This window comes from Saccopteryx bilineata, chromosome 11 (genome assembly GCF_036850765.1).
Source record: "Saccopteryx bilineata isolate mSacBil1 chromosome 11, mSacBil1_pri_phased_curated, whole genome shotgun sequence".
Lineage (NCBI taxonomy): Eukaryota > Metazoa > Chordata > Mammalia > Chiroptera > Emballonuridae > Saccopteryx > Saccopteryx bilineata.
Window position 1 is genome coordinate 60,487,709 of NC_089500.1, and position 71,370 is coordinate 60,559,078.

A 71,370-nucleotide genomic window follows, 5' to 3' on the forward strand; every position below is an offset into this window, starting at 1 on the left:
GGGAGAGGGTCCGAGGCGCCCCCAGCTGGAGCCGACGAGTCGGCGCCCACAGCCCATAGGCGCTATGACCACCTAGACCGGAGCCTGCCCGCGGCCCCGGATCCCGCTAGGTTCGAAGGCTTCTGCACCAAGCCCACTGTCCTAAGCGCCCTGCACCACCCCACTGCCAACCACAGCCAGAGCGCGGGGCGTGGCTTGGGGGGCCGTGGCACCGTCTATGGTGCGGGGTGGGGAGGAGCTTGCCGGAGAGAGGCGGGGTCGGGGGAAGCGGAATACAGGATGCGCACAAGCAGGGGCGGGGCTCGGAGGGACTCGGCAGAGAGAGGCGGGGTCTCGGGGAGGGGCTCGGGGGGAGGAGTGTGAAGTGGGGCACAGGGCTGGGGCGAGGGGAGGTCACGCGACGGAGTGGGGCGAGGCTTGCCGCGGGCAGGGGGCGGTGCTCGCAGGGGAGGCGGGGCTTGGCTCCGGGCGGGGGGGAGGCGAGGGATAGGATGTGGCGTGGGCGGGGCTAATAGGGGGCGGGGCAGTGCTGGGCGGGGCTTGGCGCGCGCACCGCTGATCCCGCCCCGGCCCACTCCGTGCCCTTCCCGCCCAACAGCTGTGGGGCTGCTGGTGGCCGAAGCGCGTGTGGCGGGAGTTGAAGAGGGAGTGCGGAGGTTGGTTTCGGAGCGGCGGGAGCCGGCTGGGGACCGGCGTGGAGGGTCGGAGGTGGCGGGGCCCGGCGAGGCCGAGATGAAGCCAAGCCGCGAGGACGAGGCGGCGCCCGCCGGGGGCCCCTGGGAAGAGTGCTTCGAATTGGCCGTGCAGCTGGCGCTGCGGGCGGGACAGGTGAGAGCCGCGGCCCTCCTCCGCCCTGACAAGGTCGGGCTGAGCGCAGCCCCGTGGGCCGAGAGGGCACTCTCTCCCCACGCACTCACCGGGCACTTAGAAAAGTCTGAGCAGAAGACAAGTCGGACCAGAGGGGCTCCTCCGGGGCTCGGGGGAGCCAGGCTCAAGACCACGTGCGGCCGCGGGGCAGGAGGGCCGGGCTGGGGTCCGGGGTGCGAGGGTGGGAAGCCGGCCCCGCGCGGCTGGGCGATGTGCGGTGGGCTTCTGGTGCCGGCGGACCGAGGCGTGGTACCGTGAAAGAAGTCTTTGTGTTCGTTTCCTGCACAGACCTTCCCTTTACCTTCTCCACCCCCAGGAGCCGGGGAGGTGAGCACCTCTCCCGTGGCGGTGGCAGCCACCCAATAAAGCCTACCGGACGCGGCCCCTCTCCTTTGGCAGTTGAATGGCTAACTGTAGGTGACTTCTGCGTTAGACAGAGCAGGGTAAGAATATATTGACTATGCAAATCAGTCTGGGGCTTGAACGTTTTCTCCCAGGCTTGAATGCTACAGCTGTTGGTTCTTTTTTTTTTTTTTTTTTTACAGAGGCAGAGATAGACAGGGACAGAGAGAGATGAGAAGCATCAATCATCAGTTTCTCGTTGCGCGTTGCGACTTCTTAGTTGTTCATTGATTGCTTTCTCACATGTGCCTTGACCGTGGGCCTTCAGCAGACCGAGTAACCCCTTGCTGGAGCCAGCGACCTTGGGTCCAAGCTGGCGAGCTCTTTGCTCAAGCCAGATGAGCCCGCGCGCGACCTCGGAGTCTCGAACCTGGGTACTTCCGCATCCCAGTCCGACGCTCTATCCACTGCGCCACCGCCTGGTCAGGCCAGCTGTTGGTTCTTAAAGCTTTGCTTTGATCCAGTGGCCAGGACGTGGGGTGGTTGCCTCCAGGTTTGAACCTGAGCTGAGTAGATACCTGGGTGGCTTGCTGTTTGTCTTTTCCTCAAGCATCCTAAATGCAAACTTACTCTGACCCACAGCCTCAAAGTGGTTCCACTGGGTGATTGGAGAAACTTGTTAATGACTGACCTGCAGGGACTAGAGTTTGAAAATGCAGCCCTTCTCTTTCCTCACTTTCGTTTTTTTGTGTGTGTTTTGTTCCCCACATTTCTTCAGTAGTAGTAGCTTCAGCAGTGTCTGACACATTAGGGACACAGTCCGTAATGTGGATGAATCAGTGGGTGGTGGTTCGCCCAGTACTGTCAGGAAGGGGTTAGATTGAATGGAAAGATGGCTAACTCCGGCTTGCTCGTTTAGTTAGGTTCATGATCGTGTGTTCTGGCAATCTGGAAGATGAAGGAGCTGTGAGAAGAGATTGACTTTATATCCAAACAGCGTTTTCTTTTTCAGGTCTAGCAATCTGAAAATGCTCTATAAGTTTCCCCCGCAGTGTTACAATCAGGCTGTTTTCAATCCTAAATTTGGAGTTGTCTTGTGCTCAGTGGACAGTGCTTTACCTTAATATGAATCCTCTGATTCCCTTTAAAAGTTCATCTTCAACATTGAGTGAACACATTTAGTGTTGGAGGGCCCTCCCTCTGTTGTTTTAAAGACCCCAGACTCAGATTGTAAGGAATATATATGACTTAAAGCGGGTGTTGTGAAGCTGTCCTTCGGTCTGTCACTTTTTCTTCCTGTACAGAAAGGAGACCCCAAAGCTTATGAGCTAGAATGATGAGCTCCTGGGAACGTTCTTCCTGGAAAGCAGGTTTACTGTGGGTGTGGGTGTGGGGGGGCATTTGCTCTTCTGCCCCTCCCTCCAAGCCCCCTCACTTCCTTTCCCGAGTGACTGTCACCAGGATATTTAGTAACTTTGGGGTTTCACCATAGAACATTTCTTCCTCAAGGCTTTGAGGAGAAGCCAGCTTAGGAGTCAGGCACTACTATGTAAATCCTGGTGAGTTGTTATGGGTTTCTGTGGTTTTTCAAATTTAAATCCTTGAAAATACAGCGGGTTTTTTAAACATTTTAACAAAATGGTTATAGAGCTTGCACTATGGCAGGCACCGTTCTGTCTTACAAATTTTAACTTACGTTATCTTACGTGTTTGCAACTTGCCAACAACAAAAAAACCACTTTTTTTTTCTAACACTGGGGGAAATGTGAAATAAAGATTCTGCCATTAGGAGTCTGGTCAGGGAGTCCAGGACTCCGGGCTCCCTCTTGGGCATTATGCTGATGTTTCCTGCCTGCCAGGCAGCCGCGAGTAGGATGGCCGGAATGGCCTGTGGCTGGGACAAACAAGCAGCACAAGGTCATTGCAACCTGTGTAAAGAGGGACAAATTGTCTTAATAATATTGTCACAGTAATGAGGTACTGATTGGAGAAAATCTGGCCTTTAGCCAGATAGGCCAGAGAGGGATAAACAGGTAGTTAATAGGGATCTTTTATGAGTTTTTTTTTTTAATGTTTCCATTGATTTGAGAAAAGGGGTAACTGATGAGAGATAGAGGACCATCATCAACTCACTGTTCCATTTAGTTGTGTATTATTCCCCCCCATTTTCAATTTAGAAATTAAATTTAATTGGGTTACATTGACCAATAAGAGTACATAGGTCTCAGGTGAACATATATTTTTTTTCTTAAGAGAGAAGTGGGGTATGGGGAGGGAGGCAAAGAGGCAGACTTGCATGCGCCCTGACTGGGATCCACCCAGCAAGCCTTTTCTTCTACCAGGCAATGCTCGGCCTATCTGGGGCCATTGCTCTGTTGCTTGGCAACAGAGCTATTTTAGCAGCTAAGGTGAGGCCATGGAGCCAGCCTCTACGCACAGGTCCAACTTGCTCCAACCAAGCCATGGCTGCAGGAGAAGAGAGAGAGAAGGGAGAGGGGAAGGGGTGGAGAAGCAGATGGTCCCATCACCTATGTGCCCTGATCAGGAATCAATCCCAGGACTTCCACACACTGGGCCTACACTCTACCACTGAGACAACAGCTAGGAACAACATCTCCATAGCATTCGAACTATTGATTGCATTGTGTGTCCATCATCCAAAGTCAACTCATTTTTTGTCACCATGTATTTGTCCTTCCTTACTCCCCTTCCCCCCTCCCCTCTGGTAACTACTTCAGTTTTATCTATGTCCACGAGTCTCAGTTTTATATCCCACTTATATGTGAAATCATATAGTTCTTAGATTTTCGATTTACTTATTTCATTTAGTATAATGTTCTCAAGGTTCATCCGTGTTGTTGTAAATGGCAATACATCATCATTTCTTAATGTCTGAGTAGTATTCCATTGTATATGTGTACCACATCTTCTTTATTCAGTCCTCTGTCGAGGGACATTGGCTGTTTCCCTGTCTTGGCCATGGTGAGTAATGCTTGTGAACGTGGGAGAGCATGTGTCTTTGTGTACCAATGTTTTTGACTTTCTGAGGGGAAGATACACGGTAGAGGGGTTGCTGGGTCATATGCTAATTATATTCTTAGGTTTTTTTGAGGAACCACCATACTGTCTTCCATAATGGCTGTATCAATTTACATTCCCACCAGCAGGGAATGAGGGTTCCTTTTTCTCCATAGCCTCTCTTAGGCCAGTTGGTATGGTAGACAGTAGGAGTATTTCTTGAAGCCGTTCCTACACAGGAGGGCTAGCAATAATTGCGGACAGATGTGACTAAAAATCCCACAGATATAGCCCATCAAGCCCAAAATAAATACATTTCCATTCAACTTCCTTTTAGCCAAAAAGGCCAAGTCCCCACTCCAGTGCCACCTGACACAAAATATGGTGGAGGGAAGGTCACAGTGGAAAGAGCAATTAGATCTGCAATTAGAGGAGCTGAGTTTTACAAACTTAATAAAAGATACTTATGTGTGACCATGCCAGCACACTTTGCTGTGGTCTCTAGCAGAGCCTTACACAAGTATAGGACCTTGAGGCCTCAGTGTCATTAGCTTCACAGTAAATTCATGTCCGATTACTGGTAACAAAATCCCAGAACAAAGCAGAAAACAAAACTCTTGTCCTCTACCCTCAGTACTTCAGACATCACCTCTCTAGTTGGCCTTCTATTCCCTCGCAGGTTGCTTCCCAAGGCCCAGTCTTGAGAAGTGGGGCCTGTTGCCCCAACAGCCTCTGAGTGGAATAGTCCTTTGTTCAGCCTAATATAACTAGTCCGCATTTTCAAAACCTGCATTGCATTTTCCAGCCCTTCTTCTTGCCTATGTTTATTGAAAGCTATGCTCTCCTTCCAGTCGGTGTCCTGTGCCCCTTCCTTCATGGACTTCCCTGGGGACCTTCCGTATCTGTCCTGTGCCTCTCCCCCATCCCGCTGACACTTTGTCCCTGGTCTGATTGGTGTGCGTTTGCCACCGTAGGTTCTGAACGTGGACCTCTTCTGTTCACATTGGTGGGTTCTGACCCAATGTCATTCATTTGTCTGGTGTGCTTTGATGACAAAGTATTGTTTTTGACTTATGCTTTTAATTATTAGTTATTCACACAGGTACTAATAAGTTAAATACTACTAAAAGGGCTATCATGAAAACCAGCAACACCCTGGCCCATGTCATCTTCATGCTTTTCCCCAGAGATCCCTTTTTTTAATTTTCTGAGTTACACACATTTTAGACACTATATTACATAGTGTGACTGCATTATCTCTTTGGTCACAGTGGTATCATATCACATTCTGATGACCATACAATTGTATGCAGGGTTTAATCGGGTAATATAGCTTTATTACATATTATTTTCTTTTTTATACAACTTGCATTTGCTTTTTTTTTTTCATTTTTGAGGCGCTGAAAAAGAGAGAGAAACAGGAACATCAAACTGTTCCTCTATGTATCCTGACCTAGAAATCCAATTGGCAACCTCCACGCTCCAGGATGTCACTCTAACCAACCAAGCTATCTGGCTAGGGCTTACTTTTTACTGATTTTTAGAATGACAGAGAAAGGGGAGGGGGAAGGTGCAAGGCCAGTTGGCCACCACTGTCGTGGCCATGCAGGTTACCATTGGGTTCAGGCAGATGGTAAAGGAACTGTGGAGCCAGAAAACGGTGGGCCATTCCATTTATTAGAGTCACACAACGGGGGGACAAGCAAACAAGCAGGGAAGACCGCTTCCCTTTCTCTATCCAAACTCTCTCGGACTCATAGTCCCCTGCTGTCCTCAACACTCCCCAGCCAAACAGGCCAGGCCAAAATCTCAGGGCTCCCAACTGGCTCTCCTGCACTTTATTTCTCTCTCTTTCTCTTTCTCTCTCTCCCTCTCTCCACTCTCCACTCTCCACTCTCCAGCAAAATTGGCTGGGGGGGGGGAACCCCTTCTCCAGTAAACAATAGCAAATCCATAGACTATACACACATGATGCTCCCCCCGCCAGTGCAAAATACAAGCGAGCAAACCTAAACACACTTGTTTCATACTTGAAACACATTGGTTTACCCAACAGAGGGGAAGTATTTGTTGTTCCATTAGTTGTGCATTTCTTGGTTGCTTCCTGTGTGTGCTCCGACCCAAGATCAAACCTGAAACCTTGTTGTTTCAGGATGATGCTCTTAACCAACTGAGCTAACCAGCCAGGGCTATTATTTTTCTTAAAGTTAAAAAAAAAAAGTGGTTATCAATTTGTGTGTGTGTGTGCACATGTGTGTGTGTCTTAACTTACTTAGTTTTCTATGTACCTATTGACAGTCATTTTCCAACTTCCCAGTGTGGTCAAACTCATCAGGTTAGTTGCTGTACAGAAGTGGTCCTCACACTTCCCTTGTATCAGAAGCACCTGGAAGGCTTTTCAGGGCAAGGTGAATCCCACCCCAGGTTTCTGATTCCCAGAGTCTGGAGTAGATTAGCATTTGCACCAAAGTCCCAGCTGGCACTGATACCACTGGTCTAGAGATCAGCCCTTTGTCCAGCAATCAGACTACGATTTTAGAATACTGTAAGACCAGTGTCCATCGCGGTCATGGCCATGCAGGTTCCCATTGGATTCGGGCAGACAGTAAAGGAACTTTGAAGTCAGGAAGTGGTTGGCCATTCCATTTATTAAAGTCTCATAAAGGCAGACGAGCAAACAGACAGGGAAGACCTCTTCCTTTTCTCTCATCTCAGGACTCCACCAGTCTCGGGCTCCCCAAACAGGCCGGGAGGATATCAGAGCTCCCAAGCCACAACTCTGGGTCTGGGTTCTACAACCCTGACTCATTCTCCGAACTCACCCTCCGGACTCTTTCTCTTCTCTCCTAGCAAAACGGGCTGGGGGGAAAAACCTCTTCTCCAGCAAACAATGAAAGGCAATCTGCAATTTGCAATCTGCTGCTCTAAGGACAAGCACCTGCAGCCTTCCACAGACTATACACACAAGGCACTTCCCCAATACAAGCTAGCAAACTTAAAAAACATTTGTTTACCCAGCAAACGCTTTGATGACCACTGCTGTATAATATTTTGTCATGTGAATATATGACAATTTACTTCTCCACTCTGTGGAAACTTTGGATAATGTCCAGTTTGGAGTTATTATAAATAATGTTGCTATGAACACTCTTGCATGTGTTTTTTGGTTATGTATATATGCATTTCTGCTGGGGATATGCTAATAATAGGAGTGAAATTTCTGTGTCGTCAGATGTGAAATTCTGCCAGGTTTTTTTTAATGGATGTACCTAGTGTCTACACTTTTCGTGGTAGTGAATCCTGGCCCATTACAATCATGGTGCATAGCACTTGCGGGTTGTTCAGAAAGGTCTGGAATGTTGCTCCTCCTCTTGATGCCTGAGGGCCAAGTGCCTCTGGCCCCACCTGAGAGTTCCTTCCCTTCCAGCCCACTTTGTATTTTGGGGGGCCTCTTTCCTGCATTTTTTCCTACCATAGTCTTTTCTCTGTCCCTCCAGGAGTTGGGGTTGGCCTCTGAGAGTTGAGAAGGGCGTATCTACCTGATATGATTAGGACAGTTGTTTGAGGACATGGTTTGAGATTCTTCTGGGGAACTGTGTGTGGGTGGGATACCTGCCTGCTGTTTAGACATGCAATATAGTATATGTGGAGTTCTGGAAACTTCACTGATCACCTAGGACTCTTCACCAGGGCAGAAAGTGGTGGTGGGTTGCTCTCGTTTAGGTGGAGAAGGTGGCAAAGATGGTAATGTCTATGTTGTAGCCTATAGCAAAATTCCTTTAAAATAACTTACAAATATTCTCAAAAACGGTTGGCTGGAGGAGCAGCAAATAGGGAAAGACTGACATTTCTGTAGCTGTGGGTATTACAGTAACTGATGAATAGGTTAAAGTCATAGGAAAGCACAGTGACAAGAAAGAATTTTGGTAGCTGAAAGAGGTTTGGATAGTAAATTGCTTAAAAATGTCTTACCATTAAAAGGCTAGAAATGAGTAATTCACTTTGATACAGGCCTAATGGGATTCCCAAGTACTGGACAATCCTCTTGCTAAGTCAGATTTCGCATGCAAAACCTGTGATCACAGACTATGTATTTAAAACATTAAAGCCTGAACTTGAAGATTATGTATGAAGATTTCAAACAGGTAACATCTCTGGATTTCAGCTTCCTTCCCAAACTCAATATAAACCTGCCTTTGAAACCATAATGCGGCCCTGGCCGGTTGGCTCAGCGGTAGAGCGTCGGCCTAGCGTGCGGAGGACCCGGGTTCGATTCCCGGCCAGGGCACACAGGAGAAGCGCCCATTTGCTTCTCCACCCCTCCGCCGCCGCGCTTTCCTCTCTGTCTCTCTCTTCCCCTCCCGCAGCCAGGGCTCCATTGGAGCAAAGATGGCCCGGGCGCTGGGGATGGCTCTGTGGCCTCTGCCCCAGGCGCTAGAGTGGCTCTGGTCGCAACATGGCGACGCCCAGGATGGGCAGATTATCGCCCCCTGGTGGGCAGAGCGTCGCCCCTGGTGGGCGTGCCGGGTGGATCCCGGTCGGGCGCATGCGGGAGTCTGTCTGACTGTCTCTCCCCATTTCCAGCTTCAGAAAAAATGAAAAAAAAAAAAAAAAAAAAGAAACCATAATGCTTCTAACAAAAGAGTTGGAGTTGTAGAAGGGGCTTTCGGGCAACGCCCGCTCTCCTGGCAGTGGACACAGCAGACTTGCCAGCTGTCCAGCATGAAGTCCATGCACTGATGAACCAACTCCAGAATCCTAAAGGTTTCCTGCATTTATTTGAAAAAACAAGCAACAAAAAAAAAAGATTCCAGAGAGGACTGTGGAGTTCCAACAAATCATTTCCATCTCTACAGTTATCAGAGAAGGAATTGATGAATTAAAGAACTATGTAAGGGAATCTGCGTGAACCCACCAACGGGGAAAGTGATGTACATCATAGGAAACACTTGCTTACTTTACAGATTTGTAATACAATATCTTTAAGGGAGCGACCATCAAAAATTGCTGTTACTAGTTCCAGAATGGAAATACTTTGAATCTATTAAAAATAATATTGAAATTGTGTTCATTTTAAAGCTTTTCCACAGTCAGGTGTTTTTTAGAATGTTAGTTACTACTAACCTTCTGATATATATGTCATCATTTGACAACTATATCTTTTAAAGTTTTGTGTGTCGACAGTAAAAAAGTAACAGAGCTATAAATGACAGTTTAGAATTTTATGGCCAATCTACCCATAATAAACTCCTCCAATATTCCTGTAAAAATAAAACAAAATGGGTGTACCCAGTTACAAGCAGTTAGGGTTCCTATTGCTTCACATCATGGACGACACTTAGTGTGGTCTGCTTTTGCCATTTTAGCCCTTCTGATGGGTTTGAGGTAGTATTTTATTGTTGTTTTAATTTGCATGTCCCACATGACTAATGAACGTAGAGGCCTTTTGTGTGTTTATTGGTCTTCTGGGTATCATCTGTTTTAAAGTGGCGGTACTAAAATGCTGATTATAAATTTATCTATTTGCTCAACAAATATTTATAGAGTAACTCTGGAAGGAACTTTAACCTTTACTCTGAGAGTGATGTAAGGTTTTGGGCAGAGTCCTGTGTGGGCCCCACCCTGGGCTGCGTAGGACCCAATGACATAGTGGGACCACAGTTGGATATCTGAAAGGAAGCTGTCAAAATAGTCCAGGTGAGAAATGAGGGTGACTTTGACTGGGATATACTGTAGTGAAGAAAGTGATAAAAATAGATGTATTTCAAAGCCTGAGGTTCAAGCTTTGCTGTTGGGATTGAACTAGGGTGTGAGAAAAAGAGGAGGCAAGGATGCCTTTTAAGGGTTTAGGCCTGAAAAACTGGTTGAATAGATTTGCTCTTTCCTGAGATGGCAAAACTGTGGGAAGAACAGGCTTGGAGGTGGAAGTCTAGTGTTGTATTTCCAGCATGCTAAGCTTTAATTGCCCGTGGATTATTCTAGGTGGTGTTGAGTTTGCAGAGTTCAGGGGAGAGGTTAAGGGTGGAGACTCCAATTTGAGAGCCATTGGCCTGGGGTGGTATTAAGGCCAAATCCAGGGCAGGGAAAGAGCAGGCTTATCCATCCCTGGGTAATTTGGAGATTCCCAAATGTCAGTATGTGGAGGTCTTGGGTTGCCCATTTCATGACAAAAAACTCTCCTCTCCTGCCTGCCATTGGAGGAATGGGAATGATGTCACCATTTCCCCCGCCTTCAGGCCCTGCTTTCCTGAGGCCCCACACTGTGCTCTGTGCCCCACGTCCAGGCCTCCAGTCCTGCTTATCTCCAAAGGGTGGGGCTCAGCCTGCACTGACAATTGTAAAACTTTTGCCACCATTTAAAACTTCAGCCAGGACAGACTTTTCGTGAGACAACAACTGGAAGGCGCAGAGTAGCCTCTGAACCTTTTTGGTCTAAGTGTCCAAGGTCCTGTGCCCCCTGACCCTGTGTGCAAAGGCATCTCTCATTTCCCTTATACATCATTGTAAGGAAGGTGGCATGTTTTTATGCCCATTTTGCTAACCAAAGCTATTCAAGAAAAATGGGGAGTGGTTTTTCTTTTCAGAGGCATTGGCACCTGCAGCCCTTCCATCAGCCCAGCCCTTGGTGCAGGCATGAGTCAGTGAAATCCCACCTGCATTTCATTAAAGGGATGGAAGGAAAGGCTGCTGTCACCCTCGCATGGAAGTGAATTGGCTTCTGTGGGTATTTACTGAGACATTTCTTGCCCAAATGAAGCGTTTAAAAGATAATTTTTTTTTTTTTTTGTATTTTTCTGAAGTTAGAAACCGGGAGGCAGTCAGACAGACTCCCGCATGTGCCCGACCGGGATCCACCCGGCATGCCCACCAGGGGGCGATGCTCTGCCCATCTGGGGCGTCGCTCTGTTGCGACCAGAGCCACTCTAGCGCCTGAGGCAGAGGCCATGGAGCCATCCTCAGCGGCTGGGCCAACTTTGCTCCAATGGAGCCTTGGCTGCGGGAGGGGAAGAGAGAGACAGAGAGGAAGGAGAGGGGAAGGGGTGGAGAAGCAGATGGGCACTTCTCCTGTGTGCCCTGGCCGGGAATCGAACCCAGGACTCCTGCATGCCAGGCTGATGCTCTACCACTGAGCCAACTGGCCAGGGCCTAAAAGATACATTTTTTAAAGATTTTTTAAAATTGATTTTTAGAGAGAGGAGGGAGAGAGAGAAAGGAGAAGTGGAGGTGCAGGAAGCATCAACTCATTGCAGTTTGCTTCTTGTATGTGCCTTAACTGAACAAGCCCAAGGTTTTGAACTGGTGACCTCAGCATTCCAGGTCGACGCTTTATCCACTGTGTCACCACAGATCATGCCAGAGCATTTAGTAGTGGGGAATTCTATCTTTGGGACTGATAGGGAGAGTAGCCAGAGGATAGAAATATGGTTAGTGGGTTCCAGGCCCTACCTGCCTACCCTCAGCCCTAAGAGTAGGGGACTGGAGGGCAGCTCAGGTCCTGAGAGCCTGAGATTTGGAGAGAAAAAGGAAGGTTTGAGTCCAGGTTCCTCCCTATCTCTTGCCCTCATGGGGCTAGAACCTAAGGCTGACCTGGCTCACATCTTTCTCCCATGGGAGATGAGGGAGGAATTCAACTGAGGGACAGTGTGGTATCCATGTAACTAAGCCAGTCTCAGAATCATGTCCGCTGTCCCAGCTCCCAATCCTAGGGCAGTGTATTCAGCACGGAGTGAAGGGGACATTGCAACTCCACACACACAAACAACACTGCCCTAGGACAGAGGCCTAGGCCTGGGTGACTGTGATGGCGTTATCTCAGGCCCTGGGAGACTGGGCCCAGCTTCTTGGAAGAAATTACATGAATTGTATCTTCAAGAGAAAAAGAAGGAGTCACCTATAAGAAGGAGGGTAGAGGAGAAGAGAAGGGATCAAGGCAAAGTAAGAAAATAGGTACTGCAGGGGGTGAAAATGAATGCGGAACCCGGGAATTGAACCAGCGGCTGAAGCTTAAGATGGAAGATGAAAGTCATCCACTGGTGGGAGAAGTTTGGGGGACATGGGGAAGCCCTCAGAAGAGCAGAGTTTTGGGTGTGTTGGGAAAACAGCTGTGTTAGGCTTGCTCGCTTGCACTTGGTATGATTAGTGCATGAGCACGTGGCAGAGCCACATGTTTAGTCTATGTAAGGCTATAGGTTCTTTGACTTAGGCTGGACTGCGGATTGCTTGCCCGCCACTGTGATGGGCTGTGTTGCTGTTTGTTCGCCTGCTGCCATGAGAAGAGGTTTTCCCTGCCTGTGTGTTCGTCCACCGTTGTGAGAATCTATTAAACAGGAATAGCCCAAAGTTTTCCAGCTCCACAGTTCCTCTACCGTCAGCCTAAATCCAATGCGAACCTACCTGACGTTGGCCATTGGCATTACAGGGTGGATGTCATACTCAAGACTGACCAAGGTGCCTGACCAGGCGGTGGCGCAGTGGATAGAGCATCGGACTGGGATGGGGAAGACCCAGGTTCGAGACCCCGAGGTCGCCAGCTTGAGCGCGGGTTCATCTGGTTTGAGCAAAAGCCCACCAGCTTGAGCCCAAGGTCGCTGACTCGAGCAAGGGGTCACTTGGTCTACTGAAGGCCCGCGGTCAAGGGACAAATGAGAAAGCAATCAATGAACAACTAAGGTGTCGCAACGAAAAACTGATGATTGATGCTTCTCATCTCTCTCCGCGCTTGTCTGTCTGTCCTTATCTATCCCTCTCTCTGTCTCTCGCTCTGTCTCTGTAAAAAAAAAAGACCAAGGTGAATCTTGATGATTAATTAAGTGCATGTTGGGTGGACTTGGTGATGAATTGTAAGTTGAAGGAGAGGTAGCAGTAAGAACTTTGGGTTTCTTGCTTGGAAAACTGGGTAGATTTCATTGCTTTAGAGGAAACTACACCAGAGAGGGATTCGGAGACTGTCAGTCTCGTTGACCACAGCTTGGAAGAGCTGGCTCCATTTAGTGATGGGAGATTTGGAGTACCTGCATTGGAATCCCTTTTCCTGCGCTTACTGTTGTGTGACCTTGGACAACTTTTATAGTTTCTTTGTGCCTCAGTTTCCTTATCTTTAACACAAGAATAGTAATAATTATTACCTTAGAGGCTTAGAGTTATTGTGAGGATCAAATAAAGTTGTATGCATGAACTTCCTAGAACGATGCCTGGGATAGAGTAAGCCTTCAGCAAGTGTGAGCACAAACGTTGTGAGGATGGAACAGGTGCGATCTCTAGAGAGCCCAGCTCCTGAGTTCTTGTGAAACATGATCGGAGGGAGAAGCACGAAAGGGGGACAGTGGTCTCAGAGGCCTGGTCTGGAGGCTTAGATGACAGCGAGAATGCAGCTGAGATGTGGGTGAAGAGGGTCCCTGGATTTGGCATGGGAGCTGGTTGGGCACTGGACAGGGCTGGTTCAGAGTGCTGAGGTGCAAGGGAACACGGGATGGAGGGGTGGAGGGAGTTTAGGAAGCAGAGATGGCACATTTGAGGAAACAGCCATGAAGCGGAAGAGGGAGGCAGTTAGAGTGGAGAGCCTGAGACCCCTTGGCAGGGGAGCCCGGGAGAACCCGTGTCCGTGGCCCACCTCCACTGTACCCAGCTCCTCCTCTTCCCCGAGGTTAGGTTCTTCAGTCATCTGCGATGTATTAACTGTGAATGCTGGCCACTGTGCCACGTCATGGCCACCCTGTTACCTGGGGGTCTGTTTACTTCGTAGGTTTTATTGATTGTCATGTGTGTTAGTCAGGGTTCTCCAGGGAAACAGCCATTTGGAGACCGGCTAGTCCAGTCTGCAAGTGTGGGCAGCAGGCTGGAGACCCAGGGAGAGCCGGTGCCCCCGTTCGAAGGCAGCAACGTTTGAAATTGCATCTGAAGTCCAAGGGCAGTCTGCTGGGTAATTCTCATACTCAGAGCAGGGCCTGTCTTTTTCTTTTTTTCAGACCTTGAACTGATCGGGTGAGGCCCTCCCGCATTATGAAGAGCAATGTTTTACTACTGATTAAAATGTTATTCTCATCCAGAACCACCATTACAGGAATACCAAGACTAATGCTTGATGAAATATCTGGGTACCTCATGGCACAATTTAGTTAACACACAATATTAGCCGTTACATTACATTCATTTGTGTTCAAATTAGTGTAGAACCTGACATGTGTCGGTGTCATCAGGACCATACCTCCGGTAGTGACGTTTTCCTGATCGGAAAAGGGAAGAGTTTGCCTATCAGAAACCCCACTTCTGGCAGAGTCTGGGCCTGCTGTTCTGGGGTCCTGGGGCACACACAAGTTGCTCTGTAGTGATGGGTGACAATTTTATGGCAGGCTTGAGGACAGTAAACAGAGCGAAGCTGGTGTACAAACACGAAAGAAGCATTTGGATGTGACATTGAATGATGTCTCTGATGCTGGAGCTGATTTTGTCCTTTTAGATACGAAATTTAGTGACTGAAAGCTGTAGTTTATATATTAAACATTAACAGAATGTTATTTGGAGGGGGAGACCCAGGTCAGGTCTGTGAAGTGCATGCATAGTTAGTGAGTACCTGAAAAACATTAATTAAAAACCAGCTTACACTAACTTATTGCTGCAGAATGAGAATGTTTAAAATCTCTAAGACTGAGAGGAATCTGTCATGGGAACGCTTTCCAGCAGGTAACTCACCTGGCGGCCCCCCAGTCCTGTGCCCTGTGGATATAGCTATGGCTAACGGGCAGGCCTGTTTGAGTCCAGTACTGGCTTACTTGAATAATAAAATATTCTCTCGCTGCCTTTCCTCTCCATGTAGGAAAATTTATTAATTAAACTCTTCTTAACTTAGTATTTTAGCATCTCTAGAGATTTGTACATTGTAGGGTTTGTTGTTTTTTTGGTCATAAGTCATTAAATTTTGTCAAATACATGTTCTCACAAATAACTCTTTTAGAGTGGTGAAGGTCTTTGTATATATAAAATTATTTTGTGTGCCAAGACTATTATAAATCCAGTGTCTTAGATAACTACTTTTATTACAGATGTGGAAACTAAGGCTCTGAGAAGCTCAGTAATTCCTCCAAGGTCTCCCAAGTGGAGCATGAATTCAGAGCGTCTGATGCTAAACTGTAAATTTATCTTCAATACCCACTATTGATGTTATGAAATTGGTGGAAACAAGAATTACATTCTAGTCAGGGAAATTTTTCATATGCATTTTTTTCATGAAGAACTAGTTTCCAATTTTTAAAATGTTTATTATTATTTATTATTTTTAAACTCAGCAGTCCAGCTCTAGATCCTTGGCCACTCTGCCACTTAGAACATTTTTTTATTCAATTCACACAAAATAACAATCCAGTTTCTCCCACCCGCCTCCCACCCCCTGCTTCTTACAACCACCACTATGAGCTTGGGGTTATACATATCATAGCTTCTTTATCCATTCATCCTATGACGGACACTTAGGTTGCCTCCATGTCTTGGCTATTGTATATGATACCGCAGTGAAAATGGGCGCCGATATCTTTTCAGTTAGAGTTTTTGTTTACTTCAGAAGTGGAATTGCTGGACCATATAGTAGTAGTAGTTCTCTCTCTCTCTCTCTCTCTCTCTATATATATATAGCTATGGCTAACGGGCAGGCCTGTTTGAGTCCAGTACTGGCTTACTTGAATAATAAAATATTCTCTCGCTATATATATATATATATAGAGAGAGAGAGAGAGAGAGAGGTTTTTTTTTTGAGAAACCATCATACTGTTTTTCATAATGGTTTCACCAATTTACATTCTCACCAACAGTACATGAGAATTATTTTTCACCTCATCTTTGCCATCACTTATTTCTTGTGTTTTTGATGATAGCCATTCTAACAAGTTTGTGGTAATAGCTTTGCATTTCCCTGATGATTAGTGATGTTGAGCATCTTTTGATATACCTGTTGACAATCTTTGGAAAATGTCTAATCAGATCTTCTGCCCATTTATTAATTGGGTTGTTTGTTACTTTGCTATTGAGTTGTGTGAGTTCTTTTTTTGTGTGTGTAACAGACAGAGTCAGACAGAGAGGCAGATAGGGACAGACAGACAGGAAGGGAGAGAGATGAGAAGCATCAATTCTTCATTGCGACACCTTAGTTGTTCATTGATTGCTTTCTCATATGTGCCTTGACCAGGGCAGTACAGCAGACCGAGTGACTCCTTGCTTGAGCCAGTGACCTTGGGCTCAAGCTGGTGGGCCTTGCTTGAACCAGATGAGCCTGCGCTCAGGCTGGTGACCTGGGGGTCTCGAACCTGGGTCTTCCGCATCTCATTCTGATGCTCTATCCACTGCACCACCGCCTGGTCAGGCGAGTTGTGTGAGTTCTTTATATGTTCTAAATATAGTTCCATCAGATATACAATTTGTATTTATTTTCTCCCATTTAGTAGGTTGCCTTTTCATTTTGTTGATGGTGTCCTTTTCTGTGCAGAAGCTCTTTAGTTTGTTGTGGTCCCACTTGTTTATTTTTGTTTTGTTGCTTTTGCTTTTAGTGTCAGATTCAAAAAAATCATCACTAGGGCCTATGTCAAGGAGCTTTAGTCCCTGTGTTTTCTTCTAGGAGTTTTGTTGTTTCAGGTCTTAAGTTCAAGTCTTTCATCCATTTTGAGATAGTTTTTGATGTGTAGTATAAGACAGTATTCCAGATTCATTCTTTTGCATGTATCCAGTTTCTCCAAACCATTCATTGAAGAGACTATCCTTGCCCCGGTGTATATTTTTGGCTCCTTTGTTGTAAGTTAATTAACTGTGTTGTGTAGGTTTATTTCTGGGCTCTCTATTCTGTTCTATTGATCTGTGTGTCTGTTTTGTAGCCAATACCATGCTGTTTTAACTACTATTGCTTCATAATATAGTTTGAAATCAGGGAGTGTAATGCCTCCAGCTTTGCTCTTCTTTCTCAAGATTGCTTTGGCAATTTGGAGACTTTCATTGTTTCATATAAATTTCAGGATTGTTTTTTCTATTTCTGTGAAAAATGCCATTGGAATTTTGATGGAATTTGCATTGAATCTATATATTGTTTGGGGTAGTTTTTCAGATTACCCTACTACCATTAACTCATTGTAACTGAAAGGAAGCTAATTTTTATAGTGATCTCACGTATGGAAATCCACCAGATAAACTGGGCAAAGTCCCATTACAATGAATATTGCCCTACTTTCCTGAGGCCAAGAGGGGGAGAGTAGGACCTACTTGGTGTGGTAGGGAAGGGTGGTCTGGAACTACTGAGATGAAAAAAACCAGAGCTCCTGTCCCCAGGAAGTACAACAGTCTAGCACGGGGTCGGGAACCTATGGCTCGCGAGCCAGATGTGGCTCTTTTGATGGCTGCATCTGGCCTGCAGACAAATCTTTAATAAAAAAAATAATAACGTTAAAAATATAAAACATTCTCGTGTATTACAATCCATTCATTTCCTACCGCTCATGTTCATGGTTGCGGGTGGCTGGAGCCAATCACAGCTGTCCTCTGGGACAACACCAAATTTTTATTGGATAATGTGTAATGTACACGGGTCGTTGTATGGCTCTCACGGAATTACATTTTAAAATATGTGGTGCTCATGGCTCTCTCAGCCAAAAAGGTTCCCGACCCCTGGTCTAGCAGAAGAGACAAGCCCCTGCCGGACAGTGATGAGACACCAAGGTCTGTGCAGTAGCTGACGTGCAGTCAGTGCTGTGGAACCACTGACCCAAGAGAAGGGGCCTCGTACAGGGTGGATGGGCGGAGGGCTACACAGACAGCTTCGTGAGGAAATGTGCTTGAGCGGAGTCCTCAAGGACAAATGGGAAGGAGGACCCAGGACGGCCACTGCAGGCACAAAGAACATAAAGGTACAGAAGGGAGAACACCGCAGAGTGCTTGAGCATAGCACGGGGTACGGGTCAGGAGGCCGTGGGGTCCAGTGTTGCCAGGGCTGGTTGTGGAGGACCTCACACCAGGCACAGGCCCGCCATCTTCTTTGTGAGCCCAACAAGCCACAGAGAGTACCAAGAAATAGATCTGTTTTCCGGAGAGGCCACTCAGCCCAGGGTGGACAGCTCTTCAGGGATGCAAGACCAAAAGATGTTTGGAGGTGGTTTTAGCAATGCAGGCAAGTGATGGTAGCAATGTGAGAAGGGCAGCATACTTTAGGGAATAATTCAAGGTGCAATCTCAATATCAAGGTGTGTTACTGGATGAGTGGATAGTGAGCTGGAGCCTGCAGGAGCAGCAGCAAGTAAGGGAGGGCTGGCCCTAGTCCTGTGCTGCAGGTTCCAGGGCTGTGAGCCTGCCTGCTGCTGTAGGGCACAGGGACGTGCAAGCCGGTGCCTTCCTTGGGATACAGGCCACATCATAATGATCATAGCACAACCATAATACTAATAAAAACAGAAAAGAAGTACTGTAAAAAACCACGATACAACATGCTCGTTCTGAATCCATAAATCTGCCTTTCTCTGTATGATTGGTAGCTAGGGGCTTGGTTCCTCTGGAAAGTTTGCCCCTTTGACATTAGAAATTCCCCAGCTGGCCCCCCACATCCCACCCCTGAGTATGTATCTCCCCCACACACAGAGTTGTGCGTATTTTGGATTGTAAGACCAAGTGCATAAATACCAGTGAGGATAGAGATGACTTCACAAGAGCACTTGCTAAAAAGTCTTCCAGACTTCAGTGACCCATGAGCTCAGTATGTAGCAGCCGAGAAATCTGAATTCATTCAGCGGATGTTCCCTGAGACATGACTGTGTGGCAGCCCCCGTAGAGGCTGTGAAACATGATTGTGGGAGGTGGATACAGAGATAGACCAGCTGGAGTGGACTGCTGTAGAATCCAAAGGGCCAGTTATATGGTTTACATAAATGCCTTAGGAACACATTTAAGGATGGATGCCTGGCTCTGCCCCCCCCCCTAAAATTAGAGATACCATATAAAGGAGGTGACATTTGAATTGAGTCACAAAAAAAGAGACCAACATAGGGGCCAAAGGAAGACTGACCATTCAGTTAGAAGGAAACTTTAGGGTAAATGATGCAGTTTGGCTGGAGCATAATAGTAATGCAGCAAGGAGGGGTAGGGAATGAGAATGCAAAGGTGAATGAGGCCTACACTTGTCAGGGTGGTGGCTTGGCTTCCCTCACAGAGACCACTGACAGAAGCAAGGCAGATCTCTCTGTCCTGTAGAAGTCCAGTTAGAGGTCTGGGAGCAGGGTCTGTGCTTCGTGTAGTTACTCAGGGACCCAGGTTTCTTTTTGCTTGTTGCTCTAAGGAGGTGTTCTTTTTCCACGTGACCAAAGCTGACCTCTCACCATCATGCCCATGTCATACCTGGCGGCAAAGGTGAAGAGAGCAAGAAATGCAAACAGTGGCCTTATAAAGATGTGACTCAGAAGTTGCACATATCACTTCTGTTCACAGCCTCTTGAGCAGAACTTGGTCACAGGTCACAGCTACCTGCACGAGAGGCAGAGAGGTACAGACTGTTGAGGTGGCTTTGCACCTTGCTAAATGGGCTGCTGTTGCTAAAAGGAAGAAGGGGAGACTGGCTTTTTGGGGTCAGCTTGTCTGCTAACAGGCCAACTTTCAGAAGCCATTGCATGCCACCTCCACGGAGATTTTGACTGTATCCTTGGAGTAATAGGGAGCCATTGAGTGCTTTATGCTGGGAAGAGCAATGACTACAATTGGAGTTTTAGCAAACTCTTCTGGCTGTGGTGTGGAGAGTGGAGTTGAGCGCTGCCAAGCAGATCTAAACTGGCTCCAGAAGGGAGGCCAGGGAGGTGGAGGCCAGAAGGTGGCAGACTCCAAGCACAGTAGGACTTTTTAATGGGACAACAAAAACAAAAATAACCACACACACACATACACAAGACCAAGGTGGGTAGTATTCATACAAACATGAGTGGTCCAGCTGGATAAAATAGTACAGAATCTATTCAAGCAAGCTAATGTGTATTTTATCCATGACTCAGACTTTTGTGTGCCTACTCTCTGCCAGGTACAATTCTAGATTCTAGGGGTGTGGCAGGGAACGAAGGGAGCGCACTCTGCTCCCCCGGAACTGCTGTGCGGGGAGAGACCTTTCACCAACCATGAAACAATGATTTCAGGTGGTGAGAAGTGCCAAGCAGAAGGCCAGAAAATACGAAGTCACTGGGGCAGAAACAGATTTGTTGGGATGAGCCAGGAAACCGGAGCGGCAGAAGGAAAGCGAGCATGCGGGTGGCCTTTGGGAGGTGAGATTGGCGGGTGGTGAGGGCCTCGTCACGTGGGACCTGGGGCTTTGTTCTAAGAGCAGTGGAAGCCATTGGGTAGTTCTACCACTAAAATGATACAAGCTGATGTTTGTTTAAAACACATCAATCCAGCTTTTACATATGGAATACAGAGTGGAGGGTTGGAATCATGATCTTGAGGTATATGTATGTCTACTGCACGTGGGTATAGCACAAGAGAAAACGAAGTTGTCTCCTCTCAGGGTGGAGGAAATCCCAGCCTCCTGAGGACCCTTCTTCACTCACAGCCTGCTCCAGCCTCTGCTACTCAAGTGTGGCCCCAGCATCAGTGTCACCAGAGACCTGTCAGAAATGCAAATCTCAGACCCCAAAACACACATTTAATTCAACTGTTTCACCACAGTCTTCACTTCAACAAGACCCCAGGTGATTCATGCACATTAATATTTAAGAAGCTCTGGTGGCACGTCCTCTGGTTAGAGTGTATTTCTCCTCACTAACTATATGTGTACATACACACACACAAACCATATACAACATCCTCACAGACACACATATACCAAAACACCCCATGCGTCACACACATATATATACACATATAAACCACACCCATACCACATACACTGCCCCCCACCACTGAATTGTCATACAAGATACAAATGACCTATGTGCAGGAGGTCTGGACTAACTCAAAATTTAGGGATTCCTGGAGGACAGGGCAGGTTCTATATTAGGTAGGTTTGAGGAGTTTCTTATTTATAAACAAGGAATTCTTGGAGATTGATTTGGTGGGAGTTTGCTATGTAAATTGCTATGTGTTTAAGGAGATGAGCCTGATAGTGATGAGCAAGATGTTGCAAACAGAAGAAACAGGAAGGCCCATGTGGCAGACAGTCTGAGGGCTGGCGCAGAAGTATGAACGGGACCGATTTGGCTAATGCGTTATGCATAACTGCTATGTGCTTTGTCCTTTTTATTGCTTACAAAATGCATTACATTCTGAATTTTCTATAATTTGTATGTTACTTTTGTGTCTAAGATGAGAAAAAACCCATGCAAAATCTGTCTAGCTGAGTATTGTTTAGGCCAGTACTAGAATGGGGGACCACTATGAGAAGCATCGAGCAGGGGGCTGCTCGATGTCTCGAAGGTTCTCCTGCTTATTCTTTAAAACTCCGTGTGAGCATCTCCTGTGTGAAGACTCCGGTGAGCTTCTTCCTGCCCTCCTCTTCAGCTGCATCAGTGTGGAGCACAGGCAGGGCATGAAAAGGTCCTCGGGCAGTGCTTATCGAATGTCGGAGAATAAGTCGTGATGGGCAAAAGGCGTCAAGTCTGGGCAGCTGAGTGACTGAGGTGCTTTGGAAAGAAATGCAAGATCTTGGAGTGGTGTCGTTTTGGAGGAAAGGTCTGAAGACCTTTTTAGGTGTTCTAACTTTGTCACTGTGATAAGAAATGACAGAAAATACCAGGCCAGAGCGGGAGTAGGAGTAGTTTTGATTTTACAAAACCTCTCCAAAGCATCCTGTGACTGACTGACCATTCTACCTGCCCTCCTATTAGGGTCTTCCCAGGTTCCTGGAACCAGAGTCGGCCGGCGGAGGTACTGGAGGTTGGGTGCCCTGTTCCTGGCCACTGTATTTAGCCACAGTGGGTTTAGACAGGATGTGCTGGTGGCCCACACATCTTCAGAGCTCCGCCTTGAGAGCTCAGTGAGGCTGCTGGGCACCAGAGCTTGTTCCTGTGCTAGGGCCCCTTGCATGGTCACTAACCCTGACCCGGGCAGCTGCATGTTCTTGAAGTACACTTTGGCTTTCCCAGGAAGAACATTTGTAATTTGGATGCAAGAGCATATTTATTCCATTTCATGTGATTTGTAAAGTGAATTAGGAAAAATAAGTTTTTACACTGAAATCTCATAAATTGAAATCATGGTACCCTATGCATCGAAGGTGTGTTATATCATCTTACATTGGATGAAGTTTCATGTTCTTCAAAACCATTGTTTTTCTTTTCCTTAAAAGAAAATTGTTTTCACAAGGAGAGCAAAATAACTTCAAAAAGTGAGTCTGTCATTCTTATAAAAAGAATAGTGGGTATTTAAAGTTCACAGAAACCAAACAGGTAGTCCTGGGTGTAATATTTCGCCTGACGGCCTGTCTGTGAGCGCAGAGGGAAGAAGCCCCTGCTGCGCGCAGTGCTCACCGAAGCTGGAGCTGGCAGCTGGGGGCCTGGAGAGCTCCTCTGGGGCCAGGGGGTGCTGATCAGCTCACCTCCCGGCCTGGATTTTTATTCCAGATCATCAGGAAAGCCCTTTCTGAGGAAAAGCACGTCTCAACAAAAACATCAGCTGTGGATCTCGTGACAGAAACAGATCACCTTGTGGAGGATCTGATTATCTCTGAGCTGCAGAAGAGGTTTCCTTCACACAGGTAGGTGTACTGCTCAGGGAAGCACCCAGCACGGGGCGTGCGATCAGGAAGAAGACCAGGCCTCCAACAGGAGGCCTCATCGTCTGCCTGATATTTTCACTGCATGGTAAACTGACCCAGTTTTCATTCTTTCTACTACCATGTTGGTAACCTCACGTCACTGTTACTTTACAAATACTGAAAAGCCTTCTTCTACAGCACATACTCAGGAGACGCTCTCTGCCCCTCTGCTAAGTCACTCACCATGTTTCTGGATGGACTTGGAGCAGTGATGTCCCCCTGGCAGCCCGTGTTGCTTGGTGGTGCCACACAGATTCCTAAGGATGTGACCCTGTGCCGTCTGCTGTGCCGTCTGCTGGGTGGGCCCTGGTCCACAGCCTGATGGTGCGCCCTTGCCAGCTCGTCTCTCTCCTCGCCAGGCCACAGCGAGCAACAGGGAGTGCTGCTCTCCGCCCCTAGGTCTCTGTGAAGGCTCTCCTTGAGTTCAGGGGGGCTCCCCAGGCCCTCCCTCACCCCTAGAGTCCTGCTTAACAGACTTGGCACCAGTGCCTTGGGTGTGAGCAGTCTCTTTCCTTTCTTATGGAGAATCGCTGAAACTGGAATCCCAGGTGTTGGATTTCTGTCTGTAGATCACTAATGGTCAGGTTCCAGGTTCCTATGTATTGATACTTATACAGCAGAGCTTCCCAAGGCCTCTCCCTCAGCGTCTGTTTAGCAGAGGGGAGGCACCAGACTTGCCCTTGGAGTGGTTAACTGAAGGGAAGGACAAGCTGCTGTTGAAACTTGCCTCCTTTCTTTCCTGTTTCCTTCCAGCTGGCTAGGTTATCTCAGGGTCACCAGTGCTCCGTCCACAGTTCTCTCTGCCAGTGACCTGTATTTATTTTTTGTTGACAACCTCCTTGGTTGAGTGTCCATCATTTCCTTATTCTCTGTGAAGTCAGGATCCCTGACATCTGTTATAATTTTTATAAGCTCTAAAATGTTTATACTTTTTAACTTATTAAAATCTAAATTAAATGACAACATCAGGAAAATTATATAGCTTGTTTTTATTCTTTGAGAGGAAAACTGCAGCCACCAGACAGCTGTTTCCAGTTCAGGGACTATTTTGGTTCTCAAGATTCCAGTGGGATCGGCTCAGTTGGCTATGGCAGAAATGAGGGCCGGGCCAGCTGTGTGGGGTCCTGGCAAAGAGCTTGAGTTCCCTGTGGGTGAGGCACACTGGCATTATCAGGGTGCTGGCATTTTTCAATAGGATTGCAGTCCTTTGACAAACCGGATTCTAAAATTACATGCCCTGTCGTATGTGATGGCAGTGGTTGCTGGTGGTTTGGATCCACTGTTGTGTCAGTATGGATGTGGGTTCCATTTTCAGAAGGTTAATTTAAAGATTGTGTCTCACAGAATGGAGACCAGTGTGTCACACAGGTGAATGCAGCTTTTCCCACCTCCGCTCAGCGCCTCGACAGGCACCAGGGGACTGTCAGGCTCCGAGGCGGCACGTAAGGTGCACTCGTCTGGGAGCATCTCCAGCTGGCTAGCTGCAGGCCTTCGTTTCTGGAAAAAGCCCGGGAGACGCGGAGGCACGCGCCTGACCAGGAATCAGTGGTTTGGAGCAGTGGGGCCCAAAGTGCAGCACGAGGGCCGAGAGCAGCTGGCCCGCGCCCAGCCCCTGGCTGTGCACCGCCCCCTTCTCTGCCTTGGGCAGTGCTGGGCCGTGGCTGCGGGCTGGCTGCGGGCTGCTCTTCTCTGCTCAGCTTGCCTAGAAAATTCAAACCAGATGAAGTCACTTTCAGCACATCTATGGTCAAGTTTGGTTTTTTACCAATGACTAAGATACAAAAGAAGGTATCAGAATTTTTGGCATTTAATTGTTTCAGATTATAGACAGATTTATGATGGGAAAAAATTGCATTCATATCATAAAATAAAATACTATCTTAGGCAGGATTTTTTCTTTCTGAGCTTATAGCCTTCCTCAATTTTAACCTTTCATGAATATTAAAGGTAGATTGCAACTGTTTTGTTTTAACAACCCAATGAGGACTCCTGGTTTATTATTTTATTCTAGTCACTCATGAAGTCCAAAGTCTGGGTCCCCGATCTGAACAACAGGGATGGACTGAGTCACAGATTAGTAAGGTTTCAACTGACGTCTTCCCCCAGCTTTGGCAATGCCCCTGCTTCTCAGACTCCTCCTCACCTGGGAGTGCGGGACCCCACACGGCCAGCACTGAGTTCCTGTGCTGCGCTGACGTGTGGTGGTGATGACAGAAAGCAGACCAGCAGGTCAGGCCTGTGAGCGCCACAGTCTCCGTCCAGGTCTGCGTGTGTTGGATGCTTAAACCTGTTTTCAGTTGATTTTGAGTTAGATCCAAGTTCTGCAAGTTTGAAAAAGTTCAGTAGCATCACTGAACCGTATGTATATACACCCATCCTTGTACCTTTTGTTCTGGGTTGACACTGGCAGTGTGACCTGCTCGCATCCACAGCCACTTGCCCCGTCCTCTGCCCTGCAGTGTGCCCAGCACAGTCCTGGACTTGGAAAAATGTGCTCCCGGCCAGCGCCAGCTAGACACCTGCTTCCCTTCACGTTCCCACTGTGTTCCGAGCGGGGCATGTGTCCAGGGCGAGGCTGCGGAGGGAGGGCTGCATCCTGGGAAGATGCTCCCCAGTGGCCTGACCTTGTCACAGAGCAGACACTAGCCAGGAAGAAAAGAACCAGATGCTCTTGGTCGTCAGTTAGGACTATGAGAAGAATGGAGAGTAGTGATATTATGCAGCAGAACATATCATTCCAATTTGTCACCTTTGAACCTTACCCCATCTGCTCTTTTTTTTAAAGATTTTATTAATTTTAGAGAGGGGGGAGAGGGGGGGGGCGAGGAGCTGGAAGCATCAACTCCCACATGTGCCTTGACCAGGCAAGCCCAGGGTTTTGAATTGAAGACCTCAGGGTTTCCAGGTCGACGCTTTATCCACTGCACCACCATTGGTCAGGCCCCATCTGCTCTTTTCGTGCATTAAACTAATGAAATGGCCCTTGAACTCCTTAAATTTAGTCACGTGCATTGTTTTTTTCTACTTGTGTTATAGGTTTTATGTAGATGTTCCAGTACTGTTAATAAGGTCTCACTTTTTCTTTTCTCACTTCCGTTTGTCCAAGTTGATGTCCCCACACTCCGCGGAGAGCTGAAGGATGCTCTTTCCCACTCCGCGGTATTAGCTTCTCACACAGGGACAGTCAGGTCTAAGTGAATCAAATCTCAACATTGCTCCCCACACACCAATGAGGTATTTTTAGTGCAAGAGAAGACACAGTCCACACACCTGTTAGCTCCCAGGAGGCCCTGCCCAGAATGCCACCCACCGCACAGAGCAGGTAGGGAGGTGACCGATGCACCTTTCATATCCTTTCACTTGGGCAGGTTGGTAGGAAGAGAACCACTGGGCGGAATAACCAACTGCTGAGGAGGTTCAGGGCTCAGTAAGGGCACTTTGTGCTACTCTTGACAGGAGCTCTGTGCAGAGCGAAAGCTGTGTTAACAGGAGCACTATGGTGCTGCTGCAAACAGGCTGCTGTGAACCCCGTGCTTCGCTAATGAACTTAGGGACTGCTTGGCCCCATGTGTCTTAAGAAGCCCCGTTGGTGTGCTGCCTTGAACAGCCTTTGTGCTGCAGGCCATCATGCTCCGTGACACGCATGTTAGATGTCAGTCCTGCAGCAGGCTCTCCCCTCCTCCTGCCGGGAGACCCCAGAATTTTCCCCTCCAACTTTAATAAACACCAGCTTCCCACCTAAAATCATGTTTAATTTCAGAGAAGAAATTCCACATTCCTCCTCAGTTTCCTGGGAACTGAGGTTTGCCTGTGAGTCATTTCCATTCCCATCTTGATCTTAGTGATGCCTCCGTACTGCTTTATCAAACTGGTGCCCAGTTTAAGCTTTGGCACGTTGTCCTTACACGTTCTTAGGGTGTGGACCCTTTCCTTTAAGAACACTTTATAAGTCATTTCAGGGGAAAACCATGTAGCTACAGTAGAAGACATTGAGAACAGATTTCCTTCCTGAAGACTAGGCCAAGGAAACCGGCTGAGCTAATAGCAGTGGGACCAGCTGCGTGGAGGGACTGCACATCATCTGTTCTCTGCTACGGTCAGGAGTTCGGGCGTCGCCGCCCTGCCTGGTGTGGCTCCTCTGACTTCTTCGTGCCTTTCACCATGCTACTTCTTTCACCCGGACTTGCCTGATCCAAAGGCTCCAACAGCCCATGAAGGGAGGTGAAGATAGCGAGGCAGTTCCCAGCAAGAGGAGGAAACCAGCACCTACTTCCTTTGGTTGCACCCACTTAACCTGCTGGGGGCAGATGGTGCTTGCTCAAGCTTCCCTGATCAGCAGCCCTTGTGCAGGGCATGAATTTCTCAGGTGTCTCACTCAGTACCTCCAACCGCAGTGCTTTACCTGTGGAAACGCCAACCTCAAAATGATAATGTAGACTCATTATATTCCCTGACACATTTCCACATCGTGATCTGTAAGACGGAGGGGCTAGATGACTGTGCACACAGAGCATGGACTTCACAACCTCTGACGTGGAAGAGGTGGGCCCCGAGCTGCTGGAGTGTGTGGGAGTGCAAGGCACTCGGCCTTACTTCATAGCGCTGCAGACAGCACGGCCCCGCCCACAGAGCCGGGTGACGCCAGAGGCGTCCACTGTGGCCGCCACTAGCCTGTGACCAGAGAGCACTGGAAATGTGACTAATAAGACTAAGGAACTGACTTTTTAATTTTTTTTAACTTAATTTAAATTATTTAAATTTAAACAGCCACAAGTAGAGAGTGGCTACTGGATTGGACAGCAATGGCAGAGGTTTCCATTTAAACCTTCTTATTAGTGATGTGATATCAACCTCATGTACAAGTTCTCTCACGACAAACCTGAGGACCCACGGCTCCTCTGGGGAAGGCGATTTCCAGGAGCACCTGAGGCTGAGGAAGTGTCCAGACATCAGGGGCTAAGCGGTTGCCCAATGACCACAGCGATGACAGTACGCCACATGCCAGCTGTAGGACATGAAGCATTTCTTGTCGCTCATGTTTCCTTCTTAGTAAAAATGTCTTTGTCTTGTCATCAGTCTCTTTCCTGATGTGGACACGACATGAGACGCTGGTGGGAAACTCACAGGGCCTTGTACTCACACGCAAAACGTTTGCCGGGCACCTGCCATGGACCGTCCGCTGGTGACATGGCTTTATGACAGTTAGGAACATGTTCGGAGCACTCTTGTGCCAAGCACTGTCTTATCTGCTTTAGATAGAGTATCTCTTTACTCCTGAAAAGAGCTCCAGAAGTCATAGCAGGAGCCAGCGTGGCAGGGACCCTCACCATGCCACGCCGGTGTGGGTGGTTGGAGGTGGGAGGAGGGGAGGATGGGAAGAGAGCTGAGGATACCTTCCCTTATTTTCGGCCTAAGCAGCTGGGGCCTTGGTGGGGACTTTTGCTGATATGGACGTGAATAAAGACAGCTAGGAGCTCTCGTTTGTACAGATTAATTTTGAGATGTCGGTGGTTTGTTCAGGTTCCCAGTAGGAAATAGATGGCCAGCTCACGTAAGGATGCTTTTAGGAGAGCTTGGACTACAGAGGACTGACTACAAAGGTGGAGGTCAGGGGCCGCTGCAGCTGGTGCAGAGGCCTGAGGTCGGAATGCCCCGAGGAGGGTGCTGCCAGGGATGGTGGGTAGAGGATGGCAAAGGGAGAGATGAGACAGTAATCGCAACCTCACTCTCCCGCTCTCTCCTCTCCCTTGGGTCTCCAGGGGACAGGAGTGCCCTGTGGGGCCGCCCACACCAGGCTCCTGGGTCAGAGGCCAGAGTGGAGAACTGTCAGCTTCTGTTGAGCCCAGATGGTGGGGCCTGGTGGGCACAGATGCAGTTGTCACCTGTCTGCAGTTGAGAATACAGACCTGGGGAGTGTCAGCTTTGGTGACAGTTACCCCTCAGGTCCAGTGAGGCTGTCTCCTGACCACGGCACTGCCAGTGGGGACCCTGAGCCCGAGCTGCTCTCAGGCCATCCTCGTGCTCCACTCGTGTGTCTGGCCTTCGCTCCTCCAGACTCAAGTAAAAACAGAGCTTAGTGTTGCTTTAGAAAACCCGCTTCCCAGGGCTCTTCATTATACTTTTGCTCTTGCCTGGCCCCTTACACTCCCCGATGCTTTTCCAAAACTCCTCCATCACAGTGTCTCCTCGTGTTTTCTAAGTCCTGCTGTTGGAAGACTAGCAGGCAGGTGGAAACACGGGTAGCCTGTTACAGACTGCTCTGTTTGACGAGGAGAAACTAATGAAATCTCTGTATTGTGCCTGTTTTGTCTTTGATGGGACTGGAGGCGGTTTGAAGTGCTTTGTCTTGAGTTCTTGGTGCATTTTCTCAGGCTGAGCTCCTGCCCACCACAGGTTCATTGCAGAAGAGGCTGCGGCTGCAGGGGCCAAGTGCGTGCTCACCCCCAGCCCCACCTGGATTGTTGACCCCATTGATGGCACCTGCAACTTTGTGCACAGGTGAGCACAAGCATGGGTCACCCCAGTTTAATGCCTACACTGTGCTCTTCTCTGAGACTGTCTTTCCCAAAGCAGCATTTTGGGAGCAGGAGTCCACAAGCAAACCTCTCATAAGCTTATAGCCTCATTAAAAATGTGATCAAGTCTTGATATTTTTAATATAAGGTTTTCCATTTGTGAGAGACTCTGTGAGCATGTAGGAAATCATCACTTGTTTAAAAATTATTGTCTTTATTATGTTTAAAATATTGGGTTGAATTAAGAAGGACCACTGGAGAGGCAAGCAGGTTAGGAAGCAAGTGTGTACAGTCCAGCAGCTGCCAGAGCACAAGGTACAGGTGACCACATGGCGGGTGACATTCCAGAGCCACCGTGAAAGTAGGAGCAAACCTCATGTCACCACAGGATGGGATGAGGAACCCATTAGAAGCTGGTCAGGGCTAATCTGACTGGACTGATGACAGCCAAAGAGCAGTAGATTGTAGGGAGGTCTGAGGGGCCACTGGGGATAGGTGACAGGGAGGGGTCCCAGAAGCTGTCACCAGTGGGGCAGGTGTTAGAGCTGTACCCACTTTTCTAGTACTGAGTGACAGTGACGTGGTTTCCACAGAGGGTGGTTCTTCTGTGGTAATACACATAGAGCCCCCAGTTGCTGGTTGGTACAGGCTCCTGGCCCATCCCGTGACCCTGTTCAGCAGGCTGGGCGGTCACAGCTCTGTTCCTGGGCCACACTGTGAGAGCCCGCCATAGATGCCGAGGAAATGCTGTATTTCCTCACCTAAAGTGAGAAAGCCTGAGCACAGCTGGTGGTGGGTCCTTACTCTTGTTACAGTCCTCTTACGTGTGGCCACAAACAGTATGTCTATATGTAAGTTGGTCAACTAATTCTGGCATGTTAAATCATCACCCTTTTTTAAATGGGGTTTATCTTAAGAATTCCATCAGTCATGCTCACACCAGTGACCCTTATGAGGCAACTGAATAGTGCCACCTGGTGACAGCAGCAGTGTCACCAGACTGTACTTTTAACTAAAGCTTGACTCCCCCACCCTGGAGTTCATGTGGAATTGCAGGTCTCCCCTCTTAGGTGTGTTTGCCGAGCGGAGACTTCTGTCTAGTGTGCTGGTAGTGGCGACAAGGTGGGCGGAGCCCCGTGGTGTAGTGATGGCCACACATCCGCTGGCCCAAGTGGCCCCAGGGCCAAAGGGAATGTGGGCCAGAGAGACAACTTGGAGGAGAGCATCAGTTGGAGGACAGGCTGTGGTGCTGACCCTTACAGTTCAGAGCACCATCAAGGGCCGCAGCGTGGCGATGCTCCTGGCCTCGGGACGTCCGGCAGCCTTTGGGCACTGCAGCTCAGCTAGGACCTGTTTGTCCTCATGTCCAGCAGCGGCAGTGCGGAGACTAAAGCAGGTGGGAGAGACCTGCCCTGAGAGTCAGGACTAAAGTCGAGCCTGGCTGACAGTGCACCGGTGACAACAGCGTCACAGCTGCCACCTCGGCAGTCAGGGCTCAGATGCACATGTGACTAGCTTTGTACTTTTCCTATAGATTAGCAGTACCTAGCCTTTCCTTGTTCCTCTTTGTTGTTAAACTAATGATCTTCACACAAAGGACAGATTACTTCGAAGGTGTAGAGCAGCAACGAAATCACAAAATAAAACCACAGGCAAGCTGCGACATCACAACCAGCCTTCCACCCCTGTGGCCCACGCCTGCTATTGGCTGCTTGGGTGCTCACGTGGGAGACAGGGTGAGGAGGGCTGTTACCCAGAGCCAGCCTCTGGGTGGAGGCTATGGCCTGGAGCCTCTGATGTCACCTGCGGGGCCCTCCTCACTCTGCCTGGGACACAGTTCTGGCCCTTTTGGAGGTCCTGGCAGTTCCCTATTACAATTCCCTCTCAGTTGGGTCTTAGTTGTTGTTGAATTACATCAGTTTTACATGACTTTCAGAATACTGCTCCTTTCAGCGTTAGCTATCTTATCACATGGTAAGCTAAGCCTGTCTTATAAGCAGTGAAATTGTGGGAAGTAGTTTTTAAAAAAACAAACCAACTCACGCTTTAGAAAGGCCCCTCTGTGCTGAGTGAAGGTGCTGCACAGCTACACATGGGTTCTCAGTGTTGCATGTCGGTCTGCAAGGGGCCACTTATTCTAGAGTGTAAGCCATTCTGTTTTCCTCTGCAGATTTCCAACCGTGGCAGTGAGCATTGGATTTGCTGTGAACCAAGAGGTACATGGGGGGTGGGGCCTTCAGGCCAGTGGTCCCAAGGCCCTCGTGTCCCCAAGGCTCCAGTTCAGGTTTCATCTAGTCGTCTTCCTTGTGGTTTCAACCTCTACACTCCTGTTTTTGTGCTGTGCATTAATCATGATTAGTAAATCCCAGCATGTGTTTTTCAAATCTGAGAAAGTAAACAAATGCACCCGTTTTGGGTGTGCAGGCTTGGGACTCTGTGGCCAGCCCTCGTTTCCACCATGGAAGGGAAAGTTCTGAGCACATTGTCCAAATCAGTCTATCTGACCCCTGGGGCGTGTGATTTAGTCACAAAAAGAACTATTTTTGGAGGACATTTTGAATCCCAATATTCTGTTAATTCTTTATCTTCCTCTAGCAGCTAGCTATTAGTGTGAGAACGTGGCTGTTTCAGGGTTCCCATAGACTGCTGGAACTAAGCAACATCCGAGGCCTGCCACCCAAGAGGGCAATGGGGGCTTACCCTTAATTAAATAGTCTGAGCAGTCACCCTCGGAAAGGCCTTACTTTCTTTGTAGCTACCACAGCTGTTTTAAAACAAAACTGGGGCAGCCTCCTTTAGAGCACCTGGTTTTCATCTTAATCCTCGGTGGCTAGCATAGCTTCCCTAGCACAGAAACAGAAGTTTATTCCTGGGTAAGTAAGTGTGCTTAGGTTGAAGATAAGCAGGAATTTTAATACTGAAATTTGGGTAAGGCGTTAATTACTCATTTGTTTCTCTGTTAAATATTGTCATTGAACCAAGTAGGGGGTAGCAGTCACCCGAGAGGTGAAGCTCATGACCACCGTGCCAGTAACTGAGGGAGAGAGCAAAGTGCTGTGGGCAGGCAAGGTCCCCAGCTGCCAGGCTACACCCTGTGATGGTCTGGTGTGTGTGACTGCACACACTGGCTTGCCGTGGAGGGCCCCTGGTTAAGGGATGCGTCCCTCACTTCCTCACAAGTCCCTCAAGGCCTCAGGGCCTCCTGCTTGCCCCCAGCACGCAAGGCCCCCACAGGCTCCTTGAGTCCAGCCTGATTCTAGGACTGACCTGGATTTGGGAAGCCCTTTACAGCCAGGGTGGTGGAGAGGGGAGGATGGTTAAGTATTGCTGGAAGGTAAGGCCCTCAATAAGTTCTGGCTAACCCATCCTCCCCAGCAATAAATCCAATTACTCAGCTTGGGGAGTCTCTTCCACTGTGGTCAAGCTCAGCGTGGGCCAGCTGAGACTTCCCTGAAGCATTTGGTCTGGGTTGACTCCTTGGCTAACCCCAGACCAAGCACACTTGCTGCTGTTAACCCTGAATAGTGAGAAGTCAGTGGAAGAAAAGCACAAAAACACGTGGTGTCAGGTAGCATCTTTCATACTCGCCTCTTTTCCCCATCCCTCATTGGAGGCTGTGGCCTGTGGCCTCTCACTGTTCCAGGGGCTGCTGCTCAGGGACGAGCTCTTTGGTGCCTCCTGCCTGTCCTCCTGGGACTGCCTGTGGCTCTGATTCTGGTGGCACGGCAGACTCATTCTTCGTTCTTCACGCGTCAGCAGTCTTGAGGGCTTCTTATGTGGTTTGATTAGAGTCACAAGTAGCCTCCTCCCCCCAGGGGGAAAAAAGAGCTTTCTAAGCAATTCGGCCTTTTCAGTAACTTTCAGTTACTAATGCTTGCTTATGATGTTAAGTTGGAATAGAGTTTTTTAGTTTTAGTATATTTGTAAATATAGTAATTTTTTTAAAAAAAGAAAGCTTGCATTCACGCCCAGGTCTAGTTTTGAATCTAGAGGCTGATATTTTAAAACTCCTTTCTGAAAAGTGTTTCCTATCATGTCATTATTGCATTACCCAGGACACTTGAACACCTTCACCTTTGAGTCTGTCCCCTTGTGCTCCAGTGAACCGCATCTGTTTTCTGTCCTGCCTCTGCCCCCGCAGCTGGAGTTTGGAGTGATCTACCACTGCACCGAGGAGCGGCTGTACACGGGCCGGAGGGGCCAGGGTGCCTTCTGCAACGGCCAGCGGCTGCAGGTCTCTCGGGAGACAGGTGGGGCTTCGCTCAGCTCGTCTCAGTTCACCTCAGGTTGAGAAATGTCAGTGGGAAATGAAAAGTCCCCCTTCCATCAGTCAGTGGTGGAAATCTGCTGTGAGTTTAGTCTCTTAAGGACACTATGTCCCTGATGAACTGGAAATTGAGCCAGTTCTATATCTTAATGTTTTTGTGAATGTGGCCAGGAGCTTTAAATAGTCTTCTATTTTGTACTCACATCTTTTATCTTTAATGCTGAAACAAATCCAGTCATTAGTTATGATTCGGTCTCTCGCAGTCCAATGCCATGGGCAGTCAGAAGTGTGCTCTGGCCTCAGAGCATTCAGGTAAATGTCAGTCGTCATGATGTCACCTGGAGGATGTCACCCAGGTGCAGTCTGTTGCTCCCTGGATGTGGACTAACTGCAGCTGGCTTCAGTTTCTGTGAGAAGTCATATACATAAGTGATGTTTTCACTCACCCCAGGTATTGCATTGTCACCACTATTCCTAAACAGAGTAGGAGCATCCAGTAGCTCTGGTAAAGGGACTGTGTCATACGTAATCCACATGTAACTGTGTACCAATAACAATGTGCTGGTTTAGGTGTTTCACTGACTGTTTTTGGCCTTCTCTCACAGTTATTAAATGGGTGACATTTTAGCACTTTGCAGGACAGATACTATCGAGGACAGAAAGTTGCCAGACAAAGGGACTAGGAGCAGGTGGATTAGGAGACTGGATAAAAGGTCCATGGTATCCATGTTAGGGTCTGAGAAGGCAGGAAGCAGCTCCTGCTAGCGTCTCCCTTGCGTGTGTCTCTGCAGGACATCCTCAGATGCCCACCCCATGCCTTCCCCTGTCCCACACAGCTTCAGTTCGTGTGCCAGCACCTCTCCGAGCTCCCTCTGCCTTCCTTACTGCCTCCCTTCTCTGCCCGTTTCAACTTTCTCTCTCAGAAATGTCTTTCCTAGTGCCCTTTCTCCATCATCTCTCTTTATTCCGCCTTCTTTCCCCTTGGATAACACCTGTGTGCCTAAATGGCCTCAGAGGCAGGGAGGGCCGAAGGTGTGCCTTGCCCTCTAGCTGGCCATCACCTGGTGAGGAGGTGAGGCCCCCAGCTGTGATCCAGGGGAGAGCAGCAGCATTCAGCTCTGCTCGTTAATTTCTTACATTTGGGTTCCTGCAATACCGGAGGTGTCTAGGTGCGGTGGGAGGTGTTTGCTATGGCACGGAGTCCTCCTTGCAGTGCTGTGACCTGTTAGGGAGGTGACTTGTATGAAGGACAGGTCAGACAGGACGGCCTTAAGTTGTCTGAGAAGGCTCCACAGGCTGCCCGGGGGAGCGCTGGGGGAGTTGGTCACATGAGGCTTCAGACAGGCTAAAGCGGCAGGAGGCACTAACCAGTTACTGCTGGAGACCCAGCCCTGCCCATTTCTCCCTCTCCCAGAACTGTTTTGTTTGGCTGTGTAAAAAGTGGTGTTAATTATAGCCACATTTGCCAAGAGGCAACAGTTCAAGCTGAATTGTGTAACTCTGTAGAGAGAAAGCATGTTATTAAACATACTTATGTGAACTTTGCTCCATATTTCGCTTGATTATAACAACACTCACCTCTTGTTCACACCCACTTGGCTTCCCGGTCAGCGGCCTGCATTGCTCAGTGGTGCATTAGAACTGCACGTCCACAGTGGGGCTGTCAGACCACTGCCCAGCAGCTTTCTCCTATGTGCCTTGACCGTGGGCCTTCAGCAGACCGAGTGACCCCTTGCTCAAACCAGCGACCTTGGGTCCAAGTTGGTGAGCTTTGCTCAAACCAGATGAGCCTGTGCTCAAGCTGGCAACCTCGGGGTCTTGAACCTGGGTCCTCCACATCCCAGTCCGACGCTCTATTCACTGCGCCACCGCCTGGTCAGGCCTTATTAATTTATCTTTTAGAATAAATAACTCATTACATGTTAACATGAATAATATATTTTTATGAAAAATAACCTTATTTTCCAAAACAAAAAAAAATTTTGTGAAAAGAGTGACATTGTTTTACATTTCCCCCCAAATCTCTTTAATGTCTGTCTTACTGGAAGACACCGAGATTCTTATATCTGTTTTAATATTCAATCTGTTGTGATATATTGTTTTGATATGCAGAGAAAATCTGGCCTTACACACATAAACACACCACACATAAATAGTTGGAAAAGAGGGGAATGAGCAATATATGAATAGATTTTTTAGATAATTAAGAATGTTCTTCTTTGATGCTATAAAAAAAACTTAAGTAGTGGTGGTTTCTTGAAGGTTAGTTGCATGTGAAATATAATGACATATCAGTGAATTTTTTTTTTTTTTTTTAGTTACATTGACATCCATTGGGCTCTTTCCTACTTTGAATGGATCTTTTGCTCCTGCATGATTTTGTAACTGGTCATGTGGAAAGTATGGGTTCACTGAGATTTTGAGCTCTTCCAAATGTTGATATGTTTCATTTATAAATACCTAAAAAGTCATATTTGTTAATATCACCACTCTTCTCATGAGAAATGTTTAGGTACCGGAAGGTGTCAAGCCTACAGTGATGGATAGAAGTCTTCCCAAATTCCAATTTCTCCTAGAATGTTTGAATTCTATCAGTGGTAGCCTTGCCAGTTGAAGTGATGGGCTCACTTTTTCGTATTCAAAAAATAATTTCCAAATCCCCAACTCTGAATAACTGTAGCTCATCAAAGTTCTCATCTTCCCATCTAATCACACAGAATATTCAAAAAACATGCATAGAACTTAGGGTTCAAAATTTAGTACAATTAGTAGTTTTTACTGGTTTATCCTTCTTCAGAGACACTGGCATTCCCCAGTGTGTAAGTGTAGCAGAGAAGACTGCAGTGACCACCTAGCAGGTGGAGCCTTGCCTGGCTTTGTCTGCCCATTGTGCAAATAATAACACAGTGAAAAAGGCAAATGGTGTCAGTGTTACTATGAAATTTGTTTTAACTTCGCAGATTCCCAGAAGAAGCTCAGGGACCACACCTGAGAACTACTCTAGGTGATTTTTCAGGAGAGGCCCATGAGAACAGTATCACTGGAACTGTTAACATGTTCATAAGTTTGTCAGTGGCCATTATACTTGAAAATTTACTTTTCTGGTTGTAAAACACACGGCTCACATTTTCTTGTGTTGAATGCCTTAAATTGACTCTATTATCTCTAGCATAAGCACATTATTAAAAACTCTGAAGACAGTTTTTCTTTCCCTGATAAGGAACTTTAGTTTTTTACTTGACCTGAATGCCCAAAGGAGTTCTTTCTTTAGAGTACAGTAATCTTAGTAAAGTGTTGTTTCTTCTGAGTCTATTTTCTTAGGTACATGGTATGCCCTTTCAATATGTAATTTTGAGTCCTTTTTAAAAAATAACTCGCCCTGGCCGGTTGGCTCAGCGGTAGAGCGTCGGCCTAGCGTGCGGAGGACCCGGGTTCGATTCCCGGCCAGGGCACACAGGAGAAGCGCCCATTTGCTTCTCCACCCCTCCGCCGCGCTTTCCTCTCTGTCTCTCTCTTCCCCTCCCGCAGCCAAGGCTCCATTGGAGCAAAGATGGCCCGGGCGCTGGGGATGGCTCTGTGGCCTCTACCTCAGGCGCTAGAGTGGCTCTGGTCGCAACATGGCGACGCCCAGGATGGGCAGAGCATCGCCCCCTGGTGGGCAGAGCGTCGCCCCTGGTGGGCGTGCCGGGTGGATCCCGGTCGGGCGCATGCGGGAGTCTGTCTGACTGTCTCTCCCCGTTTCCAGCTTCAGAAAAATGAAAAAAAAAAAAAAAAAATGTTGAAAAAATAACTCAGAAGATTTCCTTGAATTATGTTTTTAGTATTTGTTTATTTCCATATTTGGTTGCTTAGTATTTTATCTTCTGGGGGTCCTATTATATATATATGTTGGGTCTTTTCTGCTTACCTTGTCTTTATGTCATTTTCTTTTGAATCCTTTTCACCTTTTCCACAATTTATTTTTTAATTTTTACTGAATTTATTGGGGTGATATTGGTTAATAAAATTATACAGGTTTCAGGCATCAGGTTTTTCTTTAGTCTCTTTTATGTTCTTTATTTTTTTTAAATTTTTTCTCTGAAGCTGGAAACGGGGAGAGACAGTCAGACAGACTCCCGCATGCGCCCGACTGGGATCCACCCGGCATGCCCACCAGGGGCGATGCTCTGCCCCTCTGGGGCGTCGCTCTGCCACGACCAGAGCCACTCTAGCGCCTGGGGCAGAGGCCAAGGAGCCATCCCCAGCGCCCGGGCCATCTTTGCTCCAATGGAGCCTTGGCTGCGGGAGGGGAAGAGAGAGACAGAGAGGAAGGAGGGGGGGGGGGTGGAGAAGCAAATGGGCGCTTCTCCTGTGTGCCCTGGCCGGGAATCGAACCCGGGTCCCCCGCACGCCAGGCTGATGCTCTACCGCTGAGCCAACCGGCCAGGGCCGTTCTTTATTTTTTATAAAGCATGATACATTGGGTTTATGAATTCTGTATTCCTTTAGTTTAATCTTCTCATCTGAAATTTTTTCTGATTCTTTCCTAAGCTCTAGCTCCTCTACTTTTGAGTTATGCTAGTCTTTCATATATTCTTTGTATTTCTCTTTTTAATTTATTTTTCAATTACATTTGATATTCAATATTATATTCTTTATTTCTTTTACATAAAGCTATTTCTGTTTTGTGGACCAATCTTCTGTCATTCTTTGATTGACTGGAAAGATGTTTTTCTGCTCCTGATTCCTCTTCCTTATGATAATTGTGTATGGGAGTCACCGTGATCCTTTCTCCTTTACTTACTTCTACTAGAACTGTATGTTCCTGAATGTGGGTGGGTGGGTGTCAGGACAGTTTTTCTGGTGTGCTTGCACTGCTCTAGAGCTCCCTCTTCTGTTTCTATGAACTGTTCGGAAAAAAATGGCCTTATTAGATTTTTTTTTTTTTTTTGGCTCTGTTTCCTTCTTTCACTGTTCTCTGGATCTTCTTTTTCCTTTGCCTCTATTATTCCTGTCTAGTTACTTTAGAATTCACTCCCACATATTTCCACTCAGGACCTTCCCTGCAAGGCCCTGGTTATAAGAGGTCATAAGGTTATAAGGGTCAGCTCCCTACTTTCAGACCTCACCCACCTTCCACCCAGGGACCTGAGAATTGATGTGTGCACAGCTCCTGTCACAGGGGCGGGGCCCAGGCTGGGTTCCAGTGAGTGGATGCTGGTGATTTTGAGGTTCTGCTGTTCTTGGGTCCAGTAGATGCTCAATGCTTCTCTCTTCCTGATTCCACAAGGCCACGTGGTCTTGTAGCTGCTGGAGGTTTGCTCCACCTGTTGTGTTTTCGGATTTGGATATACATTGACAATATAGTTGTTTTTGTTTTTTGTGGAAGTTTTTTGTAGGTGATGCCTATAGTTTTGTTTTTTGCTCTCCTGTTCTGTCTGTTTTTTCCAGAGGGGGTTTGGAGAAGTTAAAATCTACTTGGTTGTTGCATAGATTTCTAATCCTGTCTTCCTGGGATTCTAAACAAAACTATTTTTTCCTAAATTACTTGTTTGTTTTCTAAAAACAATTATTGAGGTGAAATTCAAAGAACATAAACTTAATCATTTTAAAGCGAACAATTCAGTGGCAGCGCGTTCGCACTACTGCGCAACTGCACTCTTCAAGGGAGACCCCTTATCCATTAGTACTCTGCCCTCACTCTCTCCCTGCCTCCCTCCCAGCCACTGGTATTCATTATGAGTACTTCTGTTTCTAACTTGAATTTAGTTAAATTTGATTTTCATATGAGAATCCCATAATGGCCTTCAAAAAGCCTGCAAGAATTAGGGCATGTATGTACAAATATATGCTGGTGGGAGCTTGGTTTCAGGAACTCTGCGTTCAACAAAACCAGCCATCCTAGAGGGGACATTTTACAGACTTCAAGAACAACCACCCTTTTCTCCATGAGTACTTTCTTCAGTGTATGCACACAACTTCTCTTGCTTTTAAAGTAATAAAATTTCCCTTAAGACAACTATACTTTTGATACTCCGGGTATTTTAACTTTGCTGAACTAGAAAAAGGATTTTCAAAGTGTTAGCCATCACGGGCTACATTTTTTTCACCCTAAATAAAATCTGTTTATTGAAAGAGTATACCGAGATGGCCTACTTTAAAATTTATCAGGTTGTATTTTTTTTGTGGCAAAATATACAGTATATAAAATAAAACTTGCCATTTTAGCCATTTTAAATGTATAATTTAGTGGTATGTATTACATTTACAATTTTGTGCAACCATTACCTCTATCTATTTCCAAAACTTTTATCACTGCAAATAGAAGTTCTTCATTCCTGCCTGACCAGGTAGTGGCACAGTGGACAGAGAGTTGAACTGGGACGCAAGACGACCCAGATTCAAAACCCCGAGGTCGCTGGTTTGAGCTTGGGCTCATCCAGCTTGAGTGTATGCTCAATAACTTGAGCACAGGTCGCTGGCTTGAGCCCAAAGGTCACTGGCTTGAGCCCAAGGTTGCTGGCTTGAGCACGGGGTCACTCGCTCCGCTGTAGCCCCCCAGTCAAGGCACATATGAGAAAGCAATCAATGAACCAGCAATCAACAGACAACTCGGATGTCGCAACAAAGAATTGATGCTCCTCATCTCTCTCCCTTCCTATCTGTCCCTATCTGTTCTTCTGATTCTCTCTGTCTCTGTCAAAAAAAAAAAAAAAAAAAAAAGCAGCAACAGCAGCTCTTCATTCCCAACACATACACCAATGAAGACATGGAATATTTTTAATTAAAAACATAATTAGCATTTGTTTGAAAACTAAAATATTATAAATATTGGATCAATGGTAATAAAATATACTCATAGCAATTATAGATAATCAGGAATAATCATGATATAAGATATTAAGTAGAAGGAATTTGTAATGATCTTTTTTGCTTATCTGGGGAAAATAAAACAGTAGAAAACAGCTTGTAGGTGGCAGCACTCAAACGTCCTTTTTACTCTGTTCTTGATTTCATTTGGGGAAACGTATTAGCAGTAGTGAGAAAGAATGCATTCATTACAGCTAGAAGAAAAGGAAGGTACTGGATATAGAGATATCTTTTCACAAGTTTAAAACTATGGAAAGAAATGTCTTCTGTCACATATCACCAGATAAGCACTGAAGAGCTACATGGCCTATGCAGGTCACTTCTCTAAGCATGGTCCCCCCAGCTGTGAGGCAAGGACAGTGAATGTGATGGAGGACTGAACGCGTACACGGAGAGTCTGGGAGAGTGTACATGTGAGTGAACGCTGTTTCCACACGTGGTCCATCTCCCTTGTGCAGCAGTCCAGTGGCACTCAGCCTGCAAGGTCCAGTGCCCGCTCTCCCTGCCGCGGCCCTGCACAGGGGCGTGTCTGCTCCTCCAGGCTGACCTCGGGGCTTTCCTCTCTGCTCACCTACAGCCAGGCCCCCTCTGATGAGGACCAACTGGGCTAGGCCTTGGTCTGAAGGAGTGGTCACATCCTAGGAACCTGGTTGAAAGTGGGTGCTTACCTTTCTGTGGAAATGGATCGTTCCCCTTTCTGGTTCCTGGGGGTATCTTCAGTGTCCTCCTTAATTATCATAATCTAAAATATGTACTCTTTCATTCAGAAATCCTACTGTTGTTGATCCTGAAAACTATCAACATGACTGCACAAACCTATAAAGAAAAAGAGATAGCATTGTTTGTAATAACAAAAATTGAAAGTTGAAAGTGTTCATCAGGGGGGTGGTTAAACCAGTTCTTCCAGTGGATAGAATAGCATTCAGCTGCTACAAGTATGGAAGGAAGATAAAAGATGTACTCAGTATATTGTTATAACAAAGGAACAAGTAACAAAATAACCTGTAAACATGTTTTAAAAAATATGTTCAAGTACACATGTGAGCATGTGTAAGATTTGAAGTTGAGTCAGAGGTGGGATGGGCAGGCTGCTGTGGCTTCCTCACTCTGTTCCTCCGTGGCCTCCCAGACGACTCGCCCTGCTGCCTTGACTTATTTCCTGGCTGAAATAACACGCACACCATCTAATCTCATTTTTTTTTTTTTGTATTTTTCTGAAGCTGGAAACGGGGAGAGACAGTCAGACAGACTCCCGCATGCGCCCGACCAGGATCCACCCGGCACGCCCACCAGGGGGCGACGCTCTGCCCACCAGGGGGCGATGCTCTGCCCCTCCGGGGGGTTGCTCTGCCGCGACCAGAGCCACTCTAGCGCCTGGGGCAGAGGCCAAGGAGCCATCCCCAGCGCCCGGGCCATCCCTGCTCCAATGGAGCCTTGGCTGCGGGAGGGGAAGAGAGAGACAGAGAGGAAGGAGGGGGGGGGTGGGGGGTGGAGAAGCAAATGGGCGCTTCTCCTATGTGCCCTGGCCGGGATTCGAACCCGGGTCCCCCGCACGCCAGGCCGATGCTCTACCGCTGAGCCAACCAGCCAGGGCCACTAATCTCATTTTTTATTTTAATTTAATGGGCACTTCCAAATTATAATATGTTATCATTCGAAGGAGTGTTTCTGGCTAAATATATTTTAGAATTCATTTATTCTCTCCCCCCCCCATCGTGTTGTACCTAGTGATTAGATTCTTAGACTAGTCAACAAAATTCTACTTAACTCAAAAATTCCTTCCATAAATTTAAAATACTAGGAATTTAACAAAGCAACCCAAGGAGAAGACTTACCAGTGTTAACTTAATGCCAGCACTTGAGAGAGCACGTTCATTGCTCCAACAACTATGTGCTGAATGTCTGCTGTGCCTGGCCCTGTGATACCTTTTCTTCAAAAGTTTATTTTTCCAGGGAAAATACCCTCTCAGTTTATAGCCCGAGGCGGGAGGGCATAGGAGGTACCCTCTGGCAGGGTTACCAGGTCCTGGCCATGGAGATCATGCAGGTGCTGGCCCCTCGTCCCTTGTTGTGGGCAGTGCCCAATGCACCCACACTGGGTACATGGGAGGAGATTTAGCTCAGCGTTAGGGCTGGGCATGCCTGGCCAGGAATGATTCAGATCTCTCAAAGGCAGGAAGCTTTGATATACAGCTAAATGTGTTTTCAGAAGGTATTTAAAGTATAAATGATCTTCTGATATAAAACAAGGGGGAAATGGGTGTAGAGTCTGTCTGAGAGGAAATTGCTTTCTCACGGTCATCTGGTCCCTCAGTGAGAGATGACTGCAGATTTCAATGCCAGATTGGGCCCACTGAGTGAAATATTGAGTAACTTGTGCAGTATGTGTTCCCTCCACTTTGTGGAGTGGCTTTGTTCTGCTATCTGAATACAACTGGTGTGGCTAATCGTGCCTGAGCAGCAGGACTGAAGAGGCATGACAGACTCGATTTGGTTGTGTTTGGGGAGATGGCCAGGCAGGGACAAGCCACTGTGATCTCCCACCAGTGAGTCAGGCACAGGATGGGAGCCCAGTCACGTCCCTCCATGCCCACCGGCAAGCTTCCTAGCACGGGCAACCTCCTGTTCCCAGCACAGGAGCTGTGGGCTTGGCGTGAGCATCTTGGCGCTCTGCTGGGAAGGCCACATGGCTGTAGCTGAGGGGTTGCTCCTGAGGACTCCCTTTCCAAAGACATTACTTAAAAGTTGCTTTCTCCACTGTGATAATGGTATTTCCATCTTTGGAAATACCATTAAAGAAAGGTTTTTAAAGACAGGTTAAATTGCTGAGGCATTTTTTTCCTTCAAATATTAGGTGGTCCCAGCTTAGAGTCATTTTGTTTTTATTTGTGATTGAACAGTGGTGCTTTTTGTTAGATACTAAACTCTTCCAAGGTCTCATGCTAACTATTCCTGAAAAGCAAGAACGGAAAAATCTGTCCCTCTGAAATCTGAATTAGAAGCAGCTTTAAAGGAATGATGATGAAGTTGAGTCAGGGTGTGAATTTTGTTTCTCTCTGTTACTATGTCCTTACTTTTCAACATAGCTATCTGAAAAGCTTATAGCATAAACCACTCAAAAGATACCTATTCTAGAAGGAATAAGAGTCTGATATTTGAAGTTTGCTTCAGGGAAAACCCCGAATATTCAGTTAGAACCAAGACTTGATTTTTCTGATTTTGGGGCATTCTTTCTATTGCAGATATTTCAAAGGCCTTGGTTCTAACAGAAATCGGTCCCAAACGTGACCCTGCTACTCTGAAATTGTTCCTGAGCAACATGGAGAGGTTACTCCACGCCAAAGCTCATGGGTATGCCTGCAGTTCCTAGAACAGCCTGGGGCCAAGGGGGAACATGCCAAACACACCATCTTGCTCCAGACTCCTCAAGGACTGAAAGAGGAAAGGTCCCTGTGACAGGAACACACGCAGATGAGGCCCAGGAATGCCGCGTGGTGCTGCATCACCTGGTACATGGCTCATGAGCCAGCTGTTAGGAAACGGACAGGCGACTTTTGTTCCTTTCTGAGCAACTCTGAGAAACCAGCCAGTTCTGTGTGCTTAGGGCCCGTCCTAAACGATGTTACTGTAAACATTTAGGAAAACAAAGCCAAGTGCATTTGAATCCTCTTCATCCCCCATCCTCCCTCTAGATCTGTGCTGTAGCTACTGGCCACATGAGAGTAGAGTTGAAAGTTGAGTTGAAAATTGAGTTCTTTAGTTGTGGTAGCCATGTTCAAGTGCTCACCAGCCAAGGTGGCTAGAGCCCCCTCAGTGCCAAATGTTTCCATCATCTCAGAAAGGTCTATTGGGCAGCACTGCACAGGACCCTCGATTGTGAGTCTAGACCTTGGAAGCCCTGTGGCTCATTTTTCATGACTGGGCTTGCTCGGCAGAGGGGTGTCCGGGTGAGGAAGCATGCACACTGTTCAAAAGCAGTCAGTCTGTGCACGGTGCCGCTCACCCTGCGCTGCTGTCTTTCCTCCAGGGTCCGAGTGATCGGGAGCTCCACCTTGGCACTCTGCCACCTGGCCGCGGGGGCTGCAGACGCCTATTACCAGTTTGGCCTGCACTGCTGGGACATGGCTGCTGCTACCGTCATCATCAGAGAAGCAGGCGGCATCGTGATAGACACCTCAGGTGAGCCTGTCTGCCCTTGGCTTGCCCTGAGTCCCCTGGGATACAGTAGCTGGAAGGAGACTCGGTAACCTCAGGACTGAGTGTCCCTCCCTACCTCGGTCTCTGCTGGTGAGAGGACATTGGAAAGCCGTGGTCTGGCACCTTCCCGCCGGGTGCTGTAGGCGTGAAAGCAGACCCACGGGTCAGACTACACGGCCAGGTAGGGGCAGCACCGCCACTGTGCATGAACATGCATCCGGCAGTTTTCTGAGCCCACAATCCGATGAGCCTGGGGAAGCAGGCGTGGTGTTCCCCGGCTGACAGAGAGGAGGCTGGGGCCCCCACAGCCCTGCGGCTCAAGTTGGGTCAACATGGTGTACACCGCGGGTGCCCGTGAGGTTTCAGAATGCATCCAAAAGGTGACCTGCTGCCACTTCAAGGTTATCACGGCCCAGTGAGTGACCCCCTGGGCAAATGTGACACCCCCTGGCTTCTCTGCCCTGCTATGTCCACTTGGCTTCAGGCAGATGCTCCCCTAATGTGTAGGAACAACCAGTCAGAGGCTGAGTGAAGCCGGGAGTCCTTGTACACCCCGTTCATCATCTTCCAGCCGTTTAGTCCCGAGCCTATTAGCAGAAACACTGGGGTTCCTTTTAACTATTAGACATGCACAGGGGGTCTTTTGTCATTTGATTTCTACTTTTCTCCTCCCTCTCCTTTGAAAGGCCTTAACTGAGCTACCAGAAAAGTATATGGATGAAGAGGGGCCAGCCTTAGGTGGCAGGGCCAGCAGACATTTTCAGACTAAAGATGAGTCTGACGCTGGATTTCCCCCCATGACCCCGCAGCCCTGCATGTGTGCACAGAGGCTCCAGTGAGGCCGTGAGTCCTGCTCTCCCACCAGGAGCACGCCAGGCTTCATCGTTCGCCCCCAGGTGCCTGGTCCCCATAGCAGCTGCATCAGGCTGCCAGTCAGAAAGGCCAACTCCTGGGGCCTCGAGTGCCACCCATGCAGCATGGAGGTTGAGGATGCTCTGACCAGTTATCGGAATCTCAGTCCTGCATGTTAGGCCTCGCCTGCATTCTCCCACGCAGCCTCTAGGACGGCGCTGGTCAGGCACCTCCACTCCCCTCACATTGGGGTGGGACAGCTGCTGGAAGCCATCACCCCCTCTCTGACCAGGCTCACCTCTGGGCCACACTGTGGTCTGGCCTCAAGCACAGCCTGAGAGCTTTGCCTGCCGTGAACTGCACGTGCTGAGCTGTTACCTGAACTGTTCTGCCCTGCCCAGTAACCCGCTGCTCTCTTCTTTGTCCGCAGGCGGACCTCTCGACCTCATGGCTTGCAGAGTGGTTGCTGCAGGGACCCGAGAAATGGCTATGCTCATAGCTCAGGCCTTGCAAACGATTAACTATGGGCGGGATGATGAGAAGTGAAAGGGAGCAGAGGACAGAAACGTGACCCAAGGACTGGTTCTTCCTGGGAACGCTGAAGCTGGCAGCCGACCCCGAGGAGGAAGCTGCCTCGAGCAGCCGGCTGTCACGTCCATTTCCTGCGCTCTTACCCTCCCTGAGGGGAGGTGTTCTGCTGAAGTGTGGTTCTCTGGTTAATCCACATCTTTCCCTGGGATTTGGTGTTTAGCTGGCTTCTTTCTTTAATCCCATATAATCTTTATCAGGTTAGTGCAGGTGGTTCTGACAGGGCCAAAACCCAAATCTCATGACATACACATTGATAATTCAGTCTCGATTAATTTTTTTCCAGAATGCAAATCTCAGGTAATAAGGCTTTAGAACTGCTGATAAAGCAGACTTGTTCTCAGGCCCTCCCCCATGGTACTTAAGAATGCAATAAATCAAAGTATCAATGCTCTGCCTCTCTGCCTCCCTTCGTAAGTGTGCCTGTTTCTCCAAACAACAAGCAAAATCCACAGCTGGCGGTGCATTTAAGACTCTAATGGTGACTGTTAGGAGGCTAATACCAAGACTGGGAAGTATTCTCCTTAGCCAGGGTCCCCCCCCCGATTCCCCCCCGAACCAAACCAGTTGATATAAAGTAAATCAAAGAATACACCTGATGCCTGGCCTGTGGTGGCACAGTGGATAAAGCACCAGTCTGGAACGCTGAGGTCACTGGTTCAAAACCCTGGGCTTGCCTGGTCAAGGCACATATGGGAGTTGATGCTTCCTGCTCCTCCCCTCTGTTTCTCTCTCTTTCCCCTCTAAAAATGAATAAAGTCTTCAAAAACAAATCTCATTAAAAAAAAAGAATGCACCTGATGAGGTGTCAACCTGTTTCACCTTATCTTTGAGTTTCTACAGTACCAGAGGTATTGATCCAGATAGACTGCGTGTTCAGCCAACAAGTAATCTAACGGAATTCTGTTACCTAAAACCACCCTCGCAGGAAAGCCTGGGAACTTCTGTGTGCAGCTCTGGCCTTAGTGGGCTCAGCACTGGCTGCCAGAGTTAGGATAAGGCTGATCACATGTTTGTTTGTGTAACTAAGCAAGGAAGAAGGGACTGTCCAAATGTCACCCAGCAGAGGGGTTAGCATCTGCTGCTAAACTTCTTTTTGGTTGGTAGTTTAAGTTCAAGGGTGTGGGCCGATGTTGGGTTTTGAGGCACTGTGAAGGGATGGTGGGACAGTAAGGACAGCAGGGCACGCTGTCCTTTCATCCTCTGGCCGTCAAGACAAAGTTGGCCAAGCACAGGGGCCACTGACAGAACCTCCACATATAAAGGAGTAGCCAGCCTGACCAGGCGGTGGCGCAGTGGATAGAGCGTCCAACTGGGATGCGGAGGACCCAGGTTCAAGACCCCGAGGTCACCAGCTTGAGCGCAGGCTCATCTGGTTTGAGCAAAGCTCACCAACTTGAGCCCAAGGTCACTGGCTCGAGCAAGTGGTCACTCGGTCTGCTGTAGCCCCCCCCCCCGCCAAAGGCACATATGAGAAAGCAATCAAAGAACAACTAAGGTGTCGCAACGAAAAACTAATGATTGATGCTTCTCATCTCTCTCCGTTCCTGTCTGTCTGTCCCTCTCTATCCCTCTCTCTGACTCTGTCTCTGAAAAAAAAAAAACAACGGAGTAGCCAGAAGGTGTACACAGGGCTCCCTCGTAAATATTTGCACTTATGGACCCATTGGTTGGTGCAGAGGTGTTAGCATCATTCAACAAAAACTCAGATACTGTATTAGTACATATTGAAAGACCAGCTGAATGTGTGGGACTGGCAGCAGGCCTCTAAGTGGTCTGATTCACACTGGCTGCTCCACAGTCCTTCATATCTGTGTTCAGTAGATCCTATCACCCTCCCCCACCCGGAGTGGGGTTACATTGAGGCGAGGAACGGATGTGGATTTAGTGTTTTAACTTTATAAAAGGGACCTGTGGAACAGTTTAGGCATACAGTGGCATTTGGGATTCCAGTGAAATTACTTACAAGGTGAGTGAGTAATGTACTTTTTGGTTTAATGTGACAAATACTGCAGTTAGTTAAGTTCCCTTCAGTCGCTGTTGTTTGTGGGATCCTAATGATAGTGTTATCTTTCCAGGCATTAATAGAAAAAGCCAATAGCGAACAGGCAGGAGGGATAAAGTGTTCAGTGGAGAGGAAGATCTTGATCTGTAATCTTGGATGAACTGTCCACTTCAAGATATCTTCTGCTTCTGGTGGGGAACCTCTCTGGTCAATTTTAACTTCAGATCTCTGGCTGGTATGCAGTTTAAAAGGACACCTGTCCTTACATTGCGACACCTTAGTTGTTCATTGATTGCTTTCTCATATGTGTCTTGACCGCGAGCCTTCAGCAGGAGTAGCCCTTTTCAGTTGACAGCTGTGGACCCAAGGTTAAGGTCCGTGAGGTTTGACTGCCATCAGGTTACTGGGGAGAACCTGGTCGTCGTTCCTTCTGAGGAGATTCAAGGGCAGTCGTTCTTAGATGTTTCCAGAAGACCCACTTTCCAGTTCTAAGTTGATTGAAGTCTCAATCTTCTGTAGTTTCCTCTACCTGATGGAAAGACACTTTGGCATAATGCAGTAAAACTTGACAATATTGAGTCATATCAGTTTATGAGTACAGGAGACACAAATGGTTTAATCATCAAAGGCATAGGTCTTCCTATTGCTATTTTGTAAGGTGTTAATTTTTACTGTCCCATAGGTGTTGATCTAATTCCCATCAAAATCAGTGGTACAACTTTTTTTGGCTCGGGCAGTCCAGTTGATTCTGTTAATCTAGCTAGCTTTAGTTTTAAGTTACCATTGTAACTTAAATTGACCGGATGACTGAGGATGGTAAGGACGATGGTAATGCCATTTTGTCAGCAGTGCCTTATTTAATTGTTTAATTATTTATCTGATGAAATGAGTTCTCCTCATTGGAGGTTTCTCTGAAGATACTCCATAAAGGAAATATTTTCTAAGATTTTCTTAGTCATGATTATGTCAACCTTTCTGCATGGGAAGGCTTAGTCCATCCTGAGAATATACTTACAAACCCATTGAGGAGGCAGTGAAATGCAGTCCACTTGTGTGGTCCATTTGTAGGTGTTCAGATGGCCCGCTAGGTGGTGGGAATGCTCTGATACCTTAATGATTCTTCCAGGTCTGGGTATTGGACAAATCAGATGTTGGTCATAAACCAATTTTGCAACCTGAGAGCAGTCACCTCACCGATATTTTTTCATAATTTGGATCATATTATCTGTGCTATGATGAGTTGTGGGATGTAGACATTTTATTAATGGCATTTTTTTTTTAAAACAGGGACAGAGAGTCAGAGAGAGGGATAGATAGGGACAGACAGACGGGAACAGAGAGATGAGACGCATCAATCATTAGTTTTTCGTTGCGCATTGCGACACCTTAGTTGTTCATTGATTGCTTTCTCATATGTGCCTTGACCGTGGGCCTTCAGCAGACCGAGTAACCCCTTGCTCGAGCCAGCGACCATGGGTCCAAGCTGGTGAGCTTTTTTTTTGCTCAAGCCAGATGAGCCCGTGCTCAAGCTGGCGACCTCAGGGTCTCGAACCTGGGTCCTCCGCATCCCAGTCCGACCCTCTATCCACTGCGCCATCGCGTGGTCAGGCTATTAATGGCATTTTTAAGGACTCAGGAGGCTGTCTGAGTTCTCAGTAAGTCCTCATTTAATGTAAAATTTACACCCTTGTTGGTCCCAATATTGTTATTCTAGCGCAGGTACCTGATTTGTCCTTTATATAAATTATAAATAATTTGGTTGGAATCAATCATTCAAGTTACATACTGGGACAATCTGAGTGCTGGCTGATTTAGAAGGGAAGTCTAGAACATTTTCCTTGAAAAACAGGTTCTGTTTTTCTAGTATGAGCTTCAATTTTAATGATTGCAATTCAGGTAGGTAATAGAATGTCAGCGAGCAATTCATTTACCTGGAATCCAGTGACTAGGTTTCCAGTGGAAGTGAGGAACTTGGTTTCTGTAACATACCAGTCGTGACCACCCTCAAGGCACATCTGCTCTGAGAAGAAATGTTTCCTGCTTTCCCCCTGGGTGGCTGACCGGCCTGAGCAAAGGCCTGTGGTTCTGGTTGAGCAGACTTAAGTTGGGGAAAGATGCCCCTTTCTCGAGTAGTTCATATGAAGTTGTCAGCATACCCTGCTTGATATTTCCCGTCTGCATTCTTAGCATAGGACCCCCAACAAAGCACATCCAATCTAGGTGTTCTGATGGTGTGTCCTGTAAGTCAATGCTCTGGAATTGAGCTCCTATAATGATCACTGTGACACACATCTATCCAGTGATCTGCGCCATTGTCAGGCAAGGGTCATTGGGTAGCAGGGTTGAGCAAGTTGCAGTACTTAAAATAGAGGTTAAAGGTGAGAGGAGAAAGATCTCATAAGATGTTAGTTTACTTGCTGAAAAATGTAGCATCTGATCGGAGTTTATAATAGACTCAACAGCGTGAGGTCCTTGTAAGTACAAGTCATCTTCAGTCCCCGTCCAGCTGAGACTCCCACCGGTCTAGCTGCTGCAGCTGCTCAGGCCGAATGGGAGCCGAAGGAAGTTCTGTATCTGGTCTCCTCTGTGCTCTTGTGTTGGAACTCCCAGAGCCTCGCTATCACACTTGTGGACAAATAGGTGAGAGGTGTCGTATACTCGGGGCTCCTAGGGCTGAAGTTTGTTGCAGAGCTCATTCAAATTGACTAGGGTCTTGCTCAGGATTATCTTCCCACGGTAAGGGCTCTGGAATTGAGCTCCTATAAGCTCATATGGGGAGAGGCGATCAGAACAATTTGGAACCCGAGGTATACAATATCCTGCAAATGCAAACAAACTCCTTAATTGTTGTTTAGTTGTAGGTCTGGGGAAGTTCTGGATGACCTTTATTCTTGCAGGTGTGAGGGAAATGCCTTCTCCAGCCCAATCCTGTCCTAGGTAGTAGGCCTTCTCTTTTGAGAGTTGGACTTTCTCCTTGGAGGCCTTATGGCCTTTTCAAGCTAATTACTGCCATGGATAAATCTAATTCTGAGTCCTCCCTTATAGGGGAGCAGAGCAGTAAGTCATCTACATACTGAATGCTCGTAGAGTTCTTAGGGAACTGTAAGTTGTCAAGTCTTGATGTAAAACCTCCGAAAAAGAGCGTGGGGCTTCAGTGAGCGTGGGGTTTAATTTAACTCAGGAGAAATGTCTCTAGGGTTGTTTTTAATTTTTCCAAGTGAAGGCAAATTGATATTCTCCTTGTCGATTGTGATATTAAAGAAAGAGTAAAGATCCATCACTGGGAACCATTTAGAGTCTAGGTACATTAGGTAACAAGGTATTGGGTTTGGAACTAGAGGGAACCTGAACATCATCACACTTGTCATTTGCATGAGCTCTGCATAAATCTCTAGCTCTGTTTGGTTTTCTGATGGGTAAGATCGGAGTATTACAGGGACTAGTGCAGAGTTATAAATCCTGCGTAAGTCAGTCTTCCACAGTTAATGAGAGCCCTGGAGCAGCTTCTGATTTCAGTGAGTATCAGGGCAGTTTAGGCAGGGCCATGAGTGATGTGTTTGGATTATGATGCGTTCAGCACCTTTAATTCTACCTGTCAGTTGAGGAAGGGGCCATAGGCATTCAGGCACTTCTGAGAAGCGGCCTTTCCCACTGTGGAGTCTCCATCTCATCGGTTCCTGCTTGCAGAGAGCAGGGCCACTCCGGTTAAGGTGGGTTAAGAAATTCTAAGATCATTTCTCCTGAGTTAAATTTTATATGACTCCTCAATTTAGAAAGCAAATCTCGTTCTGACAGGTTTACAGGCCAGAGTCACACAGAAGGAAAGTATCGTTTCCCTAGTATCATTTAGACTAGTCTAGACACGGACACCCTTTCAGAAAATTTGCTTAGAAGCTCCCGCTGTGGAAACACCTGACTCGGAGGATTTGCTGTTTCATGAGACCGGGGTTTACTGTAGATAAAGTGGCTCCAGTATCCACAGACGGTACAGGAGTCTCCGTTCACTTTTGTCTCCGTTTCCGCTGAGCACTGAGGGGCATCACAGGGGCAGGGGATTTACTGGAGGGTCCCCCAAAGCCCCATCGATGCTTATTGTTACTTCAGGATTCAATTTTCAAGGACTATTCCTGATAGAAAACCATCTGGATTAATAGGTGGAGGTCTATTAAGTGATAGGTTTGGGAAGGGGCATTCCTTTTCCAGTGCCCTGATAGTTTACAAGGGAGGCTGGCCCTTTGGAGACAGTATTCCGAAGTGGAGGACCGGTAGGTTCTGGTCTGAACTGTGTTCATGGAAGTCCCTCAGCCCCTGGAGTTGTAACTGCAAGGCCTTAAGTTTATCGGCTTTTTATTTTTATCTTGCTGTAAGTCTTTTTCTTTTGTTCAAAATGCTCAACTAGTGCTGTTAATTCAGCAAGAGAGGTGGCTTCCCAGTCCAGCTTGTGTCTGTGTGTGTGTGTGTGTGTGTGTGTGTGTGTGTGTGACAGAGACAGAGAGAGACAAGTAGGGACAGACAGACTGGAAAGAGAGATGAGAAGTATCAATTCTTTCTTGTGGCTCCTTAGTTGTTCATTGATTGCTTCCTTATATGTGCCTTGACCAGGGGCTACAGCAGACCGAGTGACCCCTTGCTCAAGCCAGCGACCTCGGACTCCAGCTGGTGAGCCTTGCTCAAACCAGATGAGCCGGTGTTCAAGCTGGCGACCTCGGGGTCTTGAACCCGGTTCCTCCGGGTCCCAGTCCAACGCTCTATCCACTGTGCCACCACCTGGTCAGGTCCAGTTTGTGTCTCTTTATTGGCTACTTAGTTCAGGCTGGAGGCCACTAGTGACTAAGGAAGTCAGGGTATTTCTGTGCCTGTACATAATAAAGAAGCCCAGTATGTCTAAAAAACATTTCCAGTCTTGTAGTCTGAGACTGGTTCATCTTTTTTTGTTTTCAAGATTGAATAATAGACCACTCAGCCCCTTGAGGAAACACCTTATTGATACTCCCAAGTCAGTCTCAGGCTGTTTTTCTCTGTGTTCTGGGCCGCCCCGGGCAGAGCGGTGAGTGTGTGGGTCTTCAGTATCACCCCCAGGGTCTTTCCATTTGGTGACTTCTGCCACCTGTTTTCAGGTAACTCAAGGTCCTGAAATCATGAATAAATTAGTAGAGATCTGGGAGCCCTGGATTGTAAACTCTTAATTAGAGTTCTAAATTTCTTATAAAGTTTTTAAGAATTCTCTTTAGGGTTTGGAAAATCTGTGATGGTTGTAAGTTCATCCCTTTGAGCATGGAGAAAAGATGGTCACATCTGGTATCCCAGGCTGAGCAGGAGGCCTCACTTTAAAAGATGTTTGACATCGGCCCTGGTGGTTGGCTCAGTGATAGAGCGTCGGCCCAGATGTGTGGAAGACCCGGATTCGATTCCCGATCAGACCATCTGCTCCACCTCTCCCCCTCTTCTTCTGTCTCTCTCTTCCCACCCCACAGCCATGGCTCCATTGGAGCAAAGTTGACCCAGGCGCTGAGGACGGTTCCATGGCCTCTGCCTCAGGGGCTAGAATATCTCCGATTGCAACAGAGCGATGCCCCAGATGGGCAGAGCATCACCCCCTGGTGGGCATGCCGGGTGGATCCCAGTCAGGTGCATGCGGGAGTCTGTCTCTCTGCCTCCCCGCTTCTCACTTCAGAAAAATACAAAAAAAAAAATATGTTTGACCACTACCTCATCTTCAGAGAGAAAAGCAATTGGTAAAGGGACTGGTCGGTTTAGGCTATTTCGGGGGAAGGGGAGGTGCAGTCAGAGCAGTCAGGGCCAAGTCAGTGCACACTCAGATTCACCATCAGCTTGTTGCTTAAGCTTTTTGTATGCCTTTCATCAAAAAAATATTTTAAAGAAACAATTTTTGATTCATACTTTCTTAGAAGTTTCTGCATACCAATAAGAAATGTGTCCCATTGTTCTGGGGAAATTTGGAACCCTTTCCACTCTAAAGCATCTTGTAAGTTTATCAGGTAAACATCCCCATGATGGCAGGTCACTCCCGGGGCTTTTGGAGTCTTCAGATCCTGCCTCCGACACCAGAACTGTTAAGAGGTAAACTGAGGCATAATTAAATTTTAGGAACTCATTTGAAAAAAATTGTATTTGAATCAGGCAGCACAAAACCAGAAGTGGTTAGACACTGTCTGTGGGAGAAAACCTTTATACAGAAAAAGGCAGAAGCAAAGTAAAAAGATATCAATTAGCTGTAGCTGAAAACCTAGTTGGCTGTTTGTGATCAGTTGTTCTTAGGTTTTGCTTTCACACCTTGACGTATTTACAGGCTTAAGTTCTGGTTTGCTTACATAGGCGCTGTGGCATTCAAGCCACCACAGTGTAGTGGCTTCCTTGTTTCATTCATTTAACACGTTACTATTTAAAATTCAAGACAAGAGTCAGACTGAAGAAAAACTAGTAACTCAATCAAAAACAAACCTCTGAAATTGTTGTTTTGTGGTCCACTTATTTAACAAAGAGAAACTGTCAAGTATTTTCTGGGCCTTATTTTTTTCCTCTGTAGGAGGTAGAATTATAAAAATACGAGCCTGACTGGTGGTGGCGCAGTGGTTAGAGCATCGACCTGGGATACTGAGGGCCCAGGTTCGAAACCCCAGGGTCGCCAGCTTGACCATGGGATCCCATGGTCACTAGCTTGAGCCCAAAGGTCAATGGCTTGAGCAAGAGGTCACTGGTACAGCTGGAGCCCCTGGTCAAGGCACGTATGAGAAGCAATCAATAACTAGTGACACAACTACGAGTTGGTGCTTCTCATCTCTCTCCCTGCCTGCCTGTCTGTTTCTCTTTCTCTGTTTCCCTCCTGCAGCCATGGCTCAATTGGTTCAAGCATATTGACCCCGGGCACTGAGGATGGCTCCATGGATCCTCTGCCTCAGGCACTAAAAATTGCTCAGTTGCTATCATGGCCCCAGTGGGCAAAGCATCAGCCCCAGACAGGTTGCCGGTGGATCCTGGTCGGGGCACGTGCAGGAGTCTGTCTCACTATCCCCCCTCCTCTCACTTGAAAAAGAAGTAAAAAACAAAACAACTGACTGGAAGACCTGTCTCTTCTCCCATGGCACCCTCTATCCACGCCCCACCCTCCACCTGAAGGCCAACCAACTGCAGCAGCAGAAGGAGCACTGGCTCTGGGGTCCACGACGTAGTCCTAACCCAACTTCCTCCTGCCTGGCCTCATGCCACGGGTGCCACCCCCCCAAGTTTGTTGAGGGGCTGTCTGAGGTGTATGCCAGGAGCCACTGCCAGTGACACTCAGTGCATAACAGCTCCTCACCAGCACACAGCTCTGTCTCAGCTTCTCCTGGGGGCCGACAGCCAGGAGCACTCTGTGCCCAACAGCAAGACCTGGCTCCAAGCTCGGTGCACGTTCAGGACACTGTTCAACGGGTGTCCCATGGCTGCTTAATGAATAGAACGAATCTGACCAGCCAGAGATTAGCAAATAGTTTTTCCCTAACTACTGTTTATGAAAATATGATATTAAAAGAATGTTTTGGCCCTGGCCGGTTGGCTCAGTGGTAGAGCGTTGGCCTGGCGTGCAGGAGTCCCGGGTTCGATTCCCGGCCAGGGCACACAGGAGAAGCACCCATCTGCTTCTCCACCCCTCCCCCTCTCCTTCCTCTCTGTCTCTCTTTTCCCCTCCCGCAGCCAAGGCTCCATTGGAGCAATACAGCCGGGCGCTGGGGATGGCTCCTTGGCCTCTGCCGCAGGCACTAGAGTGGCTCTGGTCGCGACAGAGCGACGCCCCGGATGGACAGAGCGTAGCCCCCTGGTGGGCGTGCCGGGTGGATCCCGGTCGGGCGCATGCGGGAGTCTGTCTGACTGCCTCCTCGTTTCCAGCTTCAGAAAAAAAAATGTTTTGTCTCCCCATGAATCCCAGTGGACTGGCACCTACTCCTGCCCAGTCTGTATCCTGTGTACCTGTCACACAGGAAGTGCACCAGCTCCCGCAGGCCTACCTCTGACCATCTGGCGGTTTTCAACTGGGTCACATTCTGGTGAGGAATGGCTTGCTGAGGGTGGGGACATTCGTGCCTTTGGAACCTTAGACTTTAAGGAGCCTGAGGAAATTCTTTCAAGTACTCACCTTACTCTGTGGGAACAATTTCATGTGTTCCTATTTTGGGAGCTTCTAGAATCGGACAGGGAAGGCATCAGCAGTACCCTTGGGAGTCTTGGGATTCTAATTGTGAAAAACACCTAATATTTTATTTGTGTGTGTGTATGTGTGTGTGCATGCGTGTGTGCTGCATGCACACCTGTACATGCATGTTATCTGTTACAAGCCATGTTCAAGTTAATTTGGGGTAACTAAAATATGTAAGCACTTAGCTAAGGCTTACTGAATGAAGTTAGTTTTAACAAATTTCGAAGGTTAGTGATATAAATGGAAAACCATTATTCCTGCTGAGGCAATGAGTGTGTAGATTCCTGGTGGGGGAGCGAGCAGAACAGGGCTCAGACTGACGGGGAACAACTGACCAAGAGGAAACTTGGGTTATAAATAGTTATGTAAGGAAATAGGACAGGTGGTCAGTTTAATTCTCTAAATTGTATGGTTTTGGAGAGGCTAACAATAGGAAAAGATTACAATTACTACTTGTATTTTAAACTGCTCAAGTGAGTCTCTTCCTAAACTTTTCTCCACCCTGCTGAACCTCCCCACATCTTCGCGGAACAGGCTTCTCTCTCCAGGTGCTCGATGGAGTTAAGTAAACACTTAATAACTTGGATGTGAAACCCCAAAGATGTGAGCTTCAAGAGCTGTAAAAAAAAGGGGGGGAGTGTTTTTCCATTGCCTTAATAAAGAACCTGGTTAATGTCTTATACCTCAACAGACTTTAGATATTTATCTATGAGACCATCAGTTTATACAGAAATGCCAGGGGTAAAAATAAATTGTATTAATATGTTAGGAATCCATGCTCAAAATAAAATTGTCCCACTGTCCTTAAAGTGATTGTGTCCATATGAAATATATGTAAAGGCAGTTGTTAATAAAAGCAAGCAGAAGACCTCTGCTCTCTGGATTTTCCAAGCTTTCTGAAATGCTTGGAACAATGCATTCTAACCATGCAGTTAGAACAACCACGGTGTTCGCAGCACTTTTACCACTGGGTTCAGTGTGGATGGTGCTGGACGTTTGGTACCCTGACAGTGCTAATTTAAAAAAGTTTTTCCTCTATCACTTTCATAATCTATAGCAGGGGTCGGGAACCTTTTTTGGCTGAGAGAGCCATCAGGGCCCCGGAGAGGCTCTTTCTTTGAAGGAAACCTCCATACAACATTTAAGAACTTTTTAAAAGATATTACATAATTAATAGCATTACTCTTCACAGTATATTGTGAAGAACGTAAGGAATTTCTGGTGCACTTGCACATACACTCAGAAGAGTTGTTAGAGCGTATTCTGAGAAAAATAACAACTTGCAAATCTAAGCTTAAAAGAATAATCAGAGAAATGCCACATATTTTAAAATGTAATTCCGTGAGAGCCATACAACGACCTGTGTACGTTACGACGCATTATCCAATAAAAATTTGGTGTTGTCTGAGAGGACAGCTGTGATTGGCTCCAGCCACCCGCAACCATGAACATGAGCATAGGAAATGAATGGATTGTAATACATGAGAATGTTTTATAGTTTTAACGTTATCATTTTTTTATTAAAGATTTGTTTGCGAGCCAGATGCAGCCATCAAAAGAGCCACATCTGGCTCCCGAGCCATAGGTTCCCGACCCCTGATCTACAGGCTGTAATTACATGCACACACAGACCGGTTTGAGCCATTTTATAGACTGCTGTGAGGAGCCAGCCCCTGACTTGAGACACCATTAACATGAAGTGAAAGAGGGCCTTCTGTGAACCTACACATATCAGCAGGAAAAAACCAGAAACTTAAAGAAAAGCAATACCAAAATATAAAGACGTATGTTATTTTGAACATAAATTATCTTTTAGGCAAACATTTGCAACCTTGAAAACATTGATGTGCATTATTAGACATAAATTTTTAATGCTTAAAGATTCAAGGGAAAATGTACTGAAGTGTGGGTAGCATCCTGGACAAGGATCAGAATTCCAGCTCTGTGTTCAAGTCCTGGCTCCACTAATCAGCCATATGACCTTGGGAAGTTGTTCAAGGGCCTGGAGCTGCCCAGGCCTCCTTCCAGATTCTGGTCCCTCAGTCTGAGAAGCCGGCCAGTGCCCTGCCTCCCAAAGCCCCGGCGGGAAGAGAAAGGAGGCGAATGTTTTCCAGCCACGAGAGTAAAGACACCTTGTTTTTAACTAACTCTGGGGGTTAGTTTGTCTGTTTGTTTGGGCACACACCCAAAGGTTCACTCTGGAGTGAGCTCTGTGTCTTATCACAGTTTTTTGTCTTTGAATAAACAGAGCTTGTCCAGACTCTGACCACCTTGGAGAAAACCCAGACCCCTCCAGTGCTCCGTCCTCGTGGTGTTTCCAAGCGCCTGACTAGTTCCAAAAGCAAGTTACTGTCAGCTTTGAGGAGACTAGGTTTCCTTTCATCTCTTGAAATTGCTTGATCTGTCATTGCTTTGTCTGTATCCATTTTGTTCAATGGGGCTTTTTAATAAATGGTATGGATTCTTTTTCTTTTTGAGAGAGAGTGAGAGGAACATTGAGCTATCCCTGTATGTGCCCTGACTGGGGATCGAACCTGCAACCTTGTTTCCAGATGACACTTAACCACCTGAGCTAACTGGCCAGCGCCAGTGTGGATTCAGATTGCTGATTATCCTTTTAAGCTTAGATTTGCAAGTTGTTATTTTTCTCAGAATACGCTCTAACAACTCTTCTGAGTGTATGTGCAAGTGCACCAGAAATTCCTTACGTTCTTCACAATATACTGTGAAGAGTAATGCTATTAATTGTGTAATATCTTTTTAAAAGTTCTTAAATGTTTGATGGAGGTTTCCTTCAAAGAAAGAGCCCCTCCAGGGCCCTGACGGCAGGAGCCACCCTGAAGGACGCAGCAGAAAGGTTGGACGTCTCACCCCCCTTCGTGTGTTTGCATGGGCTCATTTGCTGACAGCCTGAAGCTGACCCTAGCAGCTTGTGGCCTGCACGGTACCTCTGTCCCTTCAGGGGCAGATAAGGCCCTCGGCAGCCAGGGCAAAGAGCACAGCCTGCTGTGGAACCTGGAGGCCCCAGTGTCTGATCCAAGATGAGTCTCCCGGAAACCAGATGCCCAGCTTCCTGTGTGATCTTCAGAGTCAGCCGACTGCTCACCATACTTTGATTTTTTGTAAACTAACGTTTACAATCATCTCTGATGATTCTATTCACTCAGAATTCCTCTCGCAGTCTCCCAAATGCTTTGTTTTTGTCCTGATTTTTCCCCATTTATTTCAACAGCTTTACTCAAAGCATCATCTGCACCAGAGGTGTCAAATGTTTCAATGTCTTTATAACGTAACCTCAAGTAAAAGGTAAAACATTTGCCCTAGTACATCACTAGATGTCACTAAGTGTCATCCAAACAGCTAGGATTTAGAAGACAAAGATTCTGGTCCCAGACTGAAGGAGCCGTGTGACCTGAGGAAGCCCCTTTACCTGTCAGTCTTCGGTTTAAGAGTGAAAAGTTCGTGGTATTTTTTATAGCCAAATATGGCTCAGCAGTTGTCAATAACTGGAAATGTTTAGTCAGATTATACCACAGCTCAGACAGGCTCTGCCTGATTTATTACACCATTTATAATCAGTTCCGTGGTTATTCTGCAATCGAGACTTTAAGCCACCACAGAAAATACCTCCCGTAGCTTCCCTCAATAGTAACCACTGAAGTATGCAACACATTTTAACCATCATGCTGTTTTCCATGGAGGCAAGGTTTAAACAGAACAGATCGTTTAAAGTATAAGCACAAACCAAATCAACGGTCTAAAACACTTGGGTGATTTTCAGAAGCACCGGGCCCTTTAAATCGATGTTTTGGGCTCCCAGTAGAAGGTAGGAAGTTCAGGGGCTGTGCACGTGGGTGCCACTTACCAGCTGAGTGAACCTGAGCTCCTCGTGGGACCTCGACGAACCTCTGCGAATGGGTTAAACTGTCCTCCTCCCAGGGCCAGGCAGGGTAAGGGACAGTGTGTGCACGCGTGCCTGCAGCAGATACGTGGCCGAGACAGAAAGATTGCAGGAGCCAGAACAGAGGGCCGAGGGCAAGGGCTGCTCCCCAGCACTCAGGCCTCCGGCTCCCAGGCTGCGTTAGGCTTCCTCCCCACTGGTGAAGACCTCAGGCGGAGTGCAGCTCAGTCACCTCGTAGAGGTCCCTGGAAAGGACCTAGGAAGACAGAAATCTAGGTGTCCTAATAGGTACATCTCAGCCAGGTGCCCAGGCCAGATTCGCCCAAACACCGAGGAGCCACGTGGCTTGCTGGTGTTAGCCTCGACCTGTCCCCTCCGGTGCCACTCAGACGCCGCGCCGGGACGGAGCCAAAACAAGCTGAGTGAAAGAGAAACAAATGACAGGAAATGAAAGATGAGGACCTGGTATAGGAAAAGGCGATGACTGCAAAGAGACCCAAAATGGCCGGTTCAGAAGCAGGCAGGCTCTAACCATCCAGAGCCCATGGAAGCAGGTGGGGCAGGGCCACCATCACTGAGTGACCGGAGAGGCCAGAATAACCTAAGCCTGCAGTTCAGACGAAGAGAGAACAGTGAGAGTGGAGGAGGAGGAGTAAGTGTGGGCGCCCCGGGACCTGCCTCTGGTCTCAGAGACAGGGGAGGTTTCCGGATGGGACACAGAATGTACAAATTCATGCACTAGAAGCCACAGAGCTCCCTAGAGGACGGCATTCTCCTTGGGCTCTATCTAGGAGGGCAGAGGTTCCTGTTTGTGACTGTTCATAGATTCCATCTTAACACACAGCCTGTTATCACGAGGCCCCTGCCCTCCAAGACCACAGCACCCTGTCCAGTGCCTGGTGCCAGGGAGGTCAACTGGAGAGGGCCGAAGCAGGGCTGGCACGGACATGAGACTTCTCCAAGCGAAGGAGGTCACAGGCTTCCTGTGCCAGCTAGGCCCTGCGGCACGGGAAGGCTGGGGCGCTATCTCGCTGTCCAGGGCAGAGATCCTGGGGCCACCCTGCGACGTTCCAGCTGAGGTGTGGGGACCAGAGACATCGGGGCCCAGACACACTTCAGCAGAAGTTGGAGGCTGAAACCCAAACAAGGACTAAAGGGTTTTCTATCATCCTAACCCGGTGGTTCTCAAACATTTTGAAGTCGGGGCGCATTTAAAATCCTACCAATAATTGTAGGCGCACTATATACAAATTTCTGAGAAATATGTTATAATAATTAAGTCAAATATTAAAGAAAAAAAAGTCCAAGCGTGATTTTATGGTAATTAAATGAAGTAAATACGACAAAATTAAATTTATTCTGACATTAAAAACATTTTTATGTTACATTTTTTGAGGTATGCTTTTTAGAATTCATAAAAAAGAGGGGTTAAATTAAAAATGACAAAAAGTTATCTTTTTATATATATATATAGATACATTCTTAGTAAGATTTAGTAAATTCAGCAGGTCCCAGTGTGAATGTGTTGTTTTTTCATTCTTGTGTTTATGAGAAACATGAGCCTGGTATGTCTTAGCGATTTCTTCAATGTTTGGGCATATATTTGAAAGGCAAACTCTCATTTCCTCGTCAGTACATTGAAGAATTTTTCTCTTTTTGCTCTTAATTGTGTTGAGGGTAGAAAATCCTAATTCACATAAATAGGGTGTTGAAAATTGTAGTAAAATGTTCACTTTTTTAGATATTGCCACATATTCTTCTTTTATAGAAATCCAAATGGCTTCAAGAGACAGTTCCTTATGTTTAATCATCAATCCAAAACCCCCACCATACATACCATCTTAACTTTACACCAAACAAAGGATAGAAGAAACTTGCCTCCAGTCTTTCTGGGGAACATGGGGGTAGTGTAAACAATCCAGCACCACAGCTTAACAGCCTTTTGCAACCTAATCAGGCAAGGGAGGTGGGGGTTTGGGCAGACTGTCAGCTTACAGCCAATTCCCCACACCTCTGTCCCCCCCCAAAATCTAAACTCCAAAAACCTTGTTGGATTTTTGGTCCCCAACAGGCACATATTTCTCTGGAATACCATAGGGCGCACCTGGAAATCTCCTAGGGCGCACCAGTGCACCCTGGCGCACACTTTTGAGAACCACTGTCCTAACCCTTCTTGAGATGGCTTTCGTTGAACCTGGTCCAGATGCCAGATGTTTATGGTGCTTGGTCAGCATGGGGTGAAAAGTGAGGTGCCCCAGGGGACCGGAGGGGATAGAGGACATGCCTTTGATGAATCAGGCCCTGTTTTAAACCCATTGGCCATCTAGATCAAGGGATCGGAGATGCGATCACACACTACTTGACCTGAACAATTCATGGCCTTGCATGTCATCCTTCTTCCCCAAGGTTCATACCTTAAAGTTAGTGACTGGTGGGACCTGGAGAACAGAGGCCAGGCCATTTACTTTTGTAGAAGGTTGAACTAGGTGATTCCTAAGCCTCCACCCTCTAAGATTCCATTGTTCAGTGGGATAAGCCCTAATGTCCAGGAGACATTGTTAAAGCCCCACTTACTGTGTGGGTAGATGTATCATATGACTCTGCTGAACAGAAATACTACTGCATGATTGATAAACCAGTCACGCTGCACCGACCACCTACCCGACAGCTCCCTTTCCACTCACTTAAAAATTGTTACAACCAGCTCTCCAGTAGTGCACTGGTACGTATTCATGACGAAGGTGCTCTCCAGGTTCTCAGCATGAAGCAAGAACTGGTTCGCTTTGTGCCCAGGGCCCTCTGAGTCGGCCCAGGGTCATCATCACGGCCTGACCCTTCTGAATGATACCGTGTCCCTCCCAGCCATGCAGCACTCCCAGTTCCCTCCACTGCATCCCTGGGGCCAGCCACCCTCTCTGACCCCACCGGGAATGCCCTGTGCCTGATTCTTCACCCAACCCCTCCCTGTCACCCTCCCAGATTCACGATCACTTCCTCCAGAAGGCCTAGCCCCGTGCTGTAATATTGTACCCTGTAGCATTCCCCCCTGTCGGTGTGGCCTTCAGATCTTCTGGGATTCTGATTCTCCACTGTGCCAGCACTAAGGTACTCAGGTGAGTCTCCCATGGCCGTTAAGTCACATGGCCTACGACCCCTCCGCCGACCCCCACTTCCCCAAGCTGTCCTACCTCGGGCCAGCCTGCCTGTGAGTCATTGTCACTCCCCCAGCAGGAAGGTCCATTTCGCTGCTAGAGAAAGGATGTGTGGACAGTGCGCCCATTGTAAGCCCCCCACGCGGTTAGCCCAGTGATAGCAAAGACTGCCGCAAGTAGCCTCCAGCGCCCAAGGGGTGTCTCCACATGGTCACACTTCAACCCTTGGTCCACCAAAGTTTTTGAATGGCGAGCTACACCTCTCCCTCCAGACCAGCCGGCCAGCTGCGCACCTGCCCTGCCGGGGCGTTAGTCCCGGGAGAGCTGCCATGTCACCACCTTCCGGAGCCCTGGGCTGCGAGGGGTCAGGCAGACGCAACCTCTGCACCAGCCACGGAGCAGTAACTTCTGCTAACTGACGTACTGGGCCAATTTCCCAGGAGAGGAACATCGCTCTGGGGAAACTGGCCCAGCCTCACCCCTAGGGCGATTCTCTGCACCCCTGGGTTCAACCCCGTGCTCCCAGCTGCCCCCCAAATCGGGCAGCGCGCCGCCTGCTGTCCACGTTGACGAACTGCCACCAGGGCTCTCAGATGTTGACGTCCGGCAAAGACAAACCAGGCAGAGAAAGACAAGGACCATATAATCTCACTTCCATGTGGAATCTAATGGACAAAGTAAAGTGAGGAACGAAGTAGAAACAAGGCATGGATACACGGAACAGACCGGCAGCTGTCAGAGGGGAGCTGGTTTGGGGGACTGAATGATAGAAAGTAAAGGGATTAAGTAACATACAATATATAGTACATATATTATAAAACCTCAGACACAGACAGCAGTGTGGTGATAGCTAGAGGGAACGGGTGGGGTAGGTGTGGGTGGGCAAAGGTGGGGGGAATGGAAACAGCAAGAGACTGCTTGGGGTGATGGGCCCACCATGCAGAGTGCAGGCTTTTTTGAGTTGTACACTTGAAACCTGTACCCCAATAAATTCAATAAATTTAAAAAAAAGTCTAAGTTCATAGTTTATCCTGAGCCATTGTGTGTGATCTTAGATTGTTTGTCCCTAGAGCAGTGGTGGGGTTCAAATAACTTAACAACCAGTTCTCTGACCTAATGACTGTTTTAAGTATTAATAGGGTATACCAAAAGGTGGCTTATTATTTCAGGCATTTAACACTTAAATAAGAACAATAAAAGAGGTACGCACAACTAGATTATAAGAAAGAGTTTTAAAATATTAATGAAGCCCTGGCCGGTTGGCTCAGCAGTAGAGCGTCAGCCTGGCGTGCGGGGGCACCCGGGTTCGATTCCCGGCCAGGGCACATAGGAGAAGCGCCCATGTGCTTCTCCACCCCCACCCCCTCCTTCCTCTCTGTCTCTCTCTTCCCCTCCCGCAGCCAAGGCTCCATTGGAGCAAAGATGGCCCGGGCGCTGGGGATGGCTCCTTGGCCTCTGCCCCAGGCACTAGAGTGGCTCTGGTTGCAGCAGAGTGATGCCCCGGAGGGGCAGAGCATCACCCCCTGGTGGGCAGAGTGTTGCCCCTGGTGGGCGTGCCGGGTGGATCCCAGTCGGGCGCATGCAGGAGTCTGTCTGACTATCTCTCCCCGTTTCCAGCTTCAGAAATTAAAATAACAACAACAAAAAAAATATTAATGAAAACATATTAAGCCTGACCAGGCGGTGGCGCAGTGGATAGAGCGTCGGACTGGGATGCGGAAGTACCCAGGTTCGAGACCCCAGAGGTCGCGCGCGGGCTCATCTGGCTTGAGCAAAGAGCTCGCCAGCTTGGACCCAAGGTCGCTGGCTCCAGCAGGGGGTTACTCGGTCTGCTGAAGGCCCATGGTCAAGGCACGTGTGAGAAAGCAATCAATGAACAACTAAGAAGTCGCAAGGCGCAACGAGAAACTGATGATTGATGCTTCTCATCTCTCTCTGTTCCTGTCTGTCTGTCCCTGTCTATCTCTGCCTCTAAAAAAAAAAAAAAAAAAAAAATTAAAAAAAAAAAAACATATTAAATAATACCTGACCAAAAAAACAATAAAACTGTTATTTAAGATATTTTCATATTGCTTCTTTTTTTTTTTTTTTGTATTTTTCTGAAGCTGGAAACAAGGAGAGACAGTCAGACAGACTCCCGCATGCGCCCGACCGGGATCCACCCGGCACGCCCACCAGGGGGCGACGCTCTGCCCACCAGGGGGCGATGCTCTGCCCATCCTGGGCGTCGCCATGTTGCGACCCTCCTGGGTGTCGCCATGTTGCGACCAGAGCCACTCTAGCGCCTGGGGCAGAGGCCACAGAGCCATCCCCAGCGCCCGGGCCATCTTTGCTCCAATGGAGCCTTGGCTGCGGGAGGGGAAGAGAGAGACAGAGAGGAAGGCGCGGCGGAGGGGTGGAGAAGCAAATGGGCGCTTCTCCTGTGTGCCCTGGCCGGGAATCGAACCCGGGTCCTCCGCACGCTAGGCCAACGCTCTACCGCTGAGCCAACCGGCCAGGGCCATATTGCTTCTTGATTGGCGTCCTCGCTTGCAATTTTGTTTACCTATGGACGTAATGAACATCACTACGGGTGGTTAGAATACGCTGTTCACAGATGAATGTTAAAAAAGAGTAAGGAATGTAAATTTGTGATTTCCACATTGGGCGGCTGCCCAAGTGCCCACCTTAGAGAGAACCCTGGTTACAAGTGCCATTTTAACCGGTTTGCTGAACTCAACAAAAAATTAGGTATCGGTTCTACTGCACTTGAGCGAACCAGCTGGATCCCACCACTGCCTTGGAAGCAGGGAGGTCTTAGCTGTGATCCTCTTGTGTCCATGATTGCGTGGGCACAGGATTCAGGAGTCATGTCAGAATAAATGTTGTTATTCCCTGAAATGTAGAGAATAATGTATAACAAAAAGTCAACATAGTTCACGGCCAAAGTAAAAATATGTAAAATTTAAGTCCAATCATAAAAAGGACATAATTGACCAAGCCCGTTCAGAGTTTAATCAAGTTTTTGACAAGAGGGGTTTTTGTTTTTGTTTTATTTGGGGTTTTTTGTTCATAAATAAAATAATGCCTTTAGGAAAGCCATGTGATGATTTTTAGTTCAATTTCAGATGTAATTGGGATTATACTTCTGAAAACTAATGTGCAGTTTTATGATGGTAAAGAATGTTGCTAATAAAGTGTTTCAAGGACAGGGACACAGCTTTTATTTTTCTGACATCTTCCTAGAGTACTAGAAAAAAATCTTAATTCAACATGCTAATAATCGTTTATTTAATATATCTCAACAACATCACTTATGAGCTATGTGAGACATTGGGTAGGATCCTTGTATTCTCTGTGCCTCAGTTTCATTGTCTTTAAAATAAGGAGTAAGTGTAGCTACTCATAGGGTGAGGAGGAAACAAGATATATACGCAAAGCTCTCCGTTCCACTTCCGGATATTGAAATGTCTGTTCTTATTTTCACATTTATAATAGTTTCTGAGCTCCGTGCACAAGTTACTCATAATAAGACATGATTCCTGTCTTAAGAAAATTTATAGTTTGAAGCAGAGGGAGTTAAACATGTACACAAACAGGTATCTAAGGTTATAAATCAGGGGTCCCCAAACTATGGCCAGCGGGCTGCATACGGCCCCCTGAGGCCCCCTGAGGCCCCCTGAGGTCATTTAGCCGGCCCTCGCCGCACTTCCGGAAGGGGCACCTCTTTCATTGGTGGTCAGTGAGAGGAGCACATTGACCATCTCATTAGCCAAAAGCAGGCTCATAGTTCCCATTGAAATACTGGTCAGGTTGTTGATTTAAATTTACTTGTTCTTTATTTTAAATATTGTATTTGTTCCCATTTTGTTTTTTTACTTTAAAATAAGATATGTGCAGTGTGCACAGGGATTTGTTCATAGTTTTTTTATAGTCTGGCCCTCCAACGGTCTGAGGGACAGTGAGCTGGCCCCCTGTGTAAAAAGTTTGGGGACCCTTGTTGTAAATAATCAGTGCCATAAACACATAAAGAGCTGGGGGGAACGACGAGGAGGAGAGATGCATTTGTCGGAGCGGGAACACTTACGGGAGAGGTGCTACTGAGCTCGACGCTGCAGGATGCATCAGGATTTAGATGGAGGAAGAGAAGTTTTCTTGGCAGAAGTACGTGAACAGTGACACGGAGATATTATGAAAGTGTGGAGTAAATTCAGATCAGCCGGCAGACAATATGGCTAGAGAGTGGGAGGTGGAGCTGGGTCAGGGGCAGCCAGGCAATCAGCAGGTACTTGGGGAAGGCCCACTCAATGCCAAGCACATTGACCTAAAAGAAGATCATGGTGCCAGGTGAGCCCTGTGTGATTTGTCATACAGACAATGAGGAGTCAACAAAGATACCCAAGCAGTTCCCTATTTGCATAAAGATGGCACATACAGCAGGCTCTTGGTAAATGCCTCTTGACATTAATTGAACTGGATGATGATAAAAAGAGTGTATCTGGAGGCGAGTCCCAGACAGGTACAAAAGAATATAAAATAGACATCCTAGGAATGTCACAGTCCTCCAAATGTAGTTGCTACCTAGAAGGAGTGAGTAGGCACAAGATTCAAGACACATAGCTTGTTTCAGAATCAGTGAAAACTATGAGGATGAGTAGGAAAGCAAATTAACAAGCATAGAGCCTCAGTGAAGGATTTTATGCCAGAGGCAGTGTGGGGGGTGGGGGTGGGGGTGGGGGAGGGGGAGGCTAACTCTTGCGCTAGAACAGAGAGGGTCATGCTGGGCCACAAGGATGTGCATCCCACATTCCTGTCAAAGGGTATGTGGGAAGTCACACACACCCAGTGGGAGCCAAGATCCTCACTTCCCAGCCTAACTTTTGGTGAGTGCACCTGGAGATGGGATTTGCACTGTCCCACAGACTTGGAAGGGACACACGAAGCTGTCCCTGCACTGGGCATGCGTGCAGGGCATGCATAAATGACATCATCACCACTACAAGCTCTGAAAAGACCCATGTGATGGGACTACAGCCCACCACAATTTTGTCTTCCCCAGAGCTTTACAGAATGTATAAACTTGCAAAAAGCAACAGATGTGGGTATAAGCCTCAGTGCTTCGCCAGTGATGTCACTAATTAATTCATCTGTTGAGAGCTATGGCTGGAGACTCTTTATGCAAAGCACAGAGTGTGAAAAGACAGACAAGTGCAAGGAAGAGAAAGAACAGCAGGCCAGAGAAAACCAGCCAGTCACACAGGTGTCTCATCTCTCGGCTGGACACCTAAGTCTGTCAGTGCCCAAGAGCGTGTCCTACTTACTGCCACCTGGTGGCTGGTGAGAGATACACATCTCCCCTCAGGCTTCCTGCAGCCCCTCCTGATGGGGGTGGAGGGCCCTGTGAAGTGCCAAATGGGGCCAGGAGTCAGTGTTGTGTAAGACAATTAAAGCTACTACTCCTGATGGTCCATAAGGGCTTGTCCCTGGGCACATACGAAAGAGGACCTTTGCTGTCTTTTGGCTTGGAATAATCTCCAACAGTATTTCTACATGGCCTCCAAAGACACATATTAGCCTTTGAGAAAAATATGAACTTTTGCTCACCCAGGGTCATTGTCATTATTCAATACTTGGCATGAATGTCATATCTTGTTATTGAACTCGTCTCTGACAAACTTCTGGTCATCAGCAAAGTCAATGCAGAAAATGAAAGAAAAGGTGAAAATAAAATAGTATGTGACTTTTTTTTTTTAAACATGACATCATAAGCCCTGGCTGGCTAGCTCAACAGTAGAGTATCAGCCCTTCGTGTGGAAGGCCTGGGTTCAATTCCCAGCCAGGGCACACAGGAGAAGTGCCCATTTGCTTCTCCACTTTTCCCCCTCTCCTTTCTCTCTGTTCTCTCTTCCCCTCCCGCAGCCAAGGCTCCACTGGAGCAAAAGTTGGCCCGGGCGCAGAGAATGGCTTCATGGCCTCTGCCTCAGGCACTAGAATGGCTCCGGTTGCAACAGAGCAACGTCCCAAATAGGCAGAGCATCGCCCCCTAGTGGGCATGCTGGGTGGATCCTGGTCAGGTTCCTACAGGAGTCTGTCTCTCTGCCTCCACGTTTCTCACTTCAGAAAAATACAAAAAAACTCTAAAAAACATAATGTCATATGTGTACATCCATGTTCATAGCAGCATTTATTCACAATAACCAAGAGATGGAAATAAACTAAGTGTCCATTGATGGATGAATAGATTTTAAAATATATGTACATCCATGCAATAAAATATCATTCATCCTTGAAAAGGAAGGAAATTCTGCAGTCTGCTACAACATGGACAAACCTTGGGGATCTTATACTAAGTAAATAAGCCAGTCACAAAACACAAATACTGTATGCCTCTATTTATATGGGATATATAAAAGTAGTCAGATTTACAGAGATAGAGAATAGGATGGCGGTTGCCAGGGGCTTCGGGGGAGGGGATCTAGGGGATAATTGTTTAAGGGGTATGGAGACTCAGTTTCAAGATGAAAGTTCTGGATAACCATTGCACAATAGCGTGGATATATTTAACACTATTGAACTGTACACTGAAAATTCTTAAGCTGGTAAATTTTATGTTATGTGGTTGGGTTTGTTTTTTTTTACCACAATTAAAAGATTTCTAAATTATTTTTTTAAATATGATGCCTCTTGGTCTTACTGTTCTTTCTTTTTCTGCATTTATTTAGTTTATTTTTTACATTATTTTGTACTGAGTTCACAGACAATATATTATATCGTTCTTATGTTTTCAGTCTGATGAGTTTTGACTACTCGAAAGAAGATATAAATATTTCCATCACCCCAGAAAGTTCCCATGTGTCCCCTTCCTGTTAGGACCCCTCCAGGCACTCACTCACTGACCTTTATCACTACATACTGTATATATTTTTTATATTAAGGTTATAATTATACAGTAAAATGCACAATTTGTAAAATATTATTTGTGAGTTTTAACAAATGTCTATACCATATAATCAACACCCTAATCAAGATCTACATCTTCTCCATAACTCTAGAAAGTTCTCTGTATCCCTTCCTAGTCTGTGACCTCTCCCGTCTGAAGCAGCCATCATTCTCTTTTCTGTCCCAACAGATTGTTTCATTTCTTCTTGAACTTCATATAAATGGGGTCCTGCAATGTGTGTTTCTTATGTCTGGCTCTATCCACTCAGCAGAATGTTTTAAAGATTCACCCATGTTGCCTGTGGATCAATACTTTGTTTCTTTTTATTGAAGAATAGTATGCTATTTTATAATTGTATTGAAAATTTGTTTGCCCATTCTGTTAATGAAGATTACAGCTTTCCAGTTTGGGGGCTTTAATAAACAAAAATCCTATGACTATTACTGGATGGATTTTTGTGGACAAATATTTCATTTGTCTTGGATAAAATACTCAAGAGTAAGTAATTCAGTCACTAGATAATAGGATAAATGTATCTTATTATTAAGATTATTCAAATTTTTAAAAGAAACCAAAAAAGGGGGGGAAATAAAAAAATAATAAGAAAAAACAAAAAAATTGTCAATAAAAATTCCAAAGTGATACTATTTTGCACTCCTGCTAGTCTTTTTTTTTAACTGAGGTATGATTGTCTGACCCGTGGTGATGTAGTGGATAGAGCATTGACGCAGCATGCTGAGGTCTTAGGTTCAAAACCCAAGGTCACCAGCTTGAGCATGGGATGACCGACATAGTTCCAGGGTCACTGGCTTGATCTCAAAGGTTGCTGGCTTGAAGCCCAAGGTCTCTGGCTTGAGCCCAAGGTCACTAGCTTGAGCAAGGGGTCACTGGCTTGCCTTGAGCCCCTGGTCAAGGCACATATAAGAAGCAATCAATGAACAATTAAACTGAATTAA

General features: G+C 47.2%; 1 protein-coding gene and 1 pseudogene across 1 annotated transcript; both read left to right on the top strand.

Moving 5' to 3' along the window:
• Window positions 1-569: 569 nt before the first annotated feature.
• IMPA2 (inositol monophosphatase 2) lies at window positions 570-46,640 on the top strand. The gene is made up of 8 exons (XM_066246700.1): window positions 570-828; window positions 22,785-22,918; window positions 29,372-29,476; window positions 31,664-31,709; window positions 33,635-33,743; window positions 43,852-43,960; window positions 44,637-44,788; window positions 46,089-46,640. Exons 1-8 carry the CDS (start codon window positions 733-735, stop codon window positions 46,202-46,204), a joined length of 867 nt encoding a protein of 288 aa, XP_066102797.1. The 5' UTR covers window positions 570-732; the 3' UTR covers window positions 46,205-46,640.
• LOC136315606 (GTP-binding protein 10 pseudogene) lies at window positions 7,871-8,435 on the top strand (annotated as a pseudogene).
• Window positions 46,641-71,370: the final 24,730 nt, after the last annotated feature.

Coding starts and splice junctions, on each gene's coding strand:
- IMPA2 (XM_066246700.1), top strand. CDS start 733: ATGAAGCCAAGCCGCGAGGACGAGGCGGCGCCCGCCGGGGGCCCCTGG. Junction 829..22,784: donor TGGCGCTGCGGGCGGGACAG/GTGAGAGCCGCG, acceptor TTTTTATTCCAG/ATCATCAGGAAAGCCCTTTC. Junction 33,744..43,851: donor GCAGGTCTCTCGGGAGACAG/GTGGGGCTTCGC, acceptor TTTCTATTGCAG/ATATTTCAAAGGCCTTGGTT.